General features: G+C 25.0%; 1 protein-coding gene across 2 annotated transcripts; it reads right to left on the reverse strand.

Annotated features, from left to right (window-relative positions):
• Positions 1–19,143: 19,143 nt before the first annotated feature.
• Positions 19,144–51,534, reverse strand: LOC145837257 (E3 ubiquitin-protein ligase RNF123-like). 2 transcript variants are annotated; one of them, XM_082945054.1, is made up of 33 exons: positions 51,452–51,534; positions 50,694–50,781; positions 49,331–49,467; positions 48,911–49,021; positions 48,192–48,332; positions 43,427–43,602; positions 42,811–42,878; positions 41,969–42,125; positions 41,565–41,645; positions 41,301–41,378; positions 40,125–40,256; positions 39,123–39,383; positions 38,319–38,364; positions 37,856–37,914; positions 36,179–36,247; positions 35,757–35,883; positions 35,342–35,443; positions 32,887–33,042; positions 29,826–30,022; positions 29,522–29,608; positions 29,275–29,382; positions 27,852–27,970; positions 27,465–27,607; positions 27,099–27,186; positions 26,620–26,713; positions 23,825–23,900; positions 23,409–23,548; positions 22,954–23,175; positions 22,629–22,704; positions 21,934–22,018; positions 20,737–20,909; positions 20,129–20,318; positions 19,144–19,747 (listed from the first exon to the last, which is right to left on the reverse strand). In XM_082945054.1, the coding sequence occupies exons 1-33, from the start codon at positions 51,468–51,470 to the stop codon at positions 19,654–19,656; spliced, it is 3,900 nt and encodes a 1,299-aa protein (XP_082801180.1). In that variant the 5' UTR covers positions 51,471–51,534; the 3' UTR covers positions 19,144–19,653. The 2 variants fall into 2 exon arrangements, with proteins under 2 accessions (XP_082801180.1, XP_082801181.1); XM_082945055.1 differs by having other exon boundaries at positions 50,694–50,772; positions 51,452–51,532.
• Positions 51,535–72,089: the final 20,555 nt, after the last annotated feature.

A 72,089-nucleotide genomic window follows, 5' to 3' on the forward strand; every position in this document is an offset into this window, starting at 1 on the left:
TAGATTAACAACGCTATTTTTAATTACAATAACATTGTTTAAAAATAAATTGTATCAATCATTTACCTTTGTAAACAATTATTTGTTTATTTTAATTGTTTATTGTAAAAATTAATCTATCAATTAATAACTGCTACAAAATACTGTAAAAAAATTAAAAATATTTTATATAAGGTTTGTAAATTATATAACTGTTATAGTAATAATTACCAAGAAAATATTTAGCAAGATATACTAATTAAGTATTACAATTAAAAGTTTGGCTTAAAAATCTCTTAAATAGTAGATTATTTTGGTATAACCAAGAACTTTTTTCAAAACTAAGTATTTATAATCACAAAACATATACTTAAACTTTTGTGGTGTTTAACATTTCTATTGCATATTTAATAAGACAAAAACAATTAAAAATTCCTTAGATATGTATTCTTATGAATTTCTTTACTGACCTTGTTAAAAAGGTTGGCATAAAAAATGAATTTAAAAATTACCTACTGTTTCTAACAGCATTTTATGTTACTTTAGGTAACCATCAGAGTTACAAAAGGTTTTTTGAAATTATTTTCAAGGTTTTCTGAATTTTTTCCAGGTTTTTAAAAGACTAAGTTTATTGGTCCACTTTTAGTAAAAATTAAATTCAAGGTTAAAAACTGTCTTAAATAGCATAACAAAATCAAAAAGATTCTATCAAGCTAATTTTTATGTTTTTTTGTAGGTAAAATTTTAATGATACAAAAATATATTTTGATAGATTTTTTGTATCTAATCAAAATCAATTACTTTACATGAAATTAAGTTTAATATTCTACTTTTTTTCCATTTTTTATAGCAATTTTTTTCAAAATTCAAATGTTTCTAGTTTATTTTTTAGTCTAAAATATCAAATTCCAGGTTTTTAGTAACCCTGAAATATCCAACTTAAAATTTACACTAAAATTTTTAAATACTGTCAACTTATTTTGAAAATATTTGCTAGAAACTTAAAATTTAACTTTTTAAAATTAACTGAGTCAATATAAAAAACATTTAAGTTATTTAACTTGGTAAATCAAATTTTCACACTGAGTCCTTTGAGTTTTACATCTTTAAACAAACCTTTATATATATATATATATATATGTGCCAGAACTTAAATTATTAGAAACATTTTTTTTACAAAAATAGAATTATTTAAAACAAGTTATAAAATAGTTTTAGCTATGCTCAAGTTAAGCTCCTTAAGTTTTACTAATGTTTAACTAGATAGAATGAACTTATATGTTTTCCACAAAAATATTTTTCATATTATTCATTGAAAGTATAACCATGTGTTGTTCTAGCTGTTAAGCAAAGAGCAGACCAAAATTTAAAAATATATTTATAAATACTGATCATAAATTATTATAAAATGTTGTTTGCAGGAGCATTATAAGTCAAACTTCTTAACAACCAATTATTGTTACTTAAGTATTAATATTTAGACTTATTTAACAAACAGGATTAGAGAATAAATAATTTTGATTATGTTAAACAATTACTTTTTTTCTAAAAATCACTGGTTTTTTAAGCTATTACAACAATTAAAATAGCTTAATAGGCTATTGATTGTTAATTTTAATTGAGAAAAATCAGAAATTTTATTCTGATAATAATTGTAACAACATTGATTTTTCTCACTATATATATGATAAAAATACTTTGTTTTACAATTTCATTTTAAAACTCTAGAATCTAGATGGTAAGTTAATAAGCACACAACATTCAGATTTGATTTGTTGATAAGTATAAGAAATATGCAAATAGAAGTACTTAGTTATAGTATAAGCTTTATCCACATACCTTATATTTGTTGGTTTATTTTAAGAAAATTTTAGTTATTAAATTATAAGTACAAAATGTTTAATTTTACAAATATTGTCAAGTAAACATATTCTTTTTCTTCACTATACTTAACTAAAATTTAACATCCCTGGCTAACCTCACCTGGCAATTCAATTCTAAAATAGATGTAAGAAGATAGATTAAAAGGGTAGGAAACCAGTATTAAACGTTCTAATATGGAATTATAATTAATTGTTTACTGGAAATTAAAAAGCAGGTTTTAAGTTTTATCAAAAAAAAAAAACTTGGATCATGTTAAAATGGTTCTACTGACATGTGATAAAATGTGAATAGAAAAGTTACAATGAGATAATTTAATAAGTTAGTTTACATAACACACATTATTCATCCTGCAAAGCAAATTGGACTATTATTTTAGCATTACTTGTGTCAAAAAGTTTACTACTTACAAGAACTAAAAAAATAATCTATACTTTTAATTTATTATCTTTATGCCACATAAACTAAAATGAATCATCTTTTAATCCCTAGTCAGTGCCTATCAAAACTTTACTTTCACAGTAACTTGAATAGTAGTTTACAAACAACTTAAAATAAAATGCTAGCATTTTACTGAATAAATATATTTTGTTTACATTCAACTTCAACTATGTATTTCTATTTAATTTTTTTTCAAGATTTTTGATTATGGTGATAGTTTGTCTCTTTTTTTATAAAAACTTTTTAAATTCAAGTGATTTAAGCTTGAGATTTCAAAGGTTTTTTAAAGAAGATTCAAACTTTTTTTACAAAAAAATTGATAAAAATATATTTTCCCTTACAATATTAAAGCCATTTTATTTTAAACTTTTTTGATCTAATCTTAATAATTTTTTTTAAAGAAACTTTTAATTTTTTATTTAAAATATACTTTCAAAATAAAAATTCATTAAAGTTATAAAAGTTCAATTTTTGCTATTCAAAAAAAGATTCCAACATATTTTTCTAAATATTGCAAGCAAAGTTTTCCTGAAAATTTTTAATCCTTGGACCAAAAATTTGAAATAGAGTTTTAATGAATATTTAGTTTCAAAAAACTTGAAAATAAAAAACTTAGGTTTAAATTATAAGGTTTGAATTGGAAATTATTTAAAATATTACTAAACATCAAAAAAAAAAATTTAATATATAAATACTTCAAGCTTGCATTTAATAGTATATGTTAAATTTTGTACAAAAAGTGTTACTCCTATGATGACCTTAACTGATTTTTAATAATATAAAATATGCCTATACTGTAGAACAGGATTTCATAAAAGAGGAATATTTCTTTTTTGGGGGCAATTTTGAGCATTAAGGAGCATTATTTAAGGAGTATTAGGTTATAACTAGTAAAGGCTTTTTTTGCAAAGTGAGTCGGTATGAATATGAGTTTTGGAAATCCTGCTCTGGAAGAAGTACAAGAAAAGAAGAGTTTGAAATTTTGTAATAAAACTTTGTTAAAATAAAAATGTTTTTATAAAAACTTTCTTCTTCATTAAATAACTTTTTAATCTACACTTGCTTTGTAAATTTAGGATAAAACTCCATGGACATTAAGTTCACAATGAGTTTAAATCAAGAAGAAAAAAGTGAAAAAAAACTATAAAAAGTACTTTAAACAGTTCTGAATTCTAAAGGGTTGTCACTCTTTGAGTCAAACAAACTATTCTGAGTGACCAAAAACTGTCATGAGTTATAGTTTTTTTAATCCTTAAGAATTTTTTAATTCACTTTTCTAGTTTTCAACATTCAAAATCTAGTTTTTGAATGAAATTAGATATAAAATATCAAACTTTTGAAACAGGGAGAACTAAACATAATTCAAGGTCTAGAAAAACCTGGACTGATAATTTCAAAAAACTTTAAAACTATTCAAATTTTTTTCACAAAAAATCCTAACTGGTCCGAGTCATTCTGAGTTTTTTTCAAACTAGCAGGAGTTAGACAAAGTTATCTTGATATTTTCAAAAATTTTCACCGTTCTGAATTATCCTGAGTGTGTGGAAAATCTGTTTAAATGCTAACTAAAACTACCATTTTTAACTACATTTGAAAGTTATAACCATGATATTATTTAAGTGTATTAAGGGCATAGGGGGGGGGGGGGGGGGTAAACACCCTTTTTTGGTTTTTGATCTTATTTTATATAGTTATTACTAAGCTACAAGATGCTTTTTACAGATTTAAAAAATTCCAATTTTTTTTTGAGATATAGCCGGTCAAAGTCGGAGGCAACAATAGGATCCTTATGGGAGGCGCAAACTAAAACGGCAAAAATAGACTATTTTACTAAAAAACGTAGGAGATAGATTTTTAGTGATTTCTAGTTATTTGCGCCTCCCATAAGGATCCTATTGTTGCCTCTGACTTTGACCGGCTATATCTCAAAAAAAAATTGGAATATTTTAAATTTGTAAAAAGCATCTTGTAGCTTAGTAAAAACTAAATAAAATAAGATCAAAAACCATAAAAGGGTGTTTACCCCCCCCCCCCCTATGCCCTTAATTTAATTGTAATCTAAATTAAAATTTACATTGCTTTTTATATATAAAAAAACTAACTTTTCAAGAAATGTAATTATTTTATTTAATACTTTTTTATACAACTTACCATTTTAAATAGAAAATTTCAACTTTCATTATTAAAAAGTATCTAATAAATGCAAAGTTGCAAATTTATCATTGTGTTATTTTAACTTTTTTTTATTTAACATTCAAGAGTACTATTGTAATGATTGGTCTATAAAATACTAGTACTTAAAAAGCATAATCAGATTTTAGATTTATTTGAGTTTTTAAACTTGTTAGTGTTTTTCTATTCCTTATATAATTTTATAAAAAAATAAAACAATTGTATAAATTGTAAACTGTTTAAACTTAATTATAGCAGTAGCTAGGAAATAAAAAGCTAATTAAATGGGTAAAATCCATTATTAGTTTGTATATACATTAAAAAGATGTTTTAAGAAAATTATTATTGTAGGAACTAGACTTTGACAATGAAAAAAAAATTGTGACAACAATTTTAATTATTACAGAAAAATATCATACAAACTATAAAAATTATGTAATATTTTCAAAGTATTAAAATAATTAGCTTTTCAATTTTTTATTTAGCTTGAAGAAGTTGTAATCCTGATTATTTTTCAATAAAGCTAGAACAAATATATACTAAACAAAGTTAACATGGTTATAAATGATTTTGATAGTTCAATAATGTACAAAAATTACTTATTCTTTATATTAGGTGAACTTATTTTGTTGTAAAAGAACTTCATTCTTTATTTATCAATTCTTTTACCAGAATACTTCCACATACATATTTTTTTTTCAATACAAAAGGACTGACAGCCTTAGTGACAAAAGTTAGTATAAAATTTAAAAAAAAAGTAGAAACTTAACCAATTTGCTTATGTTAAAGGTTTGAAAACTTGAAATTCAAAAATTAAAAACATAATTGAAATTTTGAAAAAATATACAATAATTAAATAATAACTTTAAGACCATAAAAACTTGCCTAAACATTTTAAAGAAAACCTAAACTAGCCTGAATTAGCTTGGGTTTGTTAAACAACCTAATAATGACCTGAATTATTCATAGTTTTTATAAATGATAAAACTAACCTGAGTTAGGTGGGTGTAAATTACTGATAATCTTGTTGAGTTTAAAAACTTTCAGGGTTGCCAAATTTTTTTTTATTTTTTTTGAATTCCTACAAGATTTTTGAAAATACAAGGGTTTATTGTTCATTTATAGTATAAATTTCAGGCAATAAACTTTTTTATTTAGTAAAGAATATTGAAACTAATAATTATATTTTTAATATGTTTTACAAAAATCTAAATGATACAAAAAAATATCATATGTAATAGATTTTTCACATTTTAATATTACATATAAGTATTGTGAAAATTTTAGGTTTTTCAATACCTTTTTAGCCTAAATAGTCAAACTGCAAGTTTTTTGGCAGCTTATAATTTTTTACTCCTAGTATAATTTAAATGACAACTTTTTTTTTAATGACATGACACTAAGATAGAAGACAGACATTTAAATTGGTCATAAGAATGAGAACTTATAAATGATAAGAATGATCAAGATCAAATCATTACAAAAACTTATTATCTACTTAAAAATAACCATTAAAAGCATAGGGGGTAAACACCTTTTTTTGGTTTTTGATCTTATTTTATATAGTTTTTATTAAGCTACAAGATGCTTTTTACTGATTATAAAAATTCAAAATAATTTTTGAGATATAGCCGTTAAAGTCGGAGGCAGCGATAGGATCCTTATGGGAGGCGCAAGCTAAAACAGCAAAAATAGACTATTTCACTAAAAATCTATCTTCCCCTACCGTTTTTGAGATAACTATCTCAAATTTTTAGGAAGTGTTACTTGATGTATTTAGATAATTTTGTCAGAAAGAACTTAAAAATAAATAAAAAATAAAAAGTTTATATAAAAAAAACGAAAAAAAAAGTTTATTTATTGTTTTTTTATTATAAAATTTTTATTTTTCTAAAATTTGTTTTGACAGAATTTTCTAAATATTGCAAGGAACATTTCCTGAAAATTTGATTTAGTTATCTCAAAATTGTAGGAGAAGATAAATTTTTATTAATTTCAAGTTATTTGCAGTTTTAGTTTGCGCCTCCTATAAGGATCCTATTGCTGCCTCCAATTTTGACCATCTATATCTCAAAAATTATTTTGAATTTTTATAATCTGTAAAAAGCATCCTGTAGCTTAGTAAAACTATAGAAATTAAAATAAGATCAAATTTCAAAAAAAAAAAGTGTTTTAATCCCCCATATGCCCTTAACTTTTAACACTTTATCAGTGTCATCATAACTGATATAAAATAAGCCCTTACCTACCACACAAGATATCTATCAAATGTGCACATCATGTCTATACCATTTTCAAATGGTCAATTTTTTCTGTACAATAAATAAAATACTTAGTTATTTATTTTAGGATGGTAAGGAATAAGAAACTTGAAATTATTATTTGACACACTATAAAGATTATCACACAAGTGAGTTTTAGAGATTAAATAATAATTTATTATTTTTCTAATGAATTAACATGTTTTTAGTTAGTCTGGGTTTTTAAGTGGGCAATTTTCTCTTCATAGGGACAACAATTAGTAAGGGTTATAAAAGTATAATTATCTAGTATAGGAGCAATATCTAATAAACAGAAGGTCACTAGTTTTTAAAAAAGTTCTTTCAGGTTTTTGAAAGCACACACTTTTTGAAATTACACACTTTTTGGTCCATTTTTAGTTTAAAGTTAAGTTTAAGGTATAAAACTGTGTTAAGTAGTATAACAACATAGAAAAGATATTGTTATTAGATACTGTAAGTGTGTTTATTTAATAAAAAATAGATGAAAATTTTTATTTTCCATACAACAAATTTTTTGTGTCAAATCAAAATTTTGCAACTTAAGTTCCAATTTTATCAAGATTTTTTAGTAATTTTTGTTCAAAACTCCAGCTTTGTATTTTTCAAGATTTCTAAAACTTCAGATTTTTCCTGGATTCAATGTTTAGTGACCACAGTGATAAAAAAAAAATGCTTTAACCTTAAACTTCTATAATGTTGGCAATTATGAAAACTAGTTTGGGAAACTCTGACCTATAAGATTAACAAATAAACAAATTTTAAATTACCAAAACTTTTAAATAATTGTTCATTGAGAGTGATGAAAATTTACATATAAAATTTGTAACAAAAAAAGAAATTGTTAATAATTTATATCAGAACAGAAAAATACCAAATAAACTAGCACTTCAAAATTTGAGAAAGTTATTCTAAAATAAATTGTAATCACACATTATTACAACAATTGCCAAAAAACCAGTAGGTTTAAATAGAAAAATTTTCATGCTATTAATTCTAAAACTTATTTATAGTATATTTTTGACTATTTTTATTTTTTGAGTATTTTATTTTTTATTTTACTCAATACATATGTTTATTGGCTTATGGGATGGATATTGAGAAGCCAAAATGGTCATGATTTTTCTTTTGAGTACAAATTATTCATAAAAGTTTTACCAGGGTTTATTCTATCACTACTCACAAAAATAATTTCTTAAGGAAAGTAAATAAATTTTAAAACAAAAAAAAAAAACTTTATTTATACAACTTAAATAAAATCTTGACGTCATTTTAATTTCAATACCTTATTTCGAAAACGCTGAGAAAGTATTTGAAAACTTAGAAATGAAACTAAAAATAAAATTCGTTTAACCGATAAATAGTTGTTATTTTTGTGTTTAGGCTTAGATAACATATAAATAAATAACAATTTAAGATGTTTCCTTTGATTAGAGTTTTATCTAAGATTTAGTTTGCGGAATGAACAAATTGAATTTCTATTCTTTTTAATAATATAAAGTAACAAGTATAGTGAGATTTTAGTGATAGTATTAAAAAAAATATTTGATAAAACTTTTGAATTTATATTCAGTTTGCTAGCTTATTAATGAATTCAAGTTTTAGTTTTTAAAAAAATATTGTAATAAAAAACAACCTAAAACTAACAATGTATTTACAATTTAAAATTATTACGATGTTTTGTGTTAAGCAAATGATTTAAAACTTAGTTTAATAGTATCAAAACAAACAAATACATAAAATTTTAAAACTTACAAAAAACTAAAAGTTTAACCTGATTAAAAGTAAATTAAATTAAAAATACTGTGACGTTTGAGTTTTTTATACACTTAATTTACATCGTATACTTTTACACTTAAAGTTAACTTTTAACGATACTTGAGCTTTCGAGTTGAAAATTTTCTTTTATTTAACATTGAAAAAGCGAATTTTTTATTATAGAAATTTAAACTAATAGAAATACTTTTTTCTTGTATTAAATAACTTAAGTTTTAATAATACCTGTAGTTTGTACAATTATAAAAAGTTTTATTTTTCTATCATTGATATCATCTAATATTCTAATACTTATTATTTGTAAGTAACACGCTTCAGTACTCAATTGGTATAACAAGTATTACCACTTTGACAACTATGCCTATAATAATGTATGGTTTTTATACCTTCTATAATTAGATTGACTGTAAAATTTCGCTAGTATGCTTTATATTAAAAGAATATTCACTTTTAAACTGCTTGTAAAACAAAGCTGTTAGCTAAAGTTAGTTGTTAAACTAGGTTCTTATATGACGGTTGTGTTCAAATTTTTGAATCAAGTTAAAAAAAATAAAGATAAAAACAATCGTGTTTTAATCGTTTAAGTAAGCTAACTGTTTTAGAAAAAAACAAATAAAGACTAAGAAGTAAATTGTCCAAATACATTAGTTGCTATTATATTTGTTAACATACATCGTAACAAAAAAAGTTCATTGAAGTATAATAATAACTACAATATACTTTTTTAGCTAATTTGAAATATTCTAGAAAAACTCCGTGGAACTGTGTTTTTAGTTTAACGCAGAAAAACGTGCGTAAATTCAATAAATCAATTAATTTTCAATTTGTTATTACTAAAAAGCAATTATATTAGTAAAATTTAGTTATAATGATTTTTTTTGCAGTTATTTTCTAATTTTAAAACTGCGCGTTTTATCAGTTAGTTATGGGTGGTTATAATAAACCAAATCTTTTTTAGGTGTCAAATGATAAAACATGTGTTAGTAGTTTTCAAAAATCATAATATATAATTATATTCTATTATAGTTTTCCAACGAGGTTTGAAAGTATTAACATTTGTTTTAGAATATGGTTTAATATTTTAAGCATATAAACAAGCTTAATACGATTTAATACTTTTTATAAATATAATTTAATCAAAAAACTTTTTATTTTCATTATACAGCTTTATTTTGTTTACACATGCATATCAGTTTTTGTTGCATTCATTGCAAAGTTTATTTTTATACTTACGTTTGTACTGTTCTCATCTGATAAACTTTATTTCACAGTACAAAGTATTTTTTGTTTTGAAAATTACATAGTTTTAATTACATATTTAAGCCTGGACACAACCACAAAAGAAACAATTGCTTGTGACATTAAATAGAATCAGCACGGAGCTCAGAAATTTCACAAACTTGCTATTAATTACCCCCGCATAACAGTTGACGTTAAAGAAATAGAGAGATGTTTAAGAATTTAAAAAGAGTTTTTTCTAATTTATAAAATTCAATTAGCACTTGTAAAATATTTATCTTTATTAACTAAAAATCGGGATTAATAAAGTTGATATATTCTAAAAAAAAATAGTATTTGTATAGCCTTTAAAAGGAAAAAATTAAATTTAGCCTAATTTCTTTTCAAAACACTTGTTTTGACAAAATAAATAATAAATTTACTTAAACAAAATAATAAAATAAAAGCAAAAGTAATCATATTTTTAATAATAAGATTAAAAATACTTGCTTTTTAAACCTATTTTTATTTTTTATGTTGTTTTGTACAAAATAGTTCTTTTTTTTTTTAAATTAAGGAAGAGTTAATTCAAGTTGATATTATAGCTGTAGAATAAGGATAAAACATGGTTACTTTACAGTTTGGTCTTATTTTTATTTTTTTTAACAAGAATTAATTTACTGCTTAGATAGTTTTTCAAAACCCACTTAATTTTTTATACATATTTGACCAAATTTAATTAGTTTACTAGGCCTTTTATGGAAAGCACAAACTAAAAAACACTAAAAAATTATTTCATATAACTTTATCTTTTGTTTAGCTTTTTACCAATAGCTTTAAAACTCCTTTCAGTCTACTCATAATACAACAATTAATGAATCTTTTTTAAGTTACCTTTTTTTTTGTTATAATATAGAGTATGAATAGTTAAAAAACTTAAATCATATACGGAACATTTCCTAAAAGTATTAAATCCCTACATTAAACAATTTAAGAAAGATATATTTTTTAATTTTCCTTAAAATGGTCTATAGTTTTTTGGAGCCACACCTAAACTCCTAAAATTTTTACAAAACTTTCTTTCATTCAAAGTTAATTAGTTTTTATATTAAACAAAAGTTATCTACAGTTTTGTACTAAAACTTTCTAAAAAGATCATTGCTTAATTAAGCGTTGAACAAAAAATCTTGACCTTGTATGAGGCTTTGATTCTTAGACAAATGGTATTGTAATCTAGAATTTACAACTGTTACAAGTTTTTTTATTAAGCAGACCTGTATTAACAAAATTAAAAATCAAAATACGTACAACGAAAGCAAGTTTTGTAGTATGTGATTTTAAGCTAAAGATGTTAATGTAATTTGATACCTTTTTTTGCAAACCTATACAGTTCTTAGAACAGTTTTTACATTATGTTGATATTGTTTATTGAACGATAAAAAAAACACTCAAAAATTTTGATCTAAGTACCTGGTGTACAAAGGAACCTTTCGGTTATCGAGTCGTACATCACTAAAAATACGATAGTACTAATAGGTTTATTAAACACAAACAAAAAAAAAACGTAAATGCTCAAATAAAATTGGTTTAAACACGAAAAGACCGTTCAGTAATAAAGTCTTACACAACAAGTTCAAGTCGTTTTGTAATTTAAGCTTGGTTTGAGACAGTTTTTGAAAATGTAACTAGCTTTACAGAAAACTTATCAAAAGCCAAGTCAAAAGAGGGGAGTTTAAAGCTAAACAAAAAAGTAGACAGCTTGTTATAGCTTTCAACGCAGAAGTTGCACACAACTCATCAGTACTTTTGTTATTTTGGTGTGTACTCATTAAATCTAAGTCGTTAAGAGGAGCTGCAGAAGCTACGGTACAATAAATTCTACAGGAAAATGTAACAGTTTATTCAAACTTTTGGGTTATCTGGGCAAGTCAAAAGAGGAGTGTTTTAATTATAAATCCTTTTTGTTTATAAGAGACTTATTTGTATAAGGTGACTAAATGGTTAAAAAACTTTCCAGTACAGAATATTTATCATATATATTTCATAACAAATAATGAACTTTACATTTTACCATCAACAACAGCATCCAAGACAACCTACGACTGGTTGTGTCCTTATTAGGACACATGAGGCAGGCATAGTCGCAAGAATCAGCTAATAAGATCTGTTAGAGCAGGCTTAAGTACATATGAACTGAAACGACAGTTTGTTGGTAAAGTCTGAAAACCGGTCGTAGGTTGTCTTGGATGCTGTTGTTGTTGGTCGTGTGGTGGAGTTCATTATTTATTATTAATAACGCGAAACATCTCAACATTGTAAATAATGACCAAACTAAATACTAGTCATGTATAACCAAATGAGGCAAATTTAAAATTAAGTTTTTAGGGATTTTTAAAACAACTGACTTTGTTAGTAAATTGCTAACTTACACTAACCATGCCTCTACAAGCTTTGACTATTTCAAAGAAAATGGCAGTTGTTGGGTCGATGTAGATTTTTCTTTTGAAGCAAAGAGAGTTGATATATGTAAGGTTCGATGAAAAATATTTTCAACAATAGTATCTTACAAGCTTCGTAAAGAAAAAATCTAAAAGTTTGGCATTTTAAATATGCTTTTAAATATAATTTAAAATCAACTATACCACTTTACTCGTCAGTATTGGTACTAGTTTTTATCTATAGTTTGTTCATAATAAAAAGTTAAGCTGAAAACCTTGTTGGGATACATAAATATATTATTTTTCGACAACTTTAGGTTTTCATTAATTTAGTTATTTTAAGTTTTAAAATCTTACTAGTTTTAGACCATGACGTAAGTTTTGTTAAGAACCAAGCCTACAAATATGTTTTTGTTGGAATTGTAACAAGTTTTTGCGTTTTTAAATTACTTTTTAACATATAAAGTATAATTCAATAAAGTTTATTGTTTAGAAATATTACAAAGTACAACTTCTCAAGTACTTTTATTGTATCATTATTTAGACAAAGCTGTATTTAAACTTAAATGATTGACTTTAAGTAAACAAAAAAGTTGGTTTTCAATATCATAAATAGTGGTCTACCTTAACATTTTTGACTCGGATTTGGCCAAATCCTAAATTTCAAAATAAGACTCAGATTCGGATTTGGCCGAATCCTAATTTCAAAATGAGATTGGAATTCGGTAGAACACTTTAAACTTTTTGAATTTTTAATTTGTTTGTCAAAAATTAAATGAAATGTAAAACTAGTTAATGATTTCACGCTTGAGTGGATAAAAAATGGTTTTTCACACTTATAAAAGACTTATTAATTTTGATTTAGAGTTTTGCACACAGTACAAAAGCTATGATATATTATTTTTGTTAGAAAACAAAATTAAGTACATAGTTAATGCGTTTATTCTGAGCTTTTTAGATAACTGCTCTTATTTATCTACATATGTTTAGTTTTTTATGTTTGCTCGTTGTAATGAACTGCTGCATTATTAATACAAAGAAAAAATAACAACTTAAATATGTAACATTAAAGCAGATTCTTGCAAACTTTTGTTTATACACTTTTTGTTAATATTTTACTATTTATTTAATTGATAATTTTAGTTTATGACATATATGGTATAAATTCAAACATTTTAATATTTTATTTTAAAAGCAATGTTCTAAAGAAAAAAATCTGTTAACAATAAAATCTTAATTAATTTGTAACGAACTGCTGCAACTACTTGCCTTATTCATTGTTAAACTCTGAATATTAAGAGAACTTTTAGAGCTTGCTGCAGTTATGAGAAATATGGCTTGAAATCAATGATGCAAAATTTCATCAAAAAACTTTTGCCTAGTGATTTATAAAAGTTTTAAAAGCAGCTTATTTTTTTTGAGTACGATATATACTATAGTTGGTACTATTTTTCAATTGGTTACGGCTCCATGTTATTTTCAGCTGCACTTTGTTTTATAAATATGAACACTTGCAAAAGCTTATTTTCTAATTCATTTGTGGTCACAATAAAAACTAACTCTTAAGTAAAAAAACTTTGTTTTAACTTTGTTTGTGATTTGTTTATGCTTTAAGCGTTTATTAAAGTCGATAATTTACTTATTTTGAATAACAAAAATACAAGTTAATTGTTAATGTTGCTTGCATGCATATCAAAGTATTGAAACTAAGTTTTTGTGTATGTAACTTGATTTTTTTTTCAGCAAGACATTCCTTTTTGTGTTCGTTTTTAAAATAAATTAATTTTAAATAAAAATGTACTTATTTATAAACACGTTAAAAGCATTGTTCAAACTTAATTTACTAAACAAGTAACAGTATAATAAGTATTTATTATTTATAAACTTGTATTGTATTTACATTACAAGCAGCTTAAATCTTTAGGATTCCAATTATTGAAGTATTTGGATTCGGATCCGGATTAGGATTCGGCCAAATCCTAATTTGAAAATAAGACTCGGACTCGAAATTCTTGGATTCGGTAGATCACTACTTTGTAGTAAAAAGGAATTTATAAACAGTATATACTACTTTTAAGTCCTTTTTTTAAAGCTAAATAAACTTTTCTTTTGGTACTCTATATGTCTAACTTTTACAAGTATTGGATTTTGTGTAATACAATAACTAATCAATAATTTTAAACAAAAAAAAAATATTTTTACACCATGAGATATAATATTAATCAGTTTTAATTTGTCAATTTTTTAAACTTTGTATACATATTTGCTTAAAGATGCTTAAAATTTGGTTAACGTCTAAAAATAATTAAAACGTTTTACTCCAGTACATGTATGGGTTAATTTCTTTAATAAGTTTATTTTAAAACCAGTATTTTACAATAAAATTAAAAGCAATTATAGTTTTTTAATGCTTAAGCTAGTAGCTTTTAGACTATTTGAATGGTATTACTAAGAAAATAACAAAAAAAAACTTAGCTTAATGAGTTTCAACAAAATATGTTAATAAATTAAACTAATAGCCCTTATTTTAAGTGTAACATCGTATAGCATTACTATTTTTTTGTTTTATTAGATTAAAAAAATATACTTAAAATAAAAAAGATTTAATGTTTTGTATATAATAATTTAAGTTTAAATATATTTTGAATAAATGTAAAAAATAAAATGAACAGATTTTTACTATGTTTTAGCGCACCATTTTCAAAGCATTAGTCTCAAGATTTTTAACATTGTCGGCAATTGTGTTTGATTATATTGCTGCAAACTACCAGAGCTTTAATTCAAGTTTAAACAAACTTAGTTTTTAGTTATCACAATTGTTTACATCTGAAATTCTGACAACTCTTTTCTGTCACATGTAAAAAACGCTGATTTAAAGACTGTTAAATTGAAAAAACTGCCTTTAAACTATTTCAATTTGATTTCAGTAACTTTTTGTTCCACTAGTTAGTAATAAAAATTAAAGAAAAATCTCGGTTTCTAAATCTTTTGTGCTATAAATTTTTACTATTTTATACTATGTATTAAAGCTATTAATATTTTATCAATTTAATCTTCATTTACAGTGGGTTTATGTAGATTAAAAAAAGTTACGAATAAAACAACATAATTTTTTTTAGCTCATTATATCCTTTTTTAATTTTCAAATTTGATCAAACAAACTATTTTGTACGTGAAATTTAACGTCAAAGTGAAATTAAACTTAAAAATACTTAGCAGCACATTTTGTTGATTTTCAGTACATTTTAACTTTGGTATGAACTAACGTTATATAGTCTAAAAACAATTACTTTTTCTTAGTAAATATACAAGTGTTTTTAAAATTGTAAACTTTCAAAAATATTTCATACCAATATAATTTAGTCTAACTAGCTTACTAGTATTACACTTCTTTGAAAAATACAAGACATTTAACTAGCCTTAACAATTAAATCTTCTTTCTTTTTACTTTTATGCTTAAGTTACTTCTTAAATTTGTATACATAATTAGTTTTAAACTTTTACACTTTTTATAAAAACAAAAGTAAGCGTAAATCGTTTATCAACAAAAATTACAACAAGATAAGTTAAGTAAATGAGTGTTTTTTTGTTTGCTTTATGTACTTGTAGGCTATTGATTAAATTGAAACTGAAGGTAATTGACGAATTATGTTCTTCACTTCAGTTAAATCGAGATTATTCCTACTTTTCATGCATTCATAGTCCAAGAAAACAGAACTTATATCCAATAAAAATCATTTTGTAGTTTACACTTTAATATACTGCTGTGCAAAAAAAAAATTGTTGTTAGATCTTTTGTATCAGAGTTGGTAAAAACAAAAGTCCCGTAACAACTTGTTTGAATGTAAAAAATAATTAGCAACTGGAGTTTAAAAAGAGACAGAAAGTGCTTTTTTTACTAAAAGTTACATTTAAAAAATACTTAAAACCTTTAAACAAAGCTGATAATCTTAGCTTTTAAAGGATATCTTAAAACTTATGCTATTCAATAAACTAACGGACTTATAAGCATAAGAATTTAAAAGTTATACTAAAAAAAAAATTTACATAGCGGCCTCATATGCGTAATTTCGAACTAGCAGATTGTGAATTCTGTGCCAGCGATCCAGGTTCGAGTCATTGAATAGAATGTTTTTTACTAAAAAAACTACACTTAGAAGATTAAATTTTTACTTGTACAGTACAGTGGGAAAAACCTTGTAATTAAACTACTGTGTTTTATATTGTTTATTGAACGAAAAAAAAAGCGCTCAAATATTTGGTCCAAGGACCTGGTGTACGAAAAAACCTTTCGTTTATCGAGTCATACACCAGGATATGTTTTACTTATTTTTTTATTTGAATTTCGAATACCTATAGCCAGTTAACAAGATAACTATATATGAAATTATCTATCAAACAACCACTTATTTAAGTTGCAGTCCGACTTGCAGTCAAGCGTAATATTGAACAATTGTTTTACATCTTTTGTTGTCAATGTTGTTGACCTAGAGACTGAGAATAAGACACATATTGTATAGATATAACTGCATGTATATGTATTTAAATGATTTAAATTTTAAAATTATTATTTGACCAATATTTAATTGTTTTAGAACATTGTTTTAAAATTTTACAACATGTTTCTTTGAACATTTTATAGTTCACATTATATAAAGTATTTTTCACGTAAAATAAAATTGTTTTCAAGTTTCTTTTGTTTTAAGATGTTTCTAAAAATAACTTATATTTTGTCAATGGAGCCTTTTATAGTAGTTTTTTTGTTGTTCTTTTTACAATAGGTTCAATGCTAAAACTGTTTGAATTGCATAAAGTAGAATGTAGTAATTATAAAATAGAAATTAAGTAAGGTATGATTTAATTATGATAAGTGGTATCAATAAATTAAGTATACCAACATCCGCATCTTACAACCCTTTGAAGTTAAAGCAAATTCTTTGGTAATAAGGGAAATTTATAAAACTTTTAAAATCGACTTGACAAGTTTGAGATTTTTACCATAAATTGTGAAACGAAAAAAGATGAGTACTATTGTATAAATATCAATATATGGTACATAGACAAAAACTTTATAATGGACAAGCAAGTATTGAATGTAAAAAATCAAGCTGTTCATACAAAAGTATACAAATAACTGGATAAATGGATTATAAAACTGTTATATATTTTTTTCAACAATGTTAGAACTGCTTTCAAAAGCCTGAAAAGAAATATTATTAAATAATTAAAATAAAAAGTAACTAAAATGTAATCGTATACTATATATTAAGTAAAAGAAACAAAATACTACTTATTAAAATGCAAAATACATATTTAAATCAAAATTTAATAACTGTCATTAAAACTATTTTAAGATTTTGTTTTAAAAATTCTAATAAGTTACTTGATGCTGGGTCTTTAACAATTATTATAACTTTTTCATAAATGCTTAATAAATATTCTAGCAAATATAACTAACTTTAAGATTGTTAGCTATTATCGTACATAATTGTAGTGCTTATTCCAAAAACCATTGACAAACTCGTTAAATTTATAGCAAAAGATATGATTTACAACACACAATTTAACAATGTAGTTATAAAGTATTTGAAGTTCAAAAAAAAAAAAATTCAAAGTAACTAAATCAAAACATTAAAGGTTCATTCACGTTGTCAATTTAAAACCTTAAAAAACAATTTTCAGTTGACCTGTGCAATTATTATCATACCAAGCTAGTAAGGTGAATATATTCAAGTTGTAGTTACGTTCTAACTTCTTTATGAAAGCTATATATTAGACTGGAAATTCAATTTATATTCTATTACATTTAGATTTAAGAAAAATTAAACTTTATGGGTGTTGAATGAATAATTGATAAAATAAACTCAATTTGATTAATACAATACTTTTATCTAGAAAATCTCTTTGTTTGACGAGTATAAATTATAAAGTTAAAAGTTGTAGTTATACTTTTTATCATATAAAATTTCTTAGCTTACACAGTCTACAAAATAGAGTTTGTATTTTATTAAAATCTCAACTTAATTTATTATATTTTAATATACTTACAGTTTAAGCTTGTGTAAATTTACACTTAACAGTTTTATTATATTTGTTAAATTATTTATACCGGCGTTTTTCTTTCAAATGTGCGTTGGTTTATTTAGTTTTGTAATTTTGAAACTTATACCAGACGTTACGAATTTCTTTTCAAAGTTGAGACTTTATAAGAGCCGTCTGGATCTAATATTAGAATTAGATCCTGATCCGGCCGGATACAATTTTTATGGACCTGGTAGATCATCGAATAAAATAAATAAACATAAATATTTTTCTATTAATATTTGAGACTTGAAACATTTCTAACCGTTGCTAAACAGTATTTGGCTCGGTAATTAAATATACTAGTTTTTTAGAAAGATTTTACAGCTCTACACTGTACAGTAGAAAAAACGTCTTAAAGTTTATTTTATTATTGGAAAGTTTTGGGCGCTAAAAGACATTTAGTTACAGGTTGTGAGGATAAAAACGTTTAATGTCACCTAAATAGTTTACATGTTAGTAAAACAAAAAACCTTGGTGAAATGCTTTGCCAGTTAAAAGGTAAAGGCTGTAAACGGTAAAATCGTGATATTTGAAATGACCATACTCTAATTTTGAAACTTTAGTAGAAATTTTTTGCAAATAGTCTTTTAATCATATAAGTTATTGTAAGCCCAAAAATTATATGGTTGTTTGTTACTAATATCGATAGCATAAAACAAACCAGAAACAAATTATATGAACTAGCTAAACAAAAAAAAAACTATGCTTAGCTCTAATGGTATTTTTCTAAACAACTACAACTTGACCTGCTTGAATGGAAAAATAGTTAAAGAGTAGCTAGAACACATAAATAAGTCATTGTTAAAATGCGGAATTTATTAGTTTCATCAAAAAGAATCAAAGTAAACAAAAATTAAAATATATGGTAAAAGTTCAAATTAAGTTTATACTCTAAAAAACAGAGACGTACATATGAATATGATGATTAAGTTAAAATAAAACAGTAAAAGAGAGCAACTAGAATAGTTTGTAAGACTAAAATAAACACTGTTGTGATAAATAAAAGTATTTATTGAACTTATGCATATCAAAAAAAAACTATTTACTAGTAAAAAAAATTTTAAAGTTGAATAAAACTACTATTTGAATAGTACAGTTTAGTTATACTTGTAATCTAACTATTGCATAATAAGTTTGATACCAAGTTTATCTGTTTAATTTCCAACATGTATGTTTTATAAACTTCATTTAAATTTATTTGAGTAAAATGGTTGAAAATTTTGATTAAAACTTACAAAAGCTATACAATGGATATAGTTTTCCTAAAACAACTTTTAAACTTCAAAGTTTGTAAACAAGTAACGCGGCCTCTACAGTAACATTTTGGCTCCAATCCACAAACATATGTCATCCCGTCACATATTGCCACCTAGCGGTTACAAAATTTACAGCTCGTCGGGCAAATCCTCGATAGAGTCGACGGGGCATTTGCAGAAGAAGCACTCGCGTGATGTCATCAGGTGCTGACGTATGCACGTCCTGTTGTTATGTTTTGTTGTTACAAAGATGAAACTAGATTGGAGAAAAATGCATATTCCAAAGATTTTTTTTTTTGAATTTCGTTCAAACAAAACGGTGTATTCGAGTTTATAAAAAAAAACGAATGTAAATAAGTAGGTGCATTAAAATTTTGCACAATAAGCAGCTATATTATTTTTATTTTATTGTAGCTTTAAAAGCAATTAAAAAATTATAAACATTAAGAGTCCTACAAATCTATACTTTATTTAAAAAGATTTTTTTTTAAAACTTTAAAAAATACCACTCTTAGTGACTCGTGCTCAAATAAAATAATTTAATTAAGCCTTAACCAATATATACATATAAACTTATTTTAATACGTAAACAGCATGTACTGACTTGCAGGTGCGATGTTTGCAGGGTAAAAACTGGCAGTCGATCTTGTTTCCGTAGCAGATCGGACACAGCAACTCTTCATCAATTTGTTCATCATTATCCTCCATCTCCTGCTTGTACTTCGCATGATCCTTGTGAAGGTTGCTGATCGTCGCTCGCAACTCCAACAATTCCCTGTCGCAAACTTCCTCGTCTGTTCACAATGTTCAGCAACTTTAACTTTGAACTTTTTTTTGTAAATTACAATAAAGCAAAAACTTTATCTACAAAAAAATATGAATTTAGTTAATAAACATAACCTCATTGAAAAAAAAATCCTACTTATTAATATATTATTAGAGTTAAGGTTAACTGAGCAAGAATTACTTTTGGAATGTGCAAAATTTTATAATTTAGTCAATCCAGGTTGAACAAAATAAAAATTAAGTTGAAAAAAATAATGAAAAACAATGCCGTTTCTTTCATATCATCATCTGGCTGTGAACAAAACATTTACAAAAATTTCTAAAAAGTCTTAAACGTTAGCACCAAATAAACTACCTATTTAAAAACTATTCAACCAGGCAAAAAGCAACCTTAATTTTCTACTTAGTTCAAAGTAATAAACCAACATTCTGAGAGAGTTTTGAACTTCTTCGACCTGCTTGTGGTGTAGGGCACGACTTTCCCTCTCACGAAATTTTCCTCGTCCGCATCATCTTCTGAAGATCTTCCCAACAAGAAGTTGATCTGCTTCATGTCGAAAGATCCCTCCGAAGTTATCTTCCTCATCGCCCTGTCTCTCCTATGATTGAGAGACTAATAAATTTATTTGTTATAAAACAAGCTATTCTTCGAATTGTTAGTTGATTAGTTGTTTTTTATATAAAAAATATTTATCTTAAAAAAAATCAGATAAGAACGTAACACTAAACAATAAAAGCGAAAGACAAAACATATGTATCCATTATCAAAAATTTTTTTTTAACAAAATTAGAACCAACTAAATATTAAAATAAAACAAAATTTAAGCGGCAAACACGAATATTTTATAACATTTTTCCAACAGTCCAGAAATTTTTTTTTAATTGCTTAAAACATTTTTCTAAAATAATCTTTCTAAACTTTCCTAAAAAGCATAAATTAACAATCACAGCGTATTATTTTCAAATTCAGCTAACTGTACAATAAACTGTATCATTACTACGTCACAATTATTATAAAAAATTTAAAAATATAAATTTCTGTTTACTATTATAGTAAACTGTAGCTTACTGAGGAGTACATGAAACTTTATATTTTATGTATGAAACAGCTGTATAAATTAGTTTTTTATATATAATTAGATAAATATTTAGCTCCAATTTAATTTGTCGAACACTATCGACCAGAACTTTTTATAAAACCTTCAATATTTATCTCTTAGATATCTTAGACGTTTGTCAATTTGAAAAACAGATTCTCATATTGATTTTAATATGTATTTTAGTTTTTTCTGAAAGTTTAGAAATTTTTAAACACAGAAACACAATAAATGCAAAAAATAATCCCGTATTGATAAATACAGAAACCAAGTTGTTAAATGCAAGGGTAATATTTTTTTAATTGTAATGTTAATTGAAGTAAAGTTAAAAGTCGAATGCATGAAATGGTAAACATAATAAGCTCAATCATTAATACACAAAACGATTAAAAGTTTGTAAAATTGGTAAAAGAACTAAATTAGAAAACTAGGTATTACACACAAATTTATAAAGACTTAAAAAGTAAGCATTTTATAATTTTTTACCAAGTTATACAAACTGCTCAATTTCTCAGGAAAAACTAACCATTGTGGATTTTGCTGATTTACAAGCGCCAGTAATATGCCTGAAGTTCCGGTCATTAATGGGTAGTGTTGCACTGTACTGAGTCCTATAAAGTATATACTAAGTTGTTATTTTTTCAAATATTTACTTGCAAATGTCATTAAAAATAAGTAACTCTACATAACAGTAGTTATATATAAACGTGAAGTTACATCACAACAAAATACTGATATCTACACTTAAATAACAAAAAAATTGTAGAATTACATATTAAAATTATATCTAAACTACTTATGAAAAAAAAAAGTTTGTGAAATAAAAGATAACTTACTTACTCACTACTAATTATAATACTAAATACTCATCAAATTACAAGTTAACTAAGGATTATAATTTTTCTAAACACATTACTAAGTTTATATTATTCAAATTTTTGAAAAGCTTAAGATATTTAAAATTGAATTACTAAAAAAATATGATAAAAAAAAGAAAAATGAGCATAGTTAAAAAAATTAAAATATTTTGCCAAAAACAAATTCTAACAGTTTTTACAAAGTTTATTTTTATTACTCATATTATAAGAACATTTTAGGGTATTTCATTGTTTTATATTATATGCAAGTATTTTAAAGATTAATAAAAATTAATTCTTTAATAGCAAACACAAGTAAAAGATCAAATGTAAGTTGTACTTCAAAACTTAAAAAAAAGTCTACCTGGTTGTCTTTCGGATACAATTTTTTCAAACAAATTGTTTTTGGCTGTAACTCTGCACAATATTTGGTTCACACTCTGTTAAGGTAAGTTACGTTTAGTTGCTGTATAATTGTATAACAATATCGTTTTTAATAAATATTAGTGACAAAAAGTCTAAAAAAATAAAACAATTTTTGGGCATAAAATAAAACTTCAAATAAACCTACTGATAGTATTTTCGACAAAAAGCTTCAATTAAAATTTTTAAAAACAAAATTAAAACGCACATAACTCAAAAAGTATATATACTATTCAAATTTATTAAAAGTTCGTTTATCAAACAACCTGCGAGAGTTGATTGAGGAGTATCACTGAATTTTCCCTGCCTTCCCAGTCGAGGTACACGGACGGGGCAAGTGAAGCAGTCAGCTCCAGAACCCTCAATAATGCCACGGTAAGTTCGAACAGCATGTCCACTATCCGCAGCTGCCTCAGTGCTGTGGCGTCCAGCGAGGCCAGAAGTCCCGAGTTCGACTCCCACCCCGACCTTGACGTCTGGTTCTGCACCTGAAAGTTGTGAAATTGAAAAAAAAAATCAATATTTTCTTAAAAACTAGAAAATTTGAAAAATTGTTTATTTAAAATAAATAAAATTTTTGACATAAATATGTTGTTATATGTTTCTAGATTTTTTGTAAACATTATAAAGCGTGAAACATTTGAGAGATTAAAAAACAAATAAATATACAAAAAATCGTTAAAATAATACTTAAGTTGTTTATTATTAGCAAATCGCAAACTTCTTGGAGTTGTGTTAAGAATTCAGAGAAGCTCCAGTTGAGGTGTTCGAGTATTGAATGAACAAACTTGCTGCTCAGCTCCTTTTCACTTTCCAGCATGTGCTTTATTGCCTTCAGTATCGTCGATGGTACGAACGGGTCTGATGAAAATAAAAACAATTTGAAACATTTTACTAATAAAAACACGGAACTGTTTATAGCAGTATTCCTCAAACTATATAGATAAGACTTGTTTATAAAATGATCTCATTTAGCAATTCTTTGTTTATTAAAAAAATTAGGAAAATTATATCATAAAACAAATATCAAGAGTAGTAAACATAAAAACAACAAAACTGTTTAAATAACATTTTGTTACAATCGATAAAAAAAGTAAAACTATAAAAATATCTTAATTTAAATATGATCGTACAAACCTCTGTCTCTGACCAGAAGAGTTCTGACTTTTTTAACGTAAGGTGGATGGTCGTACCGCATTGCGAAGCCGCTTCCCTGCAAATAAATATCAAAAAATCAAGTGTTAACTCATAACAACTTTTTAGCTTTTAATAAAATGTTTTCAATTACATAGTTTATATTTTCCTAGATTGATAGTTATAAACTAAAAGATTTATTTTGTTTGTTTTTTTACACATAAATGCAAGTTTTATTTCAAGCATAGCCTAATGTCTTCTTGCACTTTTATATAATTTTTTTTACAGTTTTTATATTCAACTGATGATCTCATTTGATTTATTTCAAACGAGTGAAACATTGTTTTGTTAATAAAATTTAAAAAAAAACTAGAGTTTAATAAAATGAAGCAAATTTAAAGATTGTCATATTTTATTACTTGGGAAACTTTTCATTGCATTGTTAAAAAAAAAAATTAAATCTTCTCATCTAAATTTATTTGAATAAACATAAACTAAATTTTATGATAAGCTAAACTAAAGGAAATGTCGTTTCACTACTTTTCTAGTGAATAAACTTAAGGACATGAAAAAGGAAAATAGCTTGAAACACAAACTGTAAGTTCTTAATTCAAATGTAAATTTTACAACAACATCATTTCAAAAGTTTTAGTGCTTTATATAATTTAAAACCAAGGTTGTATTGTATATTAATTTGGTAACAAATATAGCTGTTAAAACCATTGTTTTTATTTGTTAATTTTCTTAATTTAAATAATTTTTACTAAAAACTAGAAAATACTTTTAGTTTTCTATAAAGTTTTATTGGTAGGATTTTAGAAACTTTAGATGAAAATTTTTAATAAAATACTACATAATTTCACAAAAAAAAAAAAGAACAACATTGTGAGGTACTTTACTGCTAACTTTAAACTAAGTATGTCCGATGGTTATGAGCGGTTAATCCTGTGTAATATTTAATAAAAATTTTAGAAGATAATTAAAAAAACTTATATAAACTAAAATAAAATAGCTTCTATGTATAAATCAAATTTTTAATGACTTTTTATTAAAATGTCAAAAAATTGTTTAAAAAAAATTGTTTATTAGTTTATAAAGGTCAGAGTAAAAAAGTTATTTCTTAAAAACTGTAGGAGAAATTTTTTAAATTAACAGTCTTTTTTTTTTAACGTTAAAAATTAAATGGTAGCAAGGTTTAAAGTCTATTAAGTATAGCCTAATTGTACTTTATTTTAACTTCTTAGGCCCTAGACTTTGTAAAATTACTTTAAAATATTTGGTGAAAAAAAATTTGCAAACATAATATTTGAAAAATTTAATAAAAAAAAAAATCAGTCCAATGTTAAATGGGCTTAATACTGATCATCTTTCTGCTTATTGGTGTTCACTTACGGCATGGTTATATCGTTGTAAATTAGAAACAAAAATGCTAAGTTTATTCACAAAATAAAATCCATATAGCTTTATATTTATAATACACTACAGTGAAAACTTACAGTTATGATTTGTATAAAATGACGTCTTTTGACGTTAAACCAGTATTAAACTGAGGTATAAAAAACTTATTAGTTTAAACTTACAAACCAAGCATCAAGTACATACTAATTTAAAACTTTGTTTAGTTTTATGTTTGAAGAGCATTTTTACATAACGATTTTAAATCTCGAAAATGATTAAACGACATTGGAAAGAAATATAAATTCTTCTATATGATTAATAACAACATGTATTTGAAAGTTTAAAGTATAAACTTCAAGATAATTTCTTGAAATGTTCCTTGAACCAAAGGCCTCATTTGGGTAATACGTTTTCAAATTTACATTAAGTATCCGATAAAATTTATATTCTGAAAAAATCTTAAAATTAACACGAGATATTCTCAAGTTTCTGATAAAAAAAAGGTCTCAGGAAGTTTTGAGCTTGGGGTGCATTGATTTTTTTCTTCAAGTTTAGAGTGAAAATATTTCAATTACCGTGAAGACTACTGTTGTATATTATAAGAAATCTGTATTTAAGGTACAGAGTATTATTTTAATACGATGAGTATTCTCGCTTATCAGGCCCTGCTGATCCGGTTCCTCAGCAATCCCGCCAATTTCAGCCGAGAAGTAGGTTTAATTACATCAGCTAGAATTTATATGTTCACTGAAAAAACTTAAAAGCCCGAACTGAAAGCAACTTATTAAAAATACGGTTTGATTTGTTTTTGCTAAGATATTTTAAACTATATCAAAGGTTATTTTAATTTATTTTTTGTCAGTTTTGATTGTTTGGTTCTTGGTAAAAAATTAGCACACATTAAATTAACGAAAAATTCAGTGTGCGTTTAATATTATCCATTATACAGTTTAAAAGAGGTATGATATAAAAAAAAACAAGTTTTTGTCTATCTCCAGTCAAAGTCTAACCAAACCATAATAACAAACAAAACCTTATATAACCGGATTAGCAATGTTCTTCGAAAATCCTTAAGCTTGTCATTTATAAATAATCAGGTCACAAGAAACTTTTAATGATTCAAATAGTTTCTTGTCAATTTTTTATATCGCATATTTTATCACAGTTTTTAAACTTATTCCAACTAATTGATATTCTATAAAAATATTCATAACACCATCCAAATTAAAAATGAAAACCAGATTTTAGTACTTCGATTGTTTTCCGTACCCTTTATTAAAAACACTTATTTTAAACTTTGCACTTGCGTTTTATAACAAACGACGTCACTAGAAACTTTTGACTCTGGAAACAGTTTCTTGCCTTATCAAAGTATTAAAAACATATAAAACAAATCTCACCCTCCACAGTGTGGCGAGTATTCTGTGTCCGACGCTCGTCCAAGGCTTGTCTTCGTCGTAAGCATACATCATGTTCTTGACAAACGACTGCAATCTAGTGAACAAAATAATGTTACAACGTTGGTTTTTATTTTCAAGGTCAAAAAAATTGCATGTTAATTAAAAGAAGACTGAAATGTGTAAAAAAATTGAGCTGCGGTTTGAAAAAGCATATGATATATTTTTTTGTTTCTATATTATTGTGTAATAAAGTTATTATATTTAAATTATTATTGTGTAAAGTTTATTAAAACATGAACATTTCAAAACATAAAGTAGAACTTTATTTCAGTGAATACTTGAAAAAGACGTTTTCCGCAATAAAAACTAAAACTCATACCATTTTTAAGATCTAAAATAAATATAAAACAGCATGTAAGTAGTATTTCAATATAAACTACCTTTTATTTAAAAATATATTCTATAGTTTCAAAACTAACTCTGGTTGAGATAACGATTCAACAATTTCAAGCTGCTCAGGGTAAGTTACAAATGTTGCTATCGTGTTTGCAAGTGAAGTCTTCACGTCTGTTTTTTATTTAAACTATAAATACCAGTTGCTAGCATTGTATCAAAAAAACATTTATAATAAAAAACATTGTTTTTACATTAAATCTGTGATGAAATCATTAAAAACTTTAAGAGTTACAAAATCTTTTTTTTAAATACTATAAATATACTTATTTTATAGCATCAATAACTCAAAATCACAAAGCTGATATGCATTGCTACAACAAGCGCTAACTGCAAATCTTCAAATTTTTTAACAGTAATTGTTCAACAAAAAACAATTAAACAAATCAAACCGTGGTTTATGATCCTGTGGTCGCAGTGAAACTTGCTGAGGAATTTGACGAAAGAGTGGAGTGTTGGTTGGAAGTTGGGAAGATCCGAAGATTTGTTGAACGGATTGCATACCGACATGTACTCCCTCAAACACTTGTACACTCTGATGATTACATTGAATACTTTTTTATCAATATATTTTATATTGAGTAATACATACATGTGTATACTAGCATACTAGTATAATTTGATTAACAAGTAAGTATCAAAGTAAAGTATCAATCAAAAAGCCTTTTAAAAAAGTAATTTGCAGTCTTTGTGCTTGATAAGCAGTTTGAAAACTAAAAATATCGAACAAGTAAACTAACATTATCATAATAATCAAATGTACATGAACAAGAACAAACTTAGATGTTCCGCTAATGTAAAACTCCGGAGCGAACTTGAAAAGTTCTCCTCTGTTGGACGCCATGTGAACTGTTTTCAAAATTAATTGGAACATCCAATACAAATTCTGCTGGGATTCCTATTGAGAAAAGTGGTTGATGTTAGTATTTAATTGAAAAGTATATTTTGAAAATTTGAAAAAAATTAACAAAACCTCTTCAAAAAATTAAATTTCTGAGAATTAAAATGGGTTACTTTATTACATCATAAAAATTAAATTATTCAACTTCTTTATTACTTTAAGTATCCCAAAAATTACTCTGTTATTAAATACAACAACTAATATTTCATAAATAATATAACAGATAATATATATAAAATTGCATATATATATAACTTTTGAAACGAATATAAGTTCGATACAAACAGAGTTGCCACTCGTTTTTTCAATTTTTTTTCCAGGTTTTCCAAATTTCTTCCAGGTTTTTAAAAGTTCACATTTTTGGGTCTATTTTTAGTTTTAAATTAATTTATATGAAGAAACTGTGTTAGATAGTATAAAAACATTGAAAAGGTACTGTAAAGTTACTAAAAATGTGTCTTTTAATAAAAACATTTTTTGATGATGACAAAAAATCTTAATTATATGATAGATTTTTTGTGTCAAATCAAAAATTTTACTACTGAAATTGTTAAAATTATTAAAAATTCCAGGTTTTTTTTCAAAATTTCTCAAATTCCAGGTTTTTCCAGGTTATTTTTGCCTAAATTGTCAAATTCCAGGTTTTTCAAGGTTTCCAGGTAAAGTGGCAACCCTGTACAAATCTTTCTTTCAGTAATTTATATGTAGTTGATAAAACTATAGTACAACTAATAGCTATATATCTACTCTACCAAATACTTAACTTTTACATACAATTTCTTAGCTTATAAAGCAACTCATAGAATTTTCACGATTTACCAAAAAAAAAAGCCACAAATTCCATTTAAAATGGTCACCATCATATGCATGGAACATATAAAATAATTTTTATTAATATTTTTCACACAGTCTCGACAACCACAAACATCCACCATATTTCAGTTTATTCTTAATTTTTAATTAAATTGCACGGGACAGATTCAAAGTCCACCCACGATCAAAATCCATCCGCGATCAAATTCGAGAACCGCTAACGAAATCAAGGGAAGGGTTAAGGGTAAGAGTGATAATGAAAAATAAATAAATAAGAAATTAAATAAAATGCAAAAAACATATAAAATAAATCAATAAATAAAGAAAAAAAATCGGATGTATTTTGATAGCATACCAAATTGTGCATTATGTTAAAACTGACGTCTAAACATACAATGACAACAGCGTATAATAGACTCAATTAACTATAAGTTATTTTAAAACTTTTAATCAGTAGTTTTTAAGTAAAAAGTTAAGATTCAACAAACTTTGGCATAGACGGAGGCTGCCAACCACAGATAATTTTTGACAAGTTCGTTCAAATTGTTTTGTATTATTTCTTTGGAGTGCTCAATGCTTTCACGCACGAACTGGCTCTGTTATATAATTAGTGTTATATAAATGTCAGTGAAAAGATATTATTAAAATGATTAAACAATAATCAAAGTACAAAAGTTAATTTAGGGCTTAATTTAAGTTCATTACTAAAAAGTTTAAAATCAATTAAAAAATTACCTCTAGTGGATTGCACATTTTAAGTTTAGATTCAATTTTTTTTAACGTCGTTTGGTTTTCACTGATTTTCGTCTTCACATTGTTTATCTGTTGAAAAATATTTCATTTAAAAAACTTATCGTATTTAAAATTTATTATTTTCTTTTTATAGTATTAGTTATATTTGCTGCAGTTTCAAGATTAGAAATGTCTAAACAAATATTTGTAAACCTATATTTTAAAATAGAACTCGACATTTTCCAAACTCAAAAAACAAATCAAACAAAAATTTTTTTAACACGACTTTTAATTTTCTACTTGAAACCTTGTCCATGTGGGTTTGTATGGAGGAAGTGTACAGCAGCATGCACCCGTCGACGAGCTCAAGCAGGGCGGGTTTCATGACGTCGTTGATGTTCGACACCTTGCTGCTGCTGCAAGTCACTAGAGAGTTGTCCTTGCTCTTCCCTCCCTGCAGCAAGACCCTGGCCAGCCTCAGCACCGGCGTGAACGAGTTGTCATCTGAGAGTGAAGATGTTGTTAAATTAACTAAATAAAAAGAAAATGGATTGTAAAACATTTAAAACCCAATTCGTTTGATTTTAAAATGTTTTGAGAGAAACTTAATATTTGTTTTAAGAGTATAATGAAAAATAGCCTTTAACTAAAACACAGGTATTGATTTAATTGATTATATAAAAAGTAGTACATGCTTAATTTCTATTGATAAACAATATTGTTTAAATTACTAAACACGGAAAGAGCTGATTGATAACAAAAATAATGCAAGTTTATTACTGGTTTATTTTTTACTTGGTATTGGTAGGTTAAACCAAACCAGGTAACAAACTAAACGGTTTTTGCAATCTGAATGTTTTTAATAAACGAAGTGAAAAATTAAAGCCAAGACATAAAAGCTTTAAAGTCAAACTAGACCTGATCTTAGGTTAAAAACCATTGTCAATATATACCTTAAAAAAACTATGTTAAAATATTTCAAAGTATGACATATAAGTATAGCAAAAAAGAAAAAAAAAACTGAAGTTTTGTTAAATCTGAAACAAAAACTATTACAACTTTGTTGCAACAGTTTTTTAAAAAACACAACAAATACCAAATGTAAAATTAGAAGTACGTGGTTCTATGCATAAAAATAAGAAAACATAGTTCTGTTAATCGGATTTAAAAATTTATATAATTTAATTTTAATTTTTTTATTATAATAATTGTTCGTAACAAGCATTCAACAATGTCTTGGAAACTTTTACTCCGAACTTTCAAAATAACACTTTTATATGTTGTTGCTTTTTTTGATTAATTGTACAAAAAATTATTTTAAATTATTATCAACTATGCTCAATTATAATATTTAACAGTACCTTACATTGAAGGTTTCAGAAAAATTTAGCAGAAGTATAACAAAAACGTTTGAGACAAATAGCATTGATATTAAAGTAGCCTTCAGAATAACAAAAGTTAGAAGCTTTCTCTCATTTAGAGTGTACAAATACATTAACAAAATTTACAGAAGTTGTTAGCCTTGTTTATAGGTTTCAATGTCTAGGTGACCTGGATACCCAACATATTTAAGTAACGGAGCAACAACTGTTTTCAGAATTAAAAACACACTAGGCCCACAAGTATTGCAGTATTTTCTCATACTGAACAATGTACATTTTTTCAAAATTACGATAATATTTCTAACTGTTTTGATGTAACTAAATTTTGTAAAAAACGAAGTAGTTTATAAGCAGCTGAGGAAGTTATGATTAAAAAATTCGAACCAAAACTTAATTATCAACTGGGTCCCGGTAAATGATCTAGAACTACACTTAACATTTTTAAATAGACTATTGTTTTTAGTTTTTATTATTAATTTAATTAATTTTCTATTGATTGTTTCTTTATTTTACTCGTATTTTGCTTGCTTAATTAGTGAGTATTTATTTTGTTTTGAAAAAATAAATTAGTTAAACTTTGAAAGCATAGCACAACAATTTGTTATGAAAAAAGCGTTCTTATTTGCAATTAAACCGTATTTAAATCAAAGAATGTTTTTCCTAACACAATGCTAAATTAAAAGCTTATTTAGTTTGTTCAAAACGATGAATGTTAACAAGTATGAATCGTTAACTCGGCTCAAATATGGCCGTACAAATTAATTGTCTAGAAGTGTATAAAATAGATACAAACCTGCCACTAAATTGTAATTAATAACAACTATAGTTGAAACGATCAGCTTGGGAGTTTTTAAATATGACGTCACAAAGAGTTTTTAATGCATTGCGCTTTTATGTACTGTTTAATGCTTGTTTTTAACAAAGGTAAGAAAATGTAAAAAAAATGTTTAAATTCTTTAGAATAACATCTATAATGTAGTTCCACATAGCTTTTTGTAACTGTTGTACTTAGAAAAAATTTCTAAAAATAATTAAAGTTAGTCTAATTAAATTCATTCATTGTGTATTGTATAAATTCTAAAACATCTAAATAAGTAGATCAACAGCAAAAATTAATTTAAATTTAAAAAGTAATATTATATGGAAACTTTTAGTGAGTTTTTACTTTTAAACTAAGCATAAATAAAATGTTTGAAAAAAAGATTAGCTTCAATGTTCTTGAACTTGTTTTTTTTTCTAATTTATAGTGAAAGATAATTAGCTACAAATCTGTAATAAAAAACAATGACGCATAAATTTTTTAAATAAAAAACTTGCCAGTTATTCATTTTTTACAACTTTAACGAAACGTTTAAAACGAAACTAAATACTAATTTGAAATAAAAAACTACCTCAAATATTACGATTTCTTTCTAGAGTTCTTTATCAAACTTTTAACAACTTTGAGAGAGCAGTGAAACCCTAGTACTAAAACTATACAAGGAAATTTAAGAAAGTTATTTAGGCTAAAATTACTATTATTATTTTTTTTCTTTTTTATAAAGTTATAAACAGAAATTAACAAGTATTTTGCAAAAAACATTGCTTTATATTAAATGAGCGTAATTAACTATTTATGAGCTACTTCTACTTAAAACATACATGATATATATAGTTCTGCTTCGACCGTTAAACAAAACAGCTGAAAAGGAAAACTTCACAACACTTATACAACTTAGAGTTGAGTTCATTTCAAAATATGACACACAATAAATATTTAAAAGCTAGTTAAGTTCTACTAAACAATGAAAAATTGTTTTAAATAAATAATTTAAGAAATTATCCATAACAAGTATATATAACAAATATAAAAAATCTAAGAATTAAAAAAACCAAACAATTTAAACATCAAACTAAATGAATAAGAACCAATTTGTAATTTAGAAAACTAATTAATCAAATTGAGAATACCAAGCAGTCAGCCAAAAACATATATTTATCACCAACCTGGTTGGTTTCCGAGTATTGACGAAGATCCGCTGACGTCAGGTTCATCGATCAACCTGCTCAGTTCCTGGCTCTCCCACCCCGATTCTTCTTCACTCGCGGGTAATCCCCCCGTTGTTCGCCTACCAACGATCACGCCTTCGCGCGCCAACAAGTCTAAATTACGTAAGTTGTAATGTTTGAAACTTGCAGATACTTTTATGCATCAGTTGTACAAAAAATAGTTGAACATTTTGAGATAGGAAATATTAGTTTTAAATGTCTGAATGAATTACATAAGTTATAAAAGATAGAAAATTTAAAGTATATTCTAAGCCTTAGTTGAAATATAACTTAACTACATGAAAACGACTTTGTTGTAGACCAGGGTTTCCCGAACTTTTTTTCAAATGGCCCCCTTTAAAGAAATTATAAAAGCTATGGCCCCCTTGTACCAAGATTAGTCAAAAACTACCACAAAAACACCTAAGAACTTTTTTTTTAATCTTTAGAACATCTAGTGTAAGTTTCAAATTATTACCTCATAGCCCTCCCTGTGGCCCCTTTACTGCTCATAGCCCTCATTTTGGGAAACCCTGTTGTAGACAATCAGTAATTTAAAAACAAGCTGATGCTATTAATATTAGTTGTTAGTCATATACTCAGGGTTGCCACTGGTTTTCAGCAAATTTCCTCCATATTTTCAAACTTTCTTCCAGGTTTTTAAAAGTACACGTTTTTGGGTCTTTTTTTAGTTTAATAATATAAAAACAAAAAGATATAGTAAAGCTACTTTAAATTGATTTTTATTATAAAAATTATTGATGATGAAATTTTTTTTTACCTATATGATAGATTTATTATGTCAAATCAAAATTCTACTACTTAACATGTATAAATTGTTTGAAACTCCAGGTTTTTTTTTCTTTCTCAAATTCCAGGCTTTTTAGTTTAAATTGTCAAATTCCAGATTTTCCCAGGATTCAAGGTTTTGTGGCAACCCTGTACTGTATAGAAATAAATTCACAAAACTACTTACACAAAACAGAATTTCTTAAGGTTTAAGAAAAAAATCCAGGATTTTAGAATTTCTTGCAAGTTTTATAAAGTACAAGTTTTTTTGTCTATTTTCAGTACAAAATTAGATTTAAGGTAAAAAACTGTCTTAAAAAGTATAAAAATATTAAAAAAAAACTGTAATGCTACTAAAAAAAAGTTTAAAAATAAATAAATTTAAAATATACACAGAAGTTCTTTTTTGGATATGATGATAGGTTTTTCATATCTATACACAATTCCATTATTTTACATGTAAAAATTGTTTAAATTTCCAAGTTTTTCCAGGATTCTTATTTTTATTACAACCATGATATATTTAAATTAATTTCGATGTAATTTGATTAAAAACTGAATGTTTGACTTTAAAACAATGTTAAACATATCAAGAAAAACTTGTTTTCTGAGAATTTATTATTTTAATAAGATACGAGAAGTGCAATTGCAAAAAAAAAACATATATTAATTATTTTCAGACTAATTCTGAAAACTACAGTTATTATAAATTTGTGGTTTAATGTTGTCGAGTTTCAAATTCAACGCATATATACTTCTAACAAAGTGTATTTAGTTACAAGCATGTTTAAGTTTTTAATTTCTTAATTAGTTTAGTATACATTTTAAACTCGAAAATTAATTAACAATAATGTGTTGTAGACAAGTTTGGTAAACTCGATCACTAAGTTATCCTAGCCATTTACTTTAGGTAATCTACTAAAGTTTTATTATCAGTGACTCAAAGTCAAACTTTTTTAAGAAAGATTGTATTCAAAAAAACTTTAAAATAAGCTTATATAACTTTGCTCAATTTAAAAAATTTAAAGAGTTTCAGATAAACAATGCGAAAATTTTAGGCTTATTCCTAAATAAGAGTTTGGCAGTGGTTTTACTACCAGTAATTGCAAGAAAGACTGTATTAGTATTAGGATAATTATTTTATAAATTAAGAAAAAGTATGTTACTTTAATATATAACAAAACGTTAAAATTAATTTATTACGAAAGTTCACATGTTTGTTTCCGTATGTTGAAATCTTTTAAACAAGATATGCACAAAGTATTACTTAGTTTAATTAATAAGTCTTGTGTATTTAAACATTCGTCTAAACTGAATGGCTCCTTTTTGTTGCAATCTTTTTCTACATCATTAACAATTGTATTTGCACGTGAGAGTTAAAAACAGAAGTATTTTTTTTTAAGACTAAAAGCTTTTTAAGAGCGCATTTTAAACTATAGCTTACTGAAATTGTCGAAAAATATATATTTCATGTTTGGTTTGCAATACTTTAAAACATCCATAACAATAGCTTTTAATAGTTAATAAAAATATCAAATTCCTTTTATCTTTTTACATTTAATTTTTTTTAAACAACTGAAGAATAAAGTTTTATTCAAAGAATATAGTAAAAACAGCTCTGTACCTTTATGTTCGTTAAATAAATAAGACTTGAGTCCGCCTATTCTTTGAAGCTCGAAGTAATCCACTGTGTCCATGTAAAAGAACTCAGTCGGTATGTACGCTTCTGTTGATTTAAAAACATATGTTACAAATACTCTTAACCTACAGTAGTGGAACAACATAAAAGTATCTTTAATAAAACATCGACACTTACAGAATCGACACTTACAGAAAAGAAAAATCTAATTGAAAACGCCCTTATAATCAAAAAAAAGCTGACTATTATATAGAAATAATTAAAATATAATTTGAGATTTTAACTACTTTTTACACATCTTTTAAAAACCTAGGCTAAAGATACTATTTTAAAATATTTACCAAAACGGCTTTTGCAACAAATGATTTAGTTTGCGGCACATAGTAATATGCTTACTAACCTTCTAGAGAAACGTAGTTGGGGTTAGAAGATTTGAACTTAACCCATGTAATTTTAATAACTTCTATGAGACACTGCATAAATGAATGCAACACTAAAGGAGTGCACATTAATGGGTGTTCATTACTCTGTATGATAAATTAAAAAATTAAAAAAATTAATTGCATTATGATATCTTATGAAGGTTTGTAATAAATATTTTAAAGTAAAGTGTTAAAACTGTTAAATCAAATTTACTATATTTTATTAATTTATTATTTTGATGTTTGTGAGTTTTAATTTCTCAACTATCGGAAACATTTGCATCACATTTAAAACCAACTTTGTGCTAAGTAGTTTATAAAAAATTACTATCATAAAATGTTATTAATTTGAATCTAATAATAAATAATTTACAATAACACAAAATTATATAAAACTGACTCTTGACGGGCTGATATGTTTCAGGTAGTTGCGAAAATATTTCACAAAGGTTCCGCTTACCAATGTCCGCTGTTAAAAAATTTAAAATTAGCATAAAAACTGAAAAATATACAATAAATTAAAAAAATATTATTTATTAGATGTTAAGTAAATTTTGAAGGTATAATTGAAAAACAAAATGAAAATTGTGACTATATAAATCATATATATAGTTTGAAGTTTACATGTAGTTTAGTAAATATTTATCATATATTTACTGAACTACATGTAAACTTCAAAGTATTAAAAACAAAATATTGGAAATGCATTACTTTTAAACTGTTTTGTCTATGATTCGCAATCTTTTATGACAAAAATATTTTTTAAAACTAATTTCCATTTATTTGCAGATTAGAACTACTTAAGGCTTTTAAATTAATTAATTGTCAAAAAACATAATTTGCAATTCATTTTTTCTGAAGAGTTCTAGAAGAAAATGAGAGTAAATTTTGTGGTTAAAACTTAAAACACATTTAAATTAAATTAAAAAATAAATTTACGGTTCGTTCAACTCCTTCAAAATATATTTTAACTTGTTTTTTCGTTAAAAAAATATAAACTCCTTTTTATAATACTTTATATACAGCGGTAAAATCTTGTAAACTACAGTCGATAGAAAAATCAAAACGGTTTCAGCACAATGTGGATTATAAAGTTTGTGCTATATTTGTAACGTAGGTTTTAGAAAATGTGTGTCAAAATGCAAGTAAAATTTTACAATCTAAAAAAGGTGACATCGTTCGAATCTGCTAAAGCATATAACGATATTACTTTTGAAACAAGTGTTTAAAATGAAGTTATTTGTTTCAATATGCTTTCAGCAGCGGTTGTCAAACTTGTAAAAAAAATATTGGTTAAAACAAATTGTACAGTAATCTTCCTTTATTTACCTACAATAAAGGAAGATTACTGTACAATTTGTTTTTATTTATATTCGAATGAAGTTACTTCACTAGGATCTTTTGTTAGCAAACGATTAAACCTATATTTTGAACAGTTATTAGTTAAAACGTTATTTTTTAATTTTTTGAAACAATGTCCTTTTGTTTAACTAAATTTAAGTAAGTCAATCGTAAATTATTAATTACAATAATATCGAGTCTGTTTTACTGTTTTATAAAGACAATTTTTCAAACACATAAAAACAACCAAAAAAAAAATTTACATCTCCTCAAAGAAACAGATTAAAACTGTTAAATTGATTAAATTTTGTTAAATTTAATTGCCTCCTGTTTTAGTTGTGCTTTTTTAGAAGTGATTCAAATAAAACTTTAGGCGAGAATTTGGTTTTAAGGTTGCACAAGTTTCTAGAACATTTTTTTGCAGTTAATGGTGAATTGTGCGCATTTAAGTAATAGGTAAAAAAAGTAAACTTTATAGTTCGTTGAATGTTATTAAAACTGTTAAACGGGCAGACTGAAAAAATATCGTAGTTTTTGATTATATAGCATCTTTTACATAAAAAACAAGTAGACTATAAAGTTTGATAAATGACTGAATGAATATTTGTTATTATTAAAAAAGCTGTTTAAAGTAGTCTTAAAAATCACGTTAACATTTTGTAAAACAAAGTAACTTAACATAAAAAAAACATTTTTATATTTTTAAATTACACTAGTAAAAATAACTAATTATTACCTCACGCTTGAAATCGACCACAAGTAATTGTAATATTTTTTGTTGGAGAGATTTTATATCTAAAATTTTTTATTTGTTCAATACTGTAAAAACATTAGTATTATTTTTTACAAAAACTTAAAAGGTCTAATAAAACTCTAATATTTTACAAATTTATTATTCATGCGTTTAGTTTGTGGAATATTCCTTATACATAAAATATTGCAAATTAATTTGAAATAAGAATTACAAAATAATCCAAACTCGACATAATTGAAAAATATACGATTATTTAAAAAAAGATTGCATTTAAAAACTCAGTTAAATGCAAAACAAACATATTTAAGATCATTAATATTTTAAAGAAAAACCTTTTAAAAGAAACTGCAACTTAACAAAATATATTCAATAGCTCATATAACAAAAATCTTTTAAGTTAAAAAATAAATAAAATTGATGTAAACAAGAAAATTTGACTACTCACATTTGATACTGTCATGGATTTTCTGGCTTAATGAACGTTGCTTGAGCTGAAATTAAAAATGTTATTCCTAAAACCGATTGAAACAGAAGATTAAGAAGAAATTAATTATAATCACAAAAAAAATCTCAGTTTTTTTTACTATCACGTAGATACAGGGTTGCCACTCGTTTTTTCCAAATTTCTTCCAGGTTTTTAAAAGTACACATTTTTGGGTCTATTAGTTTTTTGGGCTAATTTTCTATATAAAAAACTGTGTAAAATAGTATAAAAACATTTAAAAGATACTGTAAAGTTACTTTAAATATGTTTATTTATAAAAAATTTTTTGATGATGACAGGAAGATCTTATTTAATAATAGATTTTTTGTGTCAAATCGAAATTTACTACAGAAAATGTTAAAATTATTAAAAATTCAAGGTTTTTCCTGATTTTTTGATCAAAATTCCAGGTTTTTCCAGGTTATTTTGCCTAAATTGTCGAATTCCAGGTTTTTCCAGGTAAAGTGGCAACCCTGTAGATATTGAGACTTTGCAGTCCTTAAGCATACCGGTATAAACTAATAAATATAAAAAATTAACGACTTTGTAACTAACTTATGTATGTGTAGTTATTATTTTGATAATTATTTAATAAATGAAAAATACTTTTTATTTCGGAATATAATAAATGTATTAATGGCTTTATTAAGACTAAAATCAAAAATATCGAAAGCTTAAAAACACGCATTTTGTTCAAAACCAATCACACAGCGATGAGAGCTAACGACTGACGACGTATCAAAAATGTTTTGAACAAAAACTAACAAAGTTCTCGTTATCCGGGTCGGTGACAGCGAAGCAGTCGTCGGGCAGGTGCTTGCTGATGTTCTTCACGTGGAAGAGGTTGGGCAGGTCGGGAAACTTCTCGAAGGAGCACGATATGCACGACCGCACCGCCGGGTGGTCCAGCAGCTTGCTGACGAACTGCAGCACTTCCACCTGGCTCCGGATGCTCCTGTTGCACGAGCGGTGCTTCTTCAGCGCGCTCCTGAACACCCTGTTCATCACCTCCTTCGCCGTCACCGGCTGTCATGTTAATAAACAATATTGTAATTTGTTTGGCCTTACAAGTGTAAATTAAAAAAATGTAAAAATTAGCACCCGTTAGTAAACAAATCTATTTGTTTACGACTTACAATGTTTAAATTTAATCACGCAAGTAATGGTAAGAATTTATTTACTTAGTAGCATTTGTATGTGTACTTTTATTTATTTTATCTAAATTTGCCCGTTAGTTGGTAAAAACAGCTATCTAAATAAATCGCTAAACAGCAATCTAACTTTTTTAATAAACACCTTTGCCCAGAAAAATTCAACATATTCAAAATTTTTCAGAAGCTCTATTTACTATATACAGGGTTGCCACTCGTTTAAAAATTTTTTTCTAGGTTTTCCAAATTTCTTCCTGGTTTTTAAAAGTACACATTTTTGGGTCTATCTTTAGTTTTAAGTTCATTTCTATATAAGAAACTGTGTTAAATAGTGCAAAAACTTTAAAAAGATACTGTAAAGTTACTCTAAATATGTTTAAAAAAAAAAAATTTGATGATGACAAAAAATCTTATTTATATGATAGATTTTTTGTGTCAAATTGAAATTTTACTACTGAAAATGTTAAAATTATGAAAAATTCCAGGTTTTTCAAGGTTTTTTCAAAATTTTTCAAATTCCAGGTTTTTCCAGGTTATTTTTGCCTAAATATTCCAATTCAAGGTTATTCCAGGTAAAGTGGCAACCCTGTATATAAACTTTTTTCAAACAACTAACGGATGAACATTCCATGAAGGCGTGAAGGACGGAATGGAGGGAATTATATTTCGCAAATTCGCCGCTCGATTCGTTCGGTGTCAGGCTGAGAAGAAGCGGAAAGAAAAACTTTTCAACATTGTAGTCCACCATCTGTGGTTTTTAAAAGTGTTTTATTAACAATCAAATTTAGTTGATTGTTTTTCAATTAATAAATATATTTATCAATTCCTTTTCCTATAAGAGGTAAAATGTAAGTGCTGCAAAATTTAAAGGTACAAAAAAAATAGACGTTTGATTAAGTAAATTTTGAGTTTCTTAGGCTAAAAACAAAGTAAAAGATAGATTGGTTCATAAATATGGTAGTAAAAATTAAAAAAAAAAACCAAAACACATAAATATATTAAATAATTTATAACTGTGGTTTTAATCAAAATTTTATTTTGTTGCATATGAAAGAAGATAAACTATACTGATAAGTGAAAGTAAATATTTAAATAATAAAATATTACAATTTATTTTATAGCAGGGTTGCCACTCTTTGAGGCAAAAATGCCAGCCTGAGTAAGATCAAGCTAGCCTTAGTCGGCCTGAGTTTATAAGAAAGTCGAAATTAAATATTTTTATGAGCTATGTCGTGGTGAACACTAGATAAATTTATTTAAAAGCGGATGTTGTAAAATGTTTTACGCAGATTGTTTTTGCATGCACTTATTTCTCTTATAATTTTGTAAATAAATTTCACAATTAAAAAAGAAGTATATTTTAGCTTAACCCTACTTTAATTAAAATTATCTATGCCTAAAATTCATAATAAGGATAAGAATAAACTTAAAACATTGTCATTACAACAAATCACGACTCGTTCGAATAAGAAGAAAATGGATACCAGGACAGATACGGCAGGTAACAGCTACAATTAAAAAAAAACTATTATCAAGTCACAATAAATAAAAATTATAACAAAATGACTTAAAAAACAAGATTTAAAAAATATTTAAAGTCACAAAAACTAGTCTGAGACTTACGAAACTAGCCTTTTTTTTTAAGTTCAAAGTAGCCGAAGTTATTCGGAGTAGCCTGAGTGTGTAGCAGCCTTGTTATAACTAGTACATAGTGAAGCTTTTTATCAAATTTATAATATTAGTGCTAAATATCTACTTATTTAATATACACTTTCATTAGTACAAAACAAACCATATGTAAGGAGAGGTTTTGCATTATATTTAGTAAAACTGTACTTCTGTCCATACTATTGATTGTTTTTGAAAAGTTCTGTTGGCAAGTTATAAAAAATATGATATTATTCTTATATCATTAACGAGGCTATTACTTTGCTTGATATTTTATTTTAAACACTTAAAAAGCTTAATTATAACAAACTTGATTACATTATTAATCTTAAATGCTTTTTTTATCTAGTTTAACTATTTATCTAACTTAGATAAAAAGAATACTTACCGGTCTGATATGAGGTAAGCTTATAAAATTTTCCAAAGCATTTGTATAGTACTCTGCTTCACAAAAATTGGTTGGAGGCTTCTGTTAAGTATTATTGAAAAGGTTAACTTGTATAACTGATAAAAATTGCAACAACAATCTAAAGGAAATCTTTAAAAAATTCAAATAGAATTTTATACTTCAGTACGTAAAACGTGAAGTAAAATTAGCTTATTTCTCTTTCAACCATATAAACTATCCTTGCTTACAATCTTAACTTTAAACGCCTAACTTTAAAACCAGTAAATTAAACTGTTGAAGGATAATAGCTTTATATAAACAAAAAAACAAATAAATTAATTAGTAAGTAATAGATAAGTTAACTGCAACTAAAATAATTTTATTAAAAAAAAATAACTACAAACTTGCAAAGGCGAGTATCCTTCTTGGGGGTAGGCGAACGGTAGCGAGCCGAAATTGCAGAAGGCAACTTCCTTGTAAGCGACGGAAAGCGCGGGAAAATAACCCAGGTTCGGGCCGACATCCACGTCTGGAAACGCCACTCCCAAGTCTTTGCCGTTACTGTGGGAAAAATTTGTCGTATTATTTTAAAACAGTTTATTTATTTTTTCAACTTAAACTTATTCTTTTATTAACAATATAAGTTTACTATAGTGTTGCCAAAGGTTTTTTGTAAATATCTTCCAAGTTTTTGGTTTAATATAAACCATTAGTATAAAATTAAACTTAATCTAAAAAAATTGTCTTACGATGTATAACAGCATGGAGAATAAATTGTAAAGCTACTTTAAATGTGTTTTTTAATGAAAAAACTTTAAAAGATACAGAAAAGTTTTTATCTTTATAGCATATTTTTCGTATCTTATCAAAATTTTGTAACTCTAAATATAAAATAGTTAAAAATTCAATATTTTTCCGGGATTTTCAGTAGTTTTTGTTCGAAATTCAAGGTTTTTTTTTCCAAAATGTTTCTATTTCCAAATCTTTCCAGATTTTTTTTTCAAAATTTTTCAATTTACAGTTTTTTTCGCCTAAATTGTTAAATTTAAGGTTTTTCCAGGATTCCAAGCTTTTTGGCAACCCTTTTGTTTGGAAAATAAAATTACTAAAGTTAAGGTAGCTTGAACTTTTTAATATTAAAGCGAAGTTTTAATAAGAAAAAATGCTTCATAAATGAGATGCATAGTATTAAAATTAATAAGTCTTTAAAAAACAAATTTAAACATCTACCAAATAGTTAACTCACAGTAGAAAAGAGCATTCTCCGTTATCCACGTCTAACAGGCAAGTTACAATATCACCGGCTTCCCAAACCTGAGACAAAATTAAATTAATTGCACAGTTGAATTACTAAGTTAAAAAACTGTGGAAATCAAAATCAACTGATTAAAAACTATGTGATCAACGTATGCAATTATTTACTTACATGATAAAAATCAAATATAATAAGTACAGGATGAACATCGGAAAAAGTGCGCATAACTATTTTACATAAACTTTTCCTCATTTGAATTATTTTGAATGACAACATGTCAACTGAATAACAAGCAAAACAACAGATCCTGATTATAGATAATTATTTGGCTATTCTCATCAAATTTCTAAACAAAAAAAAATACATATGAGTTAAAACATAATTGTTCATATTTTTTCCTTCAGCAACTGTGCAACCATAACAAATCGACTAAAACATCTGAACTTTGAATTATTTTGCTACTTTTTCTAACAACAAATTTTATATTATAAAAACACCGAGAAAACAAATAGATCGGTACTTGATATATATTGTTTTTATATATTAAATTTGGATATATTTGGATATATTGCTTTTCATCATAATTTTACAAAAACATGGCACTCACAGATCCGTACTTGTTGCTCTTCCTGCAGTTCCACTTGGCCTCCCGGTACCCGTCGAAAGCGTACGAGTTGGAAGTGTCGCCCACCCCCTCCTCCCTGTTGAACCTGCACTTGTGGGTGCACCAGCCCACCTGCATCAGCCCGCTCGTCCCCAACTGCATCTCGTACTGCCACTTGCCTGTACGGTTGTTTGATTAAAAAAAAATTATATGTATTTTGTTGCACTTTATTTTTACTTTTAGAATAAGTGATTAAAAAGCACCGTATTTTAGACTTAGAACTTATCCATCTACAACTAAAACTATTCCATTTTGTGTGTTCACTTAATTATCTTTTACTCAAATAAATTTTGAATAAGAACTAAATTATAAAACAAACCCTGAAAAGTACAATCTGAAGACATTAAGTTACATTAAGTTGATTATTTTTTTGTGTTTTTGCAAAGGTGTTTTTAAGCTTTGTTTAAAAACATATGAAAATGACATATCTAAAAACAACTTAACGATATATGAAAATATTTTTTCAATAAGTTTTTATAAAAACACCATTAAAAGTTTTTAAAACCCTAAAAACGTACTTTTTTTAATCATAAATGACTTATATTCCATAACTACTAAGTAAGTTCAACATTTTATAATACAAAAATAAGTAAAACATGAGTTGAATCTACCTCAATTTAAAGTATAAGAAACATTTTTTATTTTAAAACCGAACAAAAACAAATAAAAAGAGTCTTTGAAAAGCTACTACATCAAGTCTGATAAATTTCGCTGTAGCAAAAATTTTATTCATCCACTTTGAAAAACAAATTTGATAAAATTGTTGGCTACTAAATATTTTTTGAAATTTTTAAACAACTTTTCCACAGAATTTCAAGATTACAAATTTCAAATTCCATTTTAGCGCAAGTTGTATCCCGTATAAAGATATTCATAAGCAACAAAACTACAGTCTTCAGACAATCTTAGTTTGAGGTATAAAACAGGGTAGCCATAGGTTTTTTAAACTTTTTTCCAGGTTTTCTGAAATTCATCCAGATTTTTGAAATTTAAGTTTTATTGCCCAGTTTTTGTATAAAGTTAAATTAAAGGTTAAAACTGGTAGAAAAATATTAAAAAGATACTTTAACGCTACTTTAAATGTATTTGTAATAAAAAAAAGACTTCTAAATATTACTGAAAAAATATAGTTTATGGAGTGATTTTTCGTATTTCATCTGAACTTTACTATTTATCATGTAAAAATTGTTTAAAATTCTAGGTTTTCAAGTTGTTTTTGGTCAAAGCTGCAGGTTTTTTCAGGTTTTTTTGTCTATATTTTTAAATTCCAGGTTATTCTAAGTATTATGGCAATCCTGATAAAAACAAATAAAGAATAGCTGTGATTATGAAAAATTATAGAGCATGTTGTTAGTTTAAGAAAAAAAGTCTTAAAGTGAAAGCCAGAAATAACTATAAACTAGCACTTTGAAAACAAAAATAATAGATGTTATTTAAGAACAAGTTGTTTCTTTTCTAGTTTAACTTCTAGTTTTATAATAAACAACTTTAAAAAACAATCAGTAGTGCCATTTAACTTTCTATGCTTGTTGTAAAAGTTATCTATTTAATTTTTATTATTTTCTTAAAGTACAGTTTTAAAATCAAAGTAATAAAAAATACTGGTTTAAAAATTATTACTGTTTTATTGAATTAAAACAAAATTTCGTTTATAAGTAGAAATAATCTGTAGTAAACATAAAAGATTAAGTGTAGTAACATTTAAGAGCGATTATAATTGGTTGTGACGTCATACCATAGATTAAATGACGTTTAAAATCACGTTTATAAGCATTTAAATGTGGTGTCATTCAAAAAAATATTGAAATAAACTATTGTATTTATACAATTTTTTTTTAATTTTTGTTTCAGTTGCAAAATTTTTAAGCAAATAAAATGGTAATTATAGACAGAAACTACTTTAAGAGCTTTAACTTGTATCAAAATACATTTAAGTCATATAAGTAGTAAGCTAATTTTTTGTAAAACCAACTTCTAAAAAGAAACATAAAGTAAAGCACAGTACAATCAACTATTTATAGTTATAAAACCGACTTTACATACCAAGAATTCTGTTCGTGAAAATAATTTACGAAACACGGTATGAAGCGTAAATGTGTTTGCACACAAACACTTATACTTTATTCAGACGATACACTAAACCGGAGTTGTTTTAAATTATAAATTCTTAAAAAACTACTTTTTGTACAAATAAAGTTTTATACGAAAATTTAAAAAACAATATCTAATTTTTAAACTACATATTTTTATATATGCAAGCAAAATACTGTAATTTAAGTACTGTCCTCATCAGCTCATTGTTTGCTTGTTAATAATTACTTATATATTAAAAACTAAAAGTAACTTTTTTTTATTGTTTTAGTAAAAAAAGTACCTTAATACTACAGTTACTAAAGTATCGTACATAACTTGATTTGGTAATTGGAAGAAAAAAACATAACTAGTGCTTTTTACTAAATAAACTCAAAATTCATAATATGTAGTTCAACAACTATGCATAAGAAAAAATAATCATTGTCGTTTTATTTTTTGTTATTAACATGGTCAGAAGATTAAAAAAACTGAGATTTTCTAGTTTAAATTTAAACAAAATATTTTTGAAAAATTAATATGTTTGCTTTATATTTATTCAAACAACAACCTCGAACTAGGTGAGTTATTAAAAATACGTGAAGAAATATATTAAAAAAAAACAACTTATAATCACAATAGAAAAAACAATATTGAACAACATTTTATTGAATAAAAGTTTAACATGTTTTTATAATTATTTTTCAAGTCTTTTAAATTTTAAGTAAAAAATGCTTAACACATCTATTAGCAACAGCTTAGATGTAAAATAATTCATCATAAATAAAACAAGCTTTAAGCATCATAAAAAACAAATGTAAACAATTACTCGGCTGTTTCTGCAAAGCAAAAATTTTCATATAAAGTAGTGACTAAGGTTTACTGATAAACAAAGTTAACAAGCAAAATAATATTTCTTTCATAAAAATCTTTGTAATTTCACAATTGAAAAAAACAGAGATAAATTAAATAAGTAAAATCTATTTCCATAAAAAAACGACGTCTTTCATCTAATAGTCAGTTGGCGAAATAATTTAAACCAAAAAAGTTAAACATTTAATAACCTATGTTTTATGTTAAACTTTCGTTGGTTATCAAACACTTAACGATAAAAAACTTAGAAAATTATACTTAAAAATAAAAATGGGTTTATATGTTTATGAAGGGATATCAAATTTAATACAAGTAAGCAAAATATAATTTTTATTAATGTTTATTTTACTTGCTTTTCTTAGAATTCAAATTATCTGAAAGAAAATACTTCAAAAAGCATAGAAATAAAAAAATCAAACTTAAAAACTAAATAAAAATCTAAAATGGTGTTTAACTGTTGATCAGTAAATTGATTAAAATTTTTAATTCTTTTAACAATTGAAAAATTACTCAATATCAAACTAAAACTAACATGAGCAGGTGATTTATGTTAAAAAAAAGCCTTGCTTTGAATTAAAAAAATTGAATTGAATCATCAAAAGAATAAAAAATTTATTTAAGTAAGTAACAAAATATATCATAAATGGTATAAAAACACCTTTCTAGTGTATAAGTGTAAGAATATTTTAGTTTTAAGTGTCTCAAATCATCCCTTGGTTGTGTGATGTTTTTCGTGATTTTTTTGTCTTTATCGATCGTTTTAAATAAAAAAGTTTTTTTTATCTAACAAAAAAATCTACAAATTTATTAGAATTCGTTATATTGCCTAAAGTACTTTCAAAATCTTCTTCAGTAGGCAATTAGAACTGATTAATTCAAAATTTTCTTGCATATAAAAGTTTAAAAAAGGATATTATTACGTAACTATAAATCAAGTTTTAAGGTAAACTTAAAAGTTTTAAGTGTATAAGTGTTTAGTTAGATGAATCACGATATATATTGTGCATTATATAAAGTTTGAACAAATTTGGTGTTTGTTTAAATGCTTTTTTTTTAAGTTTTGTACTTTACTATACCTTTAACTTTACTTGTGTATCTGATGTTTCTTTTTTAATAATTAAGTATAATTTTTTTTGTAGCTTGAATTCACTAAAGCTTAATACAACTTCAGCAAATTAGAATAAATTTTAAAATCTCTGAAGATTCTCTACCTAATTAAGACGCTCTTTATATAGAACTTTGTTTGATAATGATTAACAAATATCAAATACAATGTATAAGGTTTTCGTTTATACTTTTCACAACAAAACTAACTTTACAGACACAAAATTATCACGAAAATTTGTGTGCATGGAACTTTATGTAAACAAACATATTTTTAATCAATTATAACGAACTTGTTTTAAATCAATATAGTAAACTGATTAATCATGGACAAAATATTAGTAGTAAAAAATATAAAATACAATAATAAAATCACGAATTATTAGGTTTGAAATAGTTGTTTCAAAATAAGTACAAATAAAATTAAATAACTAAAAATTTAAGCAAGATAAAGCAATACTATTTTAAATTAATAATTTTTCACGATTAATATTTAAATATTAGGTAATTTTAAAAGTAAAACCAATAAAAGCTTTAAACGGTAAGCTGAAACAATATGGAATTAACGGGCTTACACTTTTAGTGAAAAAATTTAACTAAATTTAGCAACTTTCAAAATTCCTAAATCATTTAAACTACAAATTTTCTACTCAACACTTACCTTTAAAAACGCAGTGGCTGGCTTTTGCAGACTGAAAGCTTGAAGTTCCAATCAATCCCAGCTTGTTGCCGGGAACGAAATCCAAGCTGTTCTTTTGAAACCCGACCACGTCACTCGTGCCTAGAATGCCCCGCTCCTTTCCTGTAAACACATTTAATTATACTCATTATATGAGGGCAATTTCTTTATTTTTAAAAATGGTTACATAAAATTTACAACTTGGTAGCTAAAATTAAAAAAGAAAAATTCAAGTTTACTAATGCTTAAGTATGATTATGCAACTTGATTAAAATTAATTTGTTAACTTATTTCGACTTCACTTTTGGCAACCCTGTAAAAAGTTTTTTAAATCATATCTGTTCATTTTTAAAAACATCAAATAATTTGGGCTATAATTGTTTGAAAAAAGTATCTATTTAGTATAAGCCTTATAAGTTTAAATTAGTGTTTTTAAATTATAACATTGTTTCGCATAAATCTTGTTAGCTATAACAAACTATATTTCACTTTTTTTTTTAAATTCTGTATATCAAAATGTGAACAATGAAAATCAAGTTACAAATAACGTTAAAACTTGAAAATTGTTAATAAACTGTGGTTACTACAAAAATGCAAAGCCACTTAAATAAAAAAATCAAAGATGATGGTATTGACTTTTTTTTCCAAAATCTAGTAAATTTATATTATAATATTAGTTATTTTGTATAGTTTTAACAAACCTTCTTGCAAAATGCATTTTGATTGAGACAATGATCTAGATTTTTTGTCGCTGAAAAACGATTTGACTCCAGACTTGGTTAGAAAAGGAGATGATGTAGTTGACTTTTGAACTGTGAAAAATAATTGATAGAAATTACATAAAAACTAATTAATTTAATTAGGAATCAATGTTATCAATTACCAACATTAAAGTATTAATTATACAAACTTAACACTTATAAAAAAATGTATAAAAGTATTAATATTTAGATACACAAATAACTCATTTTTAAACGAAAATCAAGTTTAAAAAATATATACTAAATAAAGAAAACACTTAACTACAAAAGTATAGCCATATGATACTTATGCTGCAGAGTAAAAAAAAGTGAAACTACAATACTTTTGCATATTAAAAATATATAAAAAACAACACATACTAGTAAACGTGGACGATGATGAGCTTATGCCATCACCTTGTGCTTTATTGTCGTTTGTAGTGAATTTATTCTCTTTTCTTTTAGAGCTTATTCTCTCAGATATGTGATTTTCTAAATTATCAAACCCCAACACCATACTGTGTAAAAAATATGTACTTATAAGTTTTACATGATAGTATTTTATCAATAAAGAAAATATGAAAAAAAAAACTTAATAACATAAAAAGTTGAAACGCATGATATTAAACTGTATAAGATTGAATAAGTTGTAATAATATGTAACTATGATATCATTATGATAGTGAAATTGATCTGACAAAACTTCAAATTACTTAATATGTGAGTAAAAGTCATTAATTATAAAACAGTGAAAACAAAACTTTTTAACACTGAATAATTAAAATACAACTTTGAAAAACCATATTTGCTGCTGAAAATTAGTGCCTCTAGTTTAAAGCAACTTGTGTCTTTTGAGTTCATCACTCAAATTTATATTTTTAATATCTTACACATATCAACAGACAAAAATATTAATTAAGTTTTTCTTTCTACAAGGCGGACATATTGTGACAATTGAATGCTAATACAAAAACAGAATTAAGAATAACACTTAAATGCTAACATATTAACTAGTTAAAAACCAAGATCATATCTTAAACTAGTCTGACTCTATATTTTTCCTTTATAAGCTAAATGTGAATTACAAAAAAAAGAAACAAAATAGTCTAGGTAGTGACATTAATAATGAAAAATTTCTAATATAAAATTGTTTATGGGATGGTACCTAGTAAGACAATTTTTGTAAAACCATAAAATGCAACTAAAACTTAAAACAGACAATATAACAGATATAGTGAGCACAATTTACTACATACAGATTTACAAAGTTTTCTACCAAAACTTGCAATAAAAAACTAATTTAACTTTACTTATGATTTAGAAAAGTTGACAAAACTGATTTTAACTCTATAACTTTTTGTTTGTAATTGTTTGAAACATTTTACAGTCAAGTACATTGAATTTTATTTACATAGTCATCTAAAACAAAATCTTTTTTTACTTTATAGTATATAAAAAATAAAGCTAGATAGATAATTTCAAAAAAACTAATTAAAACCTCTAAAAGCAAAAGTAATTTTAAATTTAATGAAATTGATTACAAATTAACAAGATAAACATTGATTATATATAAGCTAGAGCTTTTAGAAAAAATTAAGCAAATTTTTTTAAATTTTTAACAAGAAAAATTATTCAAAATTAAGTAATATTTAACAAAAAATTTATGCGAAATTATCATAAACGTATAGTTTCCTACATTTAAAGTTGAAATCTATGTTCTTAAATTGGTTAGTAAAATACTAACTATGGATGAGGAGACTTTCCATAACAATGTGTAAGAAAACTGTGAAGTTGTGATGTAGAATTCTCTTTCACATGAAAACCTGAAAATTCTGTTAAAGTTTAATTAGTATAATTTAAAGACTTTAAGTAATTCTAAAAGTTGTTATGTTTATTAAAAAAAAAATTAAGATATTCCTCACAATTAAAACCAAAATTCCCTGTTATTATTATAATATTACCAACAATAGAAACATTGAAAAGGGATACTATATTCAATTTCTTATTAAAAGCATACAAGTAAAGATTAATAAATAAAAGAAAACATAAGTGACAAAATCCTAATTTTGAAATTAAAATAAATTAACAAGGAAAGAAAATACATTTTAAAACAAAAATAGTATTTTTTTTTACTTTTTAGGAACAACTAGTTTAGTTAATTCAAAGATCTTATTTTACAATTCATTGGTGCTACCAACCAAATAAATTTTTAAGTTCAAATTTTGAGTCTTACTATATCACTATTTTTTCTAGTTTTGTTCACACAAAGACAAGAACAGTTAATGAATACATTTTAAGATTTAAGAAAGTTCAAAATCTAAAGATAAGCATTAAAATTAATTTACAATGTATTTTGCCTCTATAGTTAGCATACAAAAGCTGAAAAGATTAAGAAGTCATTTTTGCTGTTTTGTTTTGATAACTTAAAAAAAAATGTCTGTCTGATTTTAGTTATTACCTTTAAAAAAATGTAAAATAAGAAGAAATATAAATGTTACTCACTTTCAAAATCTGTGCTCATTTTCTTTTAGTTTAGTAGTGGAGATTTTTGTTTAAATTAATTTATTAATATTAAACAAATTCTTTAGTAAAAAATGCTTTACAGATTAAGGTTTTAAAAATAAATTGTAACACATAAGGGAATTTAAAAGTTAAATTTTATCTTCAATTAAATTAGAGCTAAAGCTTTGTTTTGTATTTAGTTAATGCAGTTGTTTTTATCTAAGTAAGTTTTATCAGATTAAAAAAAACTTAACGACTTGAAATTTAAAGCAAACAAAGTCAAAAATACTATACAAACACAAAAACAAATACTATGACTTAGTTTTTTTTAAAAACTGATATTTTACTTTATTATTAATTTTTAATAAGATATAAGCTTGCAACTTATTTAAGGTAACTTACTTGGATAAATTTTTGTCAACTAAGATTTAGGAAAAGTCATAAAATTGTTATTAATTAAAATTTATATTTTTTATACTGCTAGTAAATCTTTAAAAATATATTGTAAATACAGTAAAAATGTGAAAAACATAGTCCTGTAAGTATATTTCAATTACTTAAATAAAATACTTATAAACTGTAGTACACTTTTTGATTTTTTATATCAAGCTATCTCAATTAGTAAACTTAGGAGAGAATAATAACAATAGTTTATTCTTCAAGTAAAAAAAAATTATAGGTTCTTTTATAATATATATATAAATATATGTTACTTTTAATGTTGCCACTTTGCTGTGCAAAGCAAAGAAAATTCCAAAAGAAAAAAGTCAAATGACTATTTAACAAAAATAATAATACAAATAACTGTAAATTTAAAAATATTATTTAATTAAAAAACTTAATACATTTTTAACTCATTACATTTAATAAATTTTAAAATTATTATTTTTTCAAATATTTTATTTCAAATTCTAAAATTTTTGACTAAACAAGTGCGTAGATTTGCAAGAGATGACTGTTCTTAAAACATAATTCTGAAATTATTTACATAATTATGTATATAGAATATGCCTAATTCTTCTGGCTTTAAAGTTGAAAGGCTAAAAAACAAATACACACCTTCTTTAAGTCTATGGGGTTACAAGTCACTGTTGAATCACTAACGTTGACAACTGACTACCTATATGTGAAGCTCAACTTGTATGATCTCTACTATATGCCTTATAAAAAGCAAAACGCAAAAATATGTATATAAATGTTCTATCAACCCAAAAAATATTATAAAACAAATACCAAATATAATTAATCAATGTTTAAATATAAGATCAAGTAACAAAGAAAACATTTTAAAGACAAAGCACAATAATAAATTACTAATGAAAAAATGCGATTATAATGATAAACTTAATTTTGAAAAAACGGAGCAAAAAACTAAAACAAACAATATAAATAAAATAATACATAATTTGGTATAATCCCCCATTCTGTAGTTCAGTAAAAACAAATATTGGCAGAGAATTTATAAATCTAGTAAAAAACATTTTAACAAAAATAACCCATTATCAAAAATCTGTAACAAAAATAATATGCAAATTAGTTATTCATGTATGGCGACTTTAGTGAGATTAATTAAGTCACACAACCAAAATATATTAAATAAAAGTAATTTAATCCAGAATCAGTGTAATTACGCAAATATGATTTGAAAGGGGGCAATTGCCCTTAGGAGAACAATATTTACAAGGCAACAGTTAACTCTGATTTTGAAAAGAAGTTCTACATCAGCTTATGCTCAACTCAGTTCAGATTCCGGTATGCTAACCATAAAAAAATCTTTTAATGGTGGTGTATATGAAAATGAGACTGAGCTTTCAAAGTATGTTTGCTGTCTACAGCACAAAAATATTGATTTCAGAATAACTTGGAGGTGATAAAAATAACACAGGCAATATTAAATGGTAATAATCTTGCTTGTAGGCCGTGCTTAAAATAATCAACAGCCATTGTGTATGCGTTGAAAAAAGAAGGTTGCTTAAATAAGAGGAGTAAATTTGTATTGTCTGGTCAACATATAAAAAAGCTCCTCTTAAAATACAATAAATCTTAAAGTACTTCATAATCATTTAATTGTTTGTTTAGATGGAAGATTAATTTTTGCACTGAATATTTGTACTGTACAACATTCAATATTACAACATAGTGTTTTTTTAATAAGTTTTGCATCTTTATTTACCAAAGTTCTATCTATATAAATTGCTCTGTAGAAAGTGATTAAGTTTTAATAATCACTTTATTTTCTACATATGATAAATAATGTGAGGAAATAATGTGATTATATAAAAAGAGTCACTTTTCACAAAGCCCACTTAAAGGGCTTTAAAAAAATTTATTGAGAATTAATACATGTATACATTAAAGAAGCATATTGAAAATAAGTTAAAAAAATTACATTAAGGTTTAATAATAGTTAAAAAAAAATTTGAGCTTCAAGTATAAAATATTAAATAATCATAAAGGTTTACAAAATAAGGTCTGAAAATCTTGTAAATGAACACTGATAAGTCTATAAGTTATTTAATGCACAGCACATTTAATGAAGTATATTGTAATTAACAATTAAAAAACTAAACTGTAATTATGTATTCAGGAAAACAGTTTTAACATTATGTTGTGACTATAAAAATATAGGGTTAAATTTAATAACATTATAGCTTTGCAGATTTTGAAGCTGTTTTAATAAGTTTTTACAATTTATTTTAAATACTGAAAAAGACATTATATGTCACACATATTAACAACTAATACATTACAGTAACCTCTCGCTTATTTACGCACATTGTGTCCACAGAAAAAGTGCGTAAAGATACAAAAGATCGTAAAGTTACGAGAATTACCAAATATACTTACTATAATGGCTGTTTTTTGATATTGCTTTTAGTTAAAAGTAGACTGGCGAAAAAAACTGATTTCTTTTATTTACTTTAGTCCTTTTGTAAGCATTTGCATTTTTTTTTTCTTCACAGATACAGGTATTTTTCTGCTGGTTGTTTTTATTTTATAGTGGATTTTTTTAAATATTTTAAATAACTTATACTTTTTTTAAACAATATTCACACCTTGATGAAATTTTAAACAACTTTTTTTCAAGTAGTTTTAAGTTTTTTTACAAGTTTCCATTAGTTTTAAATACTATTAGTTTTGTAAACTTAAGTGAAGCCTTGATGTATACATTTATGATTGTCTTGATTTACAAAATTTAATTGAAACTGAAGATCTCTAATAGTTAATCATTGTTTTGAAACAAAATTCTTTGAAGTAGATTGGTTTTATTTGTCTACTGAACCCAAGTAAAGAACTTCAGTTGTTACTTTTTAATCCATTCCAATAATATTTAAAAAAAGCTACTAAACTGAAGATTGATATAGGTAAAATTTAAGTTTGCTAATTATTATCAAAAAGATCATTGTTCATAAAACTTGAGCTGATTCAGGGAACCTAGCTAAATAAAATTCATACAGAAGCCAAGATACTAAAATAAAATAAAAGAAAAATTAATTTTTACAATTTAGTTTCAGATATTTGAAATTAATTAAGCAACTTTTAATGTGCTAGATTGTTAAAATATGATAAAACTTACACACCACTATCAAATGTGCAGGGTGCTAATTAGGATTGTATGTTTTTGGAAACCTTGTTGATTTAAAAACCATTGTTTTGTATTACTTTTAGAGTGCAGTTGCTCAAAACAGAGTTCACACTAAAATTAAAATAAAAAAATCAAGGGAAACTTTTAAAAATAAATTATATAGCTTTAAGGCCTTGAATTTTAAAATAAATTTTTATCTTAAGTTATCATCATTGTTTTTAATTGAAAGATTTTTTTTTGACTTATTTCAAATGAAATATCAATGCTTTCAACAACCTGATATGTACAGAACTTAAGTTTTAGTTATCTACTATGCTATATCCAGTGTCTGTTTTTCATAATATTTCAATTATTAAAGAAATCAAGGGAAATCCGAGGAAGTGGGAACCTTTTATTAAAGACTTATAAAATCAGTTTTTAATTAAAAGTACATTTACTTAATATTGTGACAGCCCATAAAAAAATTGAAGTTTCAAATTCCAGGTAAATAGCAACCCTGAAGCAATGCATGGATATTTAGTAGACTACAGAAAATAATTTCCACCAAAAAATGATTTACTAAAAAAAATTAAATGTTTATGTATATGTAAAAAAAAAATATTTGCTTTTATTATATGCTTACAGTTATTTTTATTTTCAGCTTGCATTATTTTCTAATTATGTTTTAACCTGTTTCTGCCAGTGTTAAAGCAATTCTAATTTAAAAACTGTTACACAAGATCTGCTGATAGTTTTTAATTATCTATTTAACTTAAACAACACATAATAAAATAAACTAAATTGTGAATATGCAATTTAAATGTTTTATGTAAAAATGTATTCAAATCTATAGAAGGTGCAAGCTTTTCACAGTTTTGGGTTGAAAACCAAATCAGTTTTTTGGTAGAGTTACTGCACATAAACATTAAAATTTGCATACATACTAATATACACCTTTATAATAAATTAAATTATATTATAAATTAATTTGGAAACTTCAAGTTAACTTAACTATGACATCAAACTAAAATCATCTAAACAGACTGTTTTTTTCTTGTGGATGAACTTAAAACTAAGTAGTTAATTTTTAAAACTCTTAAATTAAATGTATAAAACTTTCATAATTGTATGTGTGATAATTTTGCAATAAAAACAATTTTCTTAACTTAAAGTACTTTATCAGTGAGACAACATAATTACTGTATAGATTGACAAAAAATTATGCTGGTGCTTATAAAATGTCTTAAATAATACATACACATACAAATTTGCATAAATTTATGTGCAGTAACTTTGAAAATTTAAAGTTCTTATTCAGAATATGTGGCCTGATGACATAGGGATCTTAATAAATGCTTTAAAAACTCTCTTAGTTGACCACTGCAAGATTAAAACCCAGTTATTAAAAAAATATTTAAAAAATTCAGTAACTGTTCTCCAATTAAAAGTGTATATCTATGTTTAACTAATTTTCTAACAAAACAATGTGTATTCTTAAACTTAAAATTTGTTTTTAGCCTTCCTATATTTATCATTCTAAAGCAGGGTTTCAAAAAGTGGGCCAAGTGCCCCTTGTGGGAAATTTAGGGGGCCATGAGCAGCAAAGGGACCAAAAGGGGGTGTGAGCAGTAAAGGGGGTCCATGAGGTCATAATTTGAAACTTACATTAGGTATTCTGGAGTTGAAGATAAAGAGCAAAAAGAAAAAAAGTTAAAGGTGTTTTTTGAGTAGTCTTGTTGGAGGGGACCATTGCTTTTTTAATTTTTTTAAAGGGGGCCTTTACAAAAAAAAATTGGAAACCATGTTCTATAGGGTCATTTTAGGTTTCAAACTTTTCTTTATTATTAAAAAAAATATTTTTAGCAATCTATCCTTTCTTTAATTCTATTTTGTATGTGTCAACCCACTGGGTTTTAATTTTGCAACCTTCAACTCAGGGCATTTTCAGAGCTGTCATTTAAACCCCTAAACCATCTGGCCACACATTTTGAATATTTATGCTCATCCATTATATTTACAAAGCATAGAAGCAATAAATTTAGAAGTCAGTCTATAACTTATCAAAAAAAAATTAAAAACTTTTAATTGACATTAACAGTTTCAGATAGTATAAATTAAAATTGATGACATAACAGAGATATCAGAAATAGTTTAAGCTTTTTTTAATGGTAAAAACATCAGTTTCAAATTCTACCACTAGCAACAAAACGGTACAAGTAACAGTACAATATGGTGATTCAAAAAGTAAAAAACATTATATGTAGTATTATAGAATAGAAAAAATGAGCTTCACATATAAAAGTAAAAAATATTATGTATAGTCTCTTTGATGTATGTATTCAAGTGCTTATTGATTAATTTGGTTATAAGTTTAGTTAAAGAAAAAATATTATTATAGTAAAGCTAGAATTACTGATTTGTTCAGCTTCATTTTCAAAGTTCTCAAACCTAAGGGGGATTATTTAAATGTATGAAATTTCATAAGACAAAAATATTAAAAAATATATATTTCGGCTTAATCAATGTTCTTATTCTTAATAACAGATTAGTCCTTAAATTAAATCTAAAAAATGTTTGCTTAGCGTCTTTATATTTTGGTGTACTTATTTTTTTAAGTAAAAGTTTTTGTTTAATAAGTTTATATTATTTGTCATAAAACTAAAAAAATTATTGCAGCTCTATTAACCTGTATAAGTATAACAAACTTTTAGGTTTGAAAATTGTGTATTGAATAGTTATGCATTTTATACATATAAGTTTCAAAGCTATTAGTTTTTTAACCCTAACCCACCTTACCCAACATATTAATAACTAATTAAAACAAAAAAAATTATAATTATTTTAAGCAGACGCATCAAATATTGGGGGATTTCCGTCACATCAACAAAAGGACTCGTTGGTTACTTTATACTTTATGGGGCTATTTTTCAGTAATAATCTTAATAAATCGTTATGAAGCTTATATTTTAATATTATGTAATATTTAACGTAAATCCAAAACATTAAAAACAGTTTAAAAGAAGTAGCTTAAAATAAATCAACATAAGATTAGAAAAAAATTTTAAAACACAACTAAACAAAAAGTCATCTTATTTAAATTTTTTATTTTATTTAGATTTAATTTTATTAATTAATGTCAAAGTGTATTAACAGGGAAAGAAATAAAATTCTCAATATACAATTTTAGTTGACTTAAAATTAACTCATTTCAACTTTCTCTATTTCAATCCTTTTTTGAAAACCGTTAAATTGTAAGAATTTAAACTAAATAGCATTTCTTTGTTTAATTATATTAAAATACTCTAGAGATTATAATTAGTTATAAATATTTACTTAAGAAATTAAACCTTGAAAAAACTCATTAAATAAACACAGTTTTGATAAGCTACACATAAAATTAAATTATATTTAACATCCTTTATAAACTTTAAAAATGTTTAAAATAAAAGTTGATTATATTATTTTAATACATAACGATAAGTTACAATAAAGTTTATCAAGTTAAGAGTACAACTTAAAAAAATGTATTTAACTATTTATAATTTTGTGTTATAATCAAGTTAAAAGTCTTGACTTTAAATTTAACTAAAGGTATATACTTTCGTAATGATCTTAAAATACAAAGTATAAACAGGTTTAAAAAGTCATCACATATAAAAGTTTTAGAATTTTGTTTTTTAGTTAATCATAGATACTAAATTTACAATTAAAATAAAAAAATTTTAAGTTTTAATTTTTGAATAGCTAAAACAGTTTGATTGACAGTAAACTTTTACTTATTACAAACAATTTTTTTTTATTTTCTATGTACGCGTTATATAAAAAAATATGAATCTCAGTAAAGATACAGTTTTCTACAAAATACTTAATTTAATTTTTTTTATTCCTAGATTATCACCTATGATGACTAGTGTTTAAAACAAGTTCAAATTTTAATTTCTATAAATATTAAGCATTAAACTGCATAGGACATTCTGAAAATTGGTTTCATCCTCATTAAGACTCATAAAGCAGACATTGTAACATTCAGAAAAACATTTCAGTTTTGCTGAAGAGCTGAGCCGAAATATTGTTAATTGTTCAGATTTTATGAATAAAAAATTAACTGGCTTAAAAAGTCATGTTATAATCAAGATGCCAGTTAATTACAGCTGTTAATATCAGCTGTTTACTATAGCAACTAAAATGCTAAAGTAACAATTTGTAGCTAACTTTTTCACATTTTTTACCTTATATTAAAATTTCATTAGTTATTTTTTTTTTACTTTTGTTTTAATAAAATTAGTAAAAAGTTAACTTTAAAATTTTTTAATTTACATTGTACTTTATTATTATAACATTTTGTTTGTAAAATTAAAACAGTATATCATATTAATTTTATACATAAGCTCTTTCTTTTATAACAAAAATAAAGTTCTTTAGCTTAATGCTTTAAAAAAAAAAACTTATAAAGTACAAAAAAAAAAATTTCTGTGATTTTAAGTTTTAATTAACATTTTTGTTTATTGACTATAATTTTTTGTATCATGTGTTTAAAAAAAATACATAATTTCTTCAAGGTACCACAAATTTAAATGTTTCAACATTTTAATATATTTATAAAAGTTTTTAAATTTAAAATTTTAAAAATTTTCAGGAAAAGTTCTTTGAAATATTAATGATATGGTTATACTTAATAAAAAAAACAAATTAATATCAAAATGTTAAAAAATATATTCATCCTCCTATGATCTTAAAAATCATTTTTTTTTTCTTTTATTTCTCATTAACAACAATTTTTAATGGGCCATAATAATTTTGGTTAAATTCAATCTATAAAAATAGAACAATTAAACCAACGCCAGGCTTTAAAAACAAGTTTATTGTTAATGAAAAATTGTTTTTAGATTTTTAAATGTAGTTAAAATTTAATAATATATATTATTTTTTTAAATAAAATTTTCAATATAATGGTGAAACTATTTTTCATCCTTGTTATTAGTGCAACATAAACCTTGGCAAATTATTAATTTTTAATTATAATTAATTTATTTTTAAACTACATTTTAAAATCTAGAACAGTTCTATTTATTAGAGAAAAGATTAAACATTGCATGTAACATATTGAGGTGAATGTTTTACCCTTATTTATGTAAAAATATTAAAAGACAGCTATTCTACAATATACTATAAATAATTAAACTTAACTATGAAATTCACCTCTTTTATAATTTTTTTTTAAATATAAACAATTTTGAAAAAATTATAAACAGGTAAATTATACACATAAACTTATTACCCAAAAAACTAAACCTAGTGTTAAATTAAAATGAAATAATTCATTCACCTAAAAAAAACAATTAAATTTTAAAATATGCTAGATAAACTTATGTGTATTATCATTTTTTTACTAAGAAATGCTACAGATTATCATACTGCCTACAAAAACTGTCTGTTCAAGTAGGGTAGTTTAACAAAATTTTAATAGAAACATTTTGCAGTTTTATAAAGGATATTCATTTAATTTTACAAGATGAAGGCATTGATAATTAATTAATTTTGTAAAATTCTTGGAAATTTTTTCAATTTTAATCACACTTTAAAGAATTTTAATTAATTCTTTACCATTCAAAGACTTGTTTTTGAATATAAGGAATTCAGTAAATTTAAACTGACAAAATCTGGTATTTTTTAATATTTAGTTAAACTTCCTGACTGTTAAAAAAAAAACCTTACTATTCTTGTTATTTGTCTTTTTTTTCTGCTTTTCCTGAGTTTTCTGACTTTTCCTGACCTTGTTTCAACTCTGCTTAATTTACAAAACTAGTTGTAAAAACCTTGAGTTGTACACTAAAACTTTCAGGTATAATTTTTTTTTAGATAAATTACCTAATTATAATAAAAAAAGACTCAATAAATTTGCCACATTAAAAATTAAAAATTTTAAATAGATTTCTACTTAGCAAATAGTAGTTTCAAGTTTGTAAACAAAAATATTAAATTATATTCAAATTACTTTTAAGTGAAATCTATGTCTTAATAAAATAATTTATAATGAATCTTAAAAAATTATAATAATCAAACTTTATTTTCAAGTTTAAAAATTCAAATAATTTGATAAAAGTAGGATATAATAAAAAAAAAATTTGTCTATTTCATCTAATTTTTGGAAAAAAAATCAAATAATAAATTAACTTAACATCAATTAGTTTCAAAGCTACAATGTTTTTAGTTTATTAACCATTTAAATAAGTGGAAGATACTTTTCTTTAACTTTTCTAACCAAACATTACCTACAACTATAAGGTTAAAAGGTAGTTATGATTAAATTAACAATAAAGTGACTAAAATTAACCTTATGAAAATAAAAAACATAAACTTACATTTAAGGCATTCATATTTATAAAAACAATATGGTTTTAAATATGTTGGTGTAATTGAATATATGAAACTTTTATGTTCTCAACTTGTAAAATACAGCTTTTTCTTTCATAAGAAATTTTAATTCTATTGCCGGGAATTTTATTTTTTTATTCTACTGCGGGGATTTTGTGCTCTGCGATTTAACATCTCTGGGCTGGAGGTACTCGGGGCCAAACTATCTAATTTGAAGCATGTTCGGGGCACGCAGTTCTTGCTTTAGTCAAACATTTAAAATTGTATAGTTTTAATCAGTCTAATACTTGTGTCTAAGTTTATGAGCATATAAAGCTTATTATTAAAAGATAAAATTGCGATTTTTGTCTTAATGAACTCACTATCTGTCTAATTAACTGTTAATTTCATACTTAGTAATTTAACTAATTAACTATTACCTACTAGCACGAAACAAACGAGCTTAGACTGTAATTTTAGGTCATTTTTTTTAATTGTCCTTATCAATCTCTTTTTATAACTTAAATATACTCCTTACTTAACATTTATTAACTTGATAAAACTTAAGTCTTTAAATTAAAAAATCTAATATAAATAAACAAAAAACTCACTTGTATTATAAAAATGAGTTTAACTTCGACAATTATTTTTTTAAATTTTCAAAAAGCTGTTTATATTTCAAACATGGCCGCATTTTGAGACAAGAAATTTAACCTTAGTAATCTAAATTAAATACTTAAAAATTAAAATTCATAAAGGCTAATTAAAATGAATAATACTAATTAGTAACTACACCATTACTTTTATTGTGATTACAGGAAATTACAGGAAAACTACATAATTACTTAGAATTACCTTTTGCAGGCCGCTTCGCATTTCAAATGAAAAAAATCTCGCGAGCCGCAGATTTACTCTTCGAGGGCCACGTGTTACCGACCTCTGGTACATTTGATAGTGATTAATTTGAAGTTTTTGGCGACATTGGCTGATACCAGCTTTACAGCTTTGATTTACCTGCCAATATTTTTATTAGTATTAATACTCAAGTGAAGCTTGTTGATGATATAGGTTATCTTGAAACTTAAAGAGACAGTTTGGAAGCTGAGATAGCTGCTGAAAAAAGCAAACATTTATTTTAAAATATTTCCTGAAAGATTTACTTGATATGATGAACACAAAGCCCAAAGTCCAAAAAAAACCCTGCCGACCCTGGTAATGAAACATTAAAATAAAAAAACTGAGAAACACTCTACAATCTGAAAATTTAAGCAAAAGTATCAACTCTGCCTTGTGTGGAATAGCCTTAGGACTTTCTACTTTTTAAGTAATATCCACTGTGTAAGTATTATCTAGTTTACGACTGTTTTCAACTAATGCATAATGCGGTTTAAATGTTCAACTTTTGTTTTATCTTTAATAAGAACTTTATTTGTACAATTCTTTTTTAAATAACTAAAATTTCCAAAACTTTTTAGATTTGAGTATGCAATCAATCATGTCGCATCTACTGTGCATAAAGATGCAGTGAAACTATTTTTGATGGCAAAACTCGTAGCTTTTAAAGTTGAAAACATACTTTCTAAGAATGTCAAGACACTTTTCAAACTCGGAGGGATCTTACTAAAAACAATCGGAACTTACTTTAAAATTCCACTCTTTCTACCTGTGCTATTGTTACTTGCAATTTTTCTGCGATGTGTTTCTTCATAACCAGGATTTTTAAAATGACGCAGTTCGTTTTAAAACATACATTTAAGTAATTTAACATAGTTTAACATAACATTATATGTTTTCATTTTTCGAATACAAACAAAAAGACCTAAACTTCTAGAGTATAAATAATATATTTAATTAATTCTTTCAAGACTTTTTAATGCAAACTCAGTTTAGGTAAAATACCTCGTCAGTGCTTTGATTGTATTTGAATAAAATTTTCTATATAAGCACAGACGAGGTCTTTGACCGAAACTGAGTTTGCATTAAAAAGTTATGAAAGAATTAAATAAATATATAGTATAACATAACTTATTTTTCTTCCGTTCCAACATCATCTCAAATACTTAAACAACCATCTTTATATGTAGTATAACTTTGTATAACTTTCGTACCATACTTAAAACTAACTTCAAAAATACAAATATATACTACACTACAGCTAAATCTTAATACCCGTTTTGAAACTGTTGATACAAATGAACAAAACGAAATTGTTCTTACCGGTAAGTTACTTGTTTATACAGGTACTGGTAATTTAAACAATGAAATTATTTATTACAAAAGTTTTTAATGTAAATAACATTAATAGAAGCTGAAAATGTAAACAATGAGCTTTTGTTATCAATCAAGTCAAAATACAAAGTTTACATCGAAACTAAAGAAAATCAACGGTAAAGACATCAAGCTACGCGATGCTTCTTTTTACAATTACATGTACAGATTTGTTGAAAACTATGGTTCAAAAATACCACGTCTTAATGCTATGAATGAGCAACTATTTTAAAAAACAACAACAACAACAACAACAACAGCAACATTTAATAAACGCCAACCCAAGTGTTAATAAACAGATTTAAGATGATAAATATAAAACTCAAATAAAAATAAAAAAACGTGAAAGTTTGTAATTTTTGTAAAAGGTAAATGTAAACTTAACAAACTGTAATTAGTTTTGTTTGTTATACGTAGTTGCTAACTTTTATAAACATATTTGATAAATTGACTTTAGAATTTTCTAATAGCAACTGACAAACTTACCGAATATCAAACTACCTTTAACCAGCTACAAAACAAAGTTATCCTAGGTAGTTTCTAAATGATGTTTTCTTAGCATTTTTACAATTTTTATACCTAAGCTTAATATAAAGTCTTTAACAATTACTACACCTCAAAAAATAAATAAGGAAATATTTTTAGTTTATTAAAAATGCACTCTTTGATAGTAGTTTGAAACTAGCACAAATAGCTTTGCTTTACAACAAATTTACAACGTAAGATTTTTGTATAGTTTCTTATTTTTATTTTTTATTAACTACTGCACAAGTTATCCGTCGTGAATAACTTATTTAGTTTTATTGTTTTTTTCTCTATCAACATATTGCAGTTATATTTTTACAATTATTTGTTAGGTTATGTTCTAATTTATTTTAGCTGTTTTTTAATAAAGAAATGAAATACAACAGAAATCAAATGATCAAAAAATTGAGAGCTTGTTTATGTAAAGTTGTTCAATTTTTCTTTCTTTAAATTTCAACGTACAAGGATGCTTAACTGTTTAACGCGTTTTATTTTGTTAAAACATTTCAGTTCTCCAAGAGCTTTAGATAATATTAAATGAATAAATTTTGTGTAAATTTAAAGAAGTATTTATAAAGTAAATTTTCAATCAAGCTCATCGACATTAAAGGTCAGATTTAAAGTTTCGTTTTTAAAGAAATTTATTTTACAAATTGCACACTTTGTAGATGTTTCAAACAGTAAATAAGCACATTCGTAATGATACCTGTGTTTACATGGCAATATTATTACACTTCGCCCAAATAATCGACACAAGAGACAAATGCAGCACACGTCTGTGTCACTTTGCTCATCTAAAATCTCGTGTGTAAATTTTCAAAGCTTTCAAATATTTCCACGTCTAAGCCTCCTTTCATCCTTCTAAAGTTGCTTTTGTTGGCTACCTCTTTGTTCTCCACACTTTCAAAATGCCTCCTCACCAGAACTACCAGCTCGCGGAACACCGAGCAGTTGGTGGTCACGACCTCGTTCGAGCCGCCGCTTTTGAAGTTGTTCTCGGCGATGATGAGATGAAACACGTCCTCGTGCCGCTCGTACTTTTGTATGAGCGTGCGGAGGCTCTCCAGGTAGGTCTGGCACTCCTCCGCGATCTTGTTCTGCATCGATTCGTTACACAAGGAGAACCCGCCTTCCGCCATGGACCTGAAGAACGCCGCCACGCTGTCCTCCATGGTGGAAATGGTGGTGAACAGCCCCTTGAACTGGTCGAGTATGTTGAGAATGCACTCGGGCGAAATGTTTTGGCCGATTTGTTCCAAATGTTCTTCCATGCTGCTGGTTCAAACACGGGTTTCCTGATAATTCAGGAAGAACACATATGCAGGCCATCTACTTATTGTTGGTTTATTCAAGTTTATGTTTATATTGACTTATAAAACTAAGACTAGTTTTTAGCTTTTGGCTAATACAAAAACAATTTATATAGAAAATTATGAAAAAAAATAAAAGGTTATCAAAAACTGCTATTTTTTCAAACATATTACAATTTGGTTTCTATACATTTTTTGACAACCCTCCAAAAAACTAATGTTTTTCATTTTTCAAATAAAATTTAAAGTTTGTTACCAGCTTTTATTTAAAAGTTGTTAAGTTCTACAAACTGAATTTAAAAAAAAAACAAAGTATATAGTACAAGTAGTTCAAAAACTGATGCCATAATATTTATTTTAAAGGTGTAATTAGTATGACAAATATATACGAAAGCATCTACTCATATCTAATTAAAGTAACATAATTTAAACATTTACAAATAAAAAAAGTTTTATAAAATTTAATTCTCATAACTTAAAATATATATTTAATTGAAAATAAAGGGCAGCAAAAAAAAAATATTTCTTAGCTACTTAAAAAGCACTCATAGATAAATTACTTACTTATAAGCGAAGTAGTTTTTTTTATAAAGTAAACTTATGATTTTGTTCTAGTTTTATTTAGTTTTATCAAAATTTTGTAAATATTTTTTTTTCAAAGGTAGTCTCAAAAAATGTTGCTAACTCACTTTAAGATAATTCAATATTTTGAAAAATTTATAAATTTGTTTAGAATGTTTTTTAACATAAAATAAGTTTAAACAAACTAAAAAAAAATAGTACGAATATTTTAAACTGTCTTAAGTTTTTATTTTAAAAAGACTATTTTTTTGAAAAATAAAAACTAAATAATAAAACAGCAAATCTTTAAAAGTTTTTTAGTAATAATTAATCTATTAATGAAATTAATAAAGTCAAATTTTAGGCTAACTACCATCTTCTTTTAAAATGACTACACTTTTTTTCTGGAAAAAAAAAAAAAAGCTGAAAGAAATCTTGTTCGTTAAATCTCAAGACCGTTAGAAGTTTGTTTCTGATTTTGCTACTCAGAGTTTGTCGCTCTAATGAAAAGAATAAATCCCAATGCATAACAGAAATGACTAGAACAAAAAAAAAATATGATGAGAGCTACCAGCAACAAGTATTACAATAAACTTAAGATTATCGAAAAATCATATTTTAACAATTTTATATATTTAATTTTAGTAGTACGTAAACTATTAAAGGATTTAAAACAACTAAAAATTAGTTACACTTTTTTGATAAAAAATTTACTTTGATAAGTTAGTTTAATTTAAACATAAATTACAAAATAAAGTGCTTAATTTGTTAAAAAAATATTTTTTGTTTTACCTTCTTTCAGTTTAAAGATCAAAAAGATAACGTATGTCTTGATGATGACATTGAAAAATCAAAAAATACCGAATAAAATATTCTCAGTTTTGTTAAAGTTTATAGTAAGAATCAGGGGCGTGTCTGGACATTTTTTAAAGGGTGTTCACAATTTTTTTTTTGTTCTTAATTTACTGCTTAAGTACGTATTTCTTAGGTATGCACTGCCAGTTAAGTACACAATATTTAGCCGAAAAACTCTGTGTTTAAAATGCTTTTTCTGCTTAGAAATAAAAAAAAACATATAAAGTAGTAATGGAAAAATATTATATATTTTTATTTATTATACTGTACTAAGTTTAGATAAATTAAAATTAAAAGAGCTGGAAAAAAATATATTTATAATAAAATTATTTTTTCAAGTAATTTAATCTATGAAAATTTGAATTTCACTAAAAAAAATGGGTAATTACTTAGGATGATGTCGCACCAGTATCAAGCTGAAACTATATTTAATTCAATGTTGTTTTTTACCATAACTATAGGCTTAGAAATACATAAACTAAACTTATTTATCAAAATTAATTTAAATTAAAGTTAATTTAAATATTTAATTGTTTTTATTTTTAAAATAAAGTAAAGGATACAATAACTTATTTAGTTTATAACAAATGAATTTAATTCTAACTATGTACTTATATAGCTTGTTTAAAACGAAGTATAGTTTTAGATTAATCATACAAGGCATAAATTATTGATTTTAAGCCTAAAATTATGGTTTAAAAAGATATTAAACACTATAAAATTTCAGCTTGATATCGGTGCAACATCATCCTAAGTAATAACCAAAAAATGTTTAAAATTTTACAACTAAATTGAAATATCTTTAAATTATATTTAAATGTTTGTCTGATGGTGCAGGAATTTTTAAAATGATTTTGAAATCTTTCTGAGTTAAAAGATATACAAAAATAAAACAACTTAAATAAAAAATATTGAAATATTATTGAATGATAAAAGAACAAATTGCCATGTGGTATAGTTGTCTAAAGATGATTTTGAAAACTCTCTGAATTGAATTTTTCAAGGTTTAAACCCAGTTGGTTGACACATAAACAAATAATATAAATGCTTAAGTATAAACACAACATTACCATATAACAGCATAACACAAAAGCTTCACACAACATTATTATATACAATTAAACTAAGCAAAATAAAACTTTTGTGATTATATTGGATATTTTTTTAAGTAAAATTGTACTTACTAGTTCAAAAACAATACTGTATGAAAAGTTATTTACGCTAAGTAACAATTTATAGTGGGAACTAAAGCATCTTAGTAAAAAGTTTCCTAGAAAGAAAATGCTACTTTAAAACTTTTACCTATTATGACGTCACAATTGAAGTTTTATTTAAAATCTATTTCAGCTGGGCAAAAAAGAGCATTTTTTACAAAGGAAACTTTTTAATCTTTCAGTGTTATAAATTCAACATTCATTATTCAAAGTTTATCAAATAACCAAAACAAAGTCAATAAACAACGTTTTAGTGTTATTCTAAGAATCTTTTTTTCTTTTTTCTTTTTTTTTTCAGGGGGTTCACAGGAAACCAGTCAAAACACGCCCCTGGTAAGAATCATTACACTTTAGCGCTTATTATTTAGTAACTAGTTTTAAGTCAAATACATATTTTTTTAAATTTTTTTTATTATCAATCGATGCAAATTTAGCTTTCTTTAAACTTAATTGTAACAACTAATAAGTTTTGGTTCTATTTACTCTAAAGGATAAACTTGTTACAATGTTTAATATAATAAAACACAATGATTAAACCTAAACCATAATGCTAGACTTTTTGTTTTAGAGTATTATTTTGATACACTATGATTTAGTTTGTAGACCTAACCTAACACATATTTTGAAGTCGTATATGCATTCATAATATATCACAGAACTTTATTCATAATTTCTCAAAAATAAAATAACTTATTTTATTATATAAATTAAATTTATAAACAAAATATTAAGTAAGTTAAATTTGATCTTTTTTTTTGTATAAACCTTTTCGAATTTTTTTTTTCCTTTAAAACATACTATAAATAATTTTAGTTACTAATGTAGAAGTATAAAGTGATTAAATATATTTTAAAAAGTGATAGTCGAACAATATTATTGATCAATTGAAAATAAATAGTTTTTAAAAATTTAAATTTGTTTTTACCTTGATTTATAACTCAATTAAACTTTAATTATTTTATTTGAAATATAATATATTATTTATTACACAGATTAATAACTTCGGATTCGGACTATTACCATTTATTGTTAAGTCAATTAAGAATCTAATGCATCTATATTAAGTAATTAAAAACAGCTTTCAGTGCGTTTAAAAAAAATTTATTCAAAAAGGTTTTTTTTTAATTCAACGATTGAAAATACTTTATTTAATATTTTATAAGCAATTGGTATTAAAAAAAACTCATATTTAATTAGAAACTATTTAAGTTGTAAATAGTAAAAGAATGTTTACATAAAATTTTTATAAACTTTGAAACAATATTATTATCAAAATTGTTTTGAATGTAAACCGACTTGTACTACGTAAAATAAAAAAGAACATATATTTAGTTTAGCGCAATGTTTCATTAACTTACTTCTATCAAGTAGACAAATCAAAAACTTATCAGGTTGATCTACTTTTTGTGAACTATATTAGTGTCATTAAGTTTGATAGCTTATGTGTATCGTTTGTTATTTTACAGTTAGTGTTTATAATGTAATTTTATAACATTTTTTTTACGATTACATAATCTATTAACTTTTGCCCACTTCAACAGTTGCAATCACTACTAGAAATTTAAATTTGCTATTAAAACAAGTTAAGATTAATAGTGTATAGTTTTGTAAGTTTTTTATAACTATTTTAAGCTTTACTTACTCACTTTTATTAGAAATTATCTATATTTTACTTTTTGTTGGAGTATTTATTTAAATATCTAGAAACTATAAAAAAATGTTTTATCTAACATTATGTATATAATAGTAGCTACAAGCATTATACTTGAGTATTCAATGAAAAATCAAATAAATGTATTTGGTATAGGCTATACTGTTTGTGATTACATATATCAGAAGACTAGCGTTTGTAAAACCAAATATGTTAATAATAATGCTTCATTTAGAGAGTTCGTCAAACTACGATCGACTGACAAAATCCGACCGCCAAACAGATACTTCTCTCTCGCGAATTAAATTTTAGCTCAAAATCAACTTGTAGAAAACAGGCTATATTAAGCTTGCTTTTATAATAAAATGTTTAATGCATCAAGAGGTTTTTTTAATCTGATCTGCAGAAAACTTTTGTAGTAACTATGATTAGTTATTAGTAAAAAGATTCAAAAAATATTTAAATCTAAGAAAGTACCTTTAGATTTAATGTGTTTATTTTACTCTATAATACAGTAAAGTTTGTCTTTCCTTTTTGTTTTAGAATGTTGATAAGATATGCTTTTATTTAGAATGTTGAAAATCTTAAATTGTAAAATTTTACAAAAATACTAGTAAGTAACTAGTTTAAATTAAACAATCAAATATTAATTTTATAATGTTTATTGAATCAATATTCCTGTTACTAAATAAGAATTACTTTCGGTAGAAAGAATAAAATATGGTAATAAGTTTTTTATCTTCAACAACTTCATTGAAATAAGCCATTATATGTTCAAAAAAGTTATTTACATGTAGTTTTTTAATTCTACTCAAAAATCAATCAGACAAAAGTCAAATTTTTTTTTTTGTTTTATATAATATCAGAAAAAATTATTTCTTGGTTAATTACGTTTTTACTCTCTATTTTTCTTTGTAAGACTAATCAAAGGCAGTGTGTTGACTGGGTGTGAGCTGAGTTTGTTTGGTATTGGTTATAGTTTTTGAACTTGCAGTTTTCATTAACTAACTATTTTATTTAAATTTTTCATGTGAGTTTTGTAATTAAGTATGATTATAATTATTTTAGATCTTTATAAATAATTGTAAGTTTATTTTATAAGTAACAAAACTTTTTGATTATGTGTATAGTTAAAACTAATTTTGTTTGTTTTTACTTTTAAGTGAGATATATTACTTAATTTATTTATTATTATTTTTTTTTAATAAAAAAAAGATACAGTTGTACATAACAAGTGTGATTTATTTATTTTAATTCTCTTACATGTATCTTGTATTTATTAATTGGAGAACTGGTTATTGTAACTGAGTAATTTACATAAAAAAAGTAAAAGATTATACTGAATATTTTTTGCTTTTTTGTACTTATAAGCACATATGTATGTATATCTTATTAGAATTGGTTATAGTCTACATTTAATGCTTATACTCATGTTTGTTTTTACGTATATAAAAGGAAAAATATATTAGTTATAGCAATTTTACCACTTCTCCCTTTCTAATTTATTATTGACTTTTTATTGCATTTTTCAGGGTTGCTCTTTTAGAGAGGGCAACAAGAAAAATAAGAACGTATATGATCTTAAAAATTGAAATCTTTGATAGGAGAGGGTGTGGTGCCCATGGTTGACTATGGTTTTCATAGTTAATATTGGCAGTAATAGGTTTAAAAAAGAGTGCACACCATTTTTTTCTTTTATAACTAATTTCTTTATTTAATTTCAGTAAAAAAAACAAAATTAATTTATATTGATTTTAAAGCTAAATTTTATTAAAGTTCTAGTTAAAACTTATCAAAGTTTTTTACAAAATACATGGTGTAAGACTTGATGACCAAAAGGTCTTTTTCCACACCAATTGATTGACCATAGTTGGGAGCATTCATATTATTTTTTCTTTTTTGTACATTATATATACATTTTTAAAGACATTATGATTATTTCTTTTGTAAAAAGATGTTATCAACATTTAAAAATGAAATCATAGTATGTATTACTTTACTTGCCTAACTAATAATTAACTTTTATTTATTGAAAAATAAACAAAAGTATTAACTTCTAAATGAGAAGTTTTAGGTCACATGTAATAATTTTTTTTGTGTATGTTTCGACCACTGAGTTTTGATCTTGCAAATTTTAACTTAATAATTTAAAGTAAGATTAATCTTAGGTGGTTAAAGCCTTAAAACTAAAAATCCTCAAATCTCCAAGCAAGTGATTACTAGTTCTATTGAAAAGAAAAAATCAACAATGCATCTATGTGATCCATACTACCAAAAAAGAACTTATAGTCAATTTTATTTGAAAAATATTAATACTTACTCCCCTCTTCAAAAG

This window comes from Thalia democratica, chromosome 5, assembly GCF_965202585.1.
Source record: "Thalia democratica chromosome 5, ktThaDemo2.hap1.1, whole genome shotgun sequence".
NCBI classification, from domain to species: Eukaryota; Metazoa; Chordata; class Thaliacea; order Salpida; family Salpidae; genus Thalia; species Thalia democratica.

What these genes read in the sequence shown, in the direction of transcription:
- LOC145837257 (XM_082945054.1), bottom strand. An exon ending in ATCATCGTCCACGTTTACTA is followed by an intron (nt 49,022 to 49,330) that starts GTATGTGTTGTT and finishes TATTTTTCACAG; the next exon opens with TTCAAAAGTCAACTACATCA. An exon ending in CAGCCACTGCGTTTTTAAAG is followed by an intron (nt 43,603 to 48,191) that starts GTAAGTGTTGAG and finishes ACAACCGTACAG; the next exon opens with GCAAGTGGCAGTACGAGATG.